Source organism: Lotus japonicus, chromosome 4 (genome assembly GCF_012489685.1).
Source record: "Lotus japonicus ecotype B-129 chromosome 4, LjGifu_v1.2".
In the NCBI taxonomy this organism is placed as follows: Eukaryota; Viridiplantae; Streptophyta; class Magnoliopsida; order Fabales; family Fabaceae; genus Lotus; species Lotus japonicus.
The window spans coordinates 81,435,778-81,496,713 of record NC_080044.1 but is presented as its reverse complement, the minus strand read 5'-3'; the positions used below and the strand labels follow the sequence as shown (position 1 = coordinate 81,496,713).

Sequence of the window (60,936 nt, the reverse complement as noted above, 5' to 3'; positions counted from 1 at the left end):
TGGATTACATACGAAATAAATTCAATTTGACGTTTTTTACTAAAATATTTACACTGTGGATAGTTATGAGACTAATTTCTTCAAAACTCAGATATTACATTAGATTAGGTAAATACTAAATAGACATTTTTAACATATATTTCTCCATACGTACACATCGTTTAAGAATCAAGCTCTTAACTAGCTAGTAGTTAGATAATTAAAATTTTCAATTATTTATCTGTGTTAAACTTTATTGGTATAATTCAAATGCTTAAACTAGATCAAATTATTAACAAATATCATAAATATATACCTTTTCAAAAAAAATTCATAAATATATACATATAGGTATTTTAAAAACTCAGAGAAATGGCAGTTCAAAAAAAAAACTTAGAGAAATGGGCTATAACCCCAAATTTTGTTAAAAAAAATTAAGAGAAAAATGTGGTTTGGTATTCAATTTTTAGTTTGATGGTTATTGTCAATGAACGTGACTAATCACTTCAAAAGTCAATTGCTTTTAAAGGTGGACATTTGCCAATGACGTGCTGACCGACAGTCCTGTGTTCTATTTGTCATGAGTCACGGCCAAATTTATTATTATATCAAATTAATTTTTGAGTAAAATTATTATCATCAATTCAAGCTACTAACCTATTGTACCTTTACTTAAAGCTATTGAGAGCGACATGAAACATGCATAATACATGCTTGATGTTAATTGTTAAATTTGAAATTACCAGAGAAATCCTATCCTACCATATATACTTGAAATAAAAAAGTTACAAATTTGATAAGTATATCACCCTCACATTTTTAGTAATTTAAATATTAAATAATTTCATGTTTTTGAAAATAATTAATGTATTAATATTATATTTAATATTTATTAATAATATTTGAATAATTAACAAAAGTTAACTGTGAATTTAATTACTGTATTAATTTGACATTTAATGGTTTTTAATGACATTAGAATAATTAATAAAAGTCAATTGTGACTTTTCTACCATTAAAATGTATGCTGACAAAGTCTTTTTTTTAATGATTCTCATTATATAACCAAATAAAAAATAAATTGAATGTAATAATTTGAATGTGATATATATATATTTAAAAAAAGAAAAAAGAAATATGAAAATGTCTGATGTATGTCGACAAAATACTCTTATTCTAGTGCATAAACGCAGGATCAATACTAGTTGTTACTAATGTCTTGCCTTGTTTTTACTTTGATCATTATCCTCTAATTAGTTCGGTGCGGTGGTAATGATGGTTTCTCGTACTCCCTCTTTTCATTTTTAAGTTGTTTGAATTACATATTTTTCTTCTGATCATATGGCTAACCATCTTTTCATTTTTAAGTTGTTTGAATTACATATTTTTTTTCTGATCATATGGCTAAGTTGTTGGGGAGAGTCACGGCGAGGACCCATGGGCCAAGGCCGAGAGGAGACACCAAGGAGATGTTGGACACCGCATCTTAACCCAAAACCTTAAGGCATTAGGTTTATGGGTCCATCTCCTTATAAACTCTCCCTCTCACCTTGACTTCTCCGATGTGGGACTTGACTCTAACGCTTAATTCCAACAATCTCCCCGTCAAGTGTGAGTCCCTCAACCACATCACCCATGGTCCTTCCGTCTGCGGAAGCTATCCACCTTGCACCGCCGTTCGTTGCCAACGGAACCCGTCGAATAGCCACACTGATAGGAAGACTTTCGACACAGGGAGCCGTCATGATCCCACAAACCATCGACTCTGATACCACTGTTGGGAAATAACACAGCTGAAGAAGTAAAATAAACCAGGAGCGCAATCAACAACACAAGAATATAACGTGGAAACTCCAAAACCGAAGAAAAAACCACGGTTGTTGTCAAAACTGACAACCAGAGAATAAACACGTACACCCACACTCTCCAAAGTAAGTATTTGAACCACATCTCACAATACTCTAAAACAAGAGTATAAGAGAAAAAGAAAACACAAATATAAACTTAAAGTGTTTTCAGGTGCTACATCTTTGGTGTTTTGGTGTGTTGAAACAAGGAGTCTGAGATCCCTATATACAGTCTTGGACACTCCCACCGCTCACTAATCTAAGCGATGTGGGACTTCTCCAAGATTCATAACTTGATTTTTTTTCTCCTTCATTAGCAATGTGGGACTTACATTGCAATCAACCCCAACATAAGAATGGTAGGTTGTTATGAAATTTCGTCATCAATAATTTGGTTTTGGTCTGAGAGCACTCTTTTACATTCACTTGACGTTCTAGTACCAAAAATCTATGGAGCATGTTGCTTTATATGGGAACTGTAATTCTCGTTTCTTACATACTCAAACAATGGTAGGAATAATTGAATTTTACTGATGGCACACATTGTCTTGTAGCTCTTATTGCTCTTGTGTTTATGGAAGATTTTCATACCCATTTATCATTGTTTTCCGGTTGAAGCCTTACTTGGGAAGTTTCATTGGTCATTTACAAATTAGCTTTATTTCGAGCAAAAGGACTTTTGATAATGCAGTTATTTTGCAAGAGTTAATTTATTTCATCAGTAAGAAGATAGAGGAGAAAGAAGAAGAATTACACTTTAGTTTTCAAGTTAGATATTAAAATGACATATAATAAAGCTGGTTGAGATTTTCTTCAAGATACTTTGAAGGAGTTTGGATTTTCCTTCTAGGCTTATTCAACTTGTCATGTCATGTGTATCATCTTCATCTTTAGACGTTAACGTTTGCTATGCAATAAGAGTTGAGTTCCTAATTCATGCATGTCTCGAGGTATGAAGGTGGTGTCGCAAACTTCTCCCTTGCATGTTCAAGGTTGTCCACTACGAAGAGAAGGAATTAAAATCCTACATAATTATTAAAGATATAAAAAATAAAAATCTTCTAATTTTTATGAGAATATGTTATTTTTTTAATAATTAGAATCGCATGCTCTATAGTTCATTTTTAAATATGCATCCAAATCCCGAGCAAAAGAGATGAGCAATATATTTTTCTAGTTATTTATTTATTTTTCCAATATAGATGTCCTTCACGAGAACCCGAACTCAAAACCATATAAAAAATACTTTATGTTCAACTTAATTTATATTGTGATGGATCATGGATGTTCTATTTATTCTTTTTCTCATCATAGTGCTCACATCCAACATAAGAGAACAATTGAATAAATGGGAGTTTTTTTAAAAGAATATATGGGAGTTTAAAAAAAAATCCAAATGAGAGGTTATGGTATAAATAAAGTGAGTGAAAATATAATGCCTATTGGCTATTACTATTATACAAACCCGGTGGCTGAGCTGGTGGCGAGTGGCGAAGATGGCGACGGCGACGGTGGTGATTTTCGACTTTGATCGGACCATAATCGACGATGATAGTGACTCATGGATCATCGCCGAAATGGGTCTCACCCCCATTTTCAGCCAACTTAGCTCCACCATGCCCTGGACCCCTCTCATGGTAATGGTACCTTCTCATCTTCTCCCTCTCAACGAATTCGAATTGTTTTGACTCTGAATTTTCACTCTCCAACGTGTTTGATCGTACAGAACAGAATGATGGAGGAGCTTCACTCGCAAGGGTTCACCACCGGCGACATTGCTCAGTGCCTGAAACGGGCTTTATTGCATCCAAACATCGTTTCAGCGATCAAATCTGCACACGCTCTTGGGTAATTGTGATTGATTCTTTCTACATTCCCTTCAATCATTTGCTGTATTTCGTTTTGAATTGGCCTGAACGTTGTTGCATTTGCAGGTGTGAGTTGAGGATAATTAGTGACGCAAATGCGTTCTACATTGATACCATTCTGGAACACCATGGTTTATCTGGGTGCTTTTCAGAGATCAACACAAACCCATCTTTTGTTGATGAAGAGGGTCGCCTTCGGATCGCGCCATTTCATGATACAGCGTTGGATCCTCATGATTGTCCCCTCTGCCCTCCCAATATGTGCAAGGTATAACAGATTAGATATTACTTCCATTTCCATAATTCTGTAACTAAATTTTGGGGTTAGTGTGGTGTATTTCATATTTGAATGCATTAGCTGAAGCAGTTTTACCAATATAGTTGATAATCTAGAGTAAATTTGAAAATCTAGTAGGATTCTACCTCTAGGGAATAAAATGTTTTAAAATGACAAAGTGAATCTTTGGAAATCTTTCATTCTAAAGGCAAAATCAATTTTTTGTGAGAAGCTTCTTGGTGTCATAATTGGTTTTGAAAGAAAGAGAAGTTAATCCAAATATACTATAGAAGTGAATCTAAATATGCTGTTAGTTCAGGAATATATATATTAGAATATTAGTTTATCAAAGTTTCTTCTTTTGATCCAGTGAGTAAAGCATCATTCATCTATTTGTGACTTGAAACAGTGTGTTGTGTTCACCTGATTTGTCTGTCACTATGTTAATTTAGGATTTGTTAGTTGTTGCATTGCATACATATGAACTTGTGGAAAGTGTAGGTGTGGTTTCTGCTTAGCCCTCTTACAAATTCTGTTGTTTTCATGTCATCCTTCCATGCTCTCTTTCTTTGCTTTTGGCTCTTGTGTTGCGGTAATTTGTTCCTCATATGTGTTGGTTCTGTTGTTCTTTTCCATCTTAGGGTTTAGTGATTGACCGAATCCGGGGTTCTTTACCTGAAAACAAAAGATTCATCTACATTGGAGATGGAGCAGGTGATTATTGCCCGACTTTGAAGCTGGGGAGAGGTGAGTTTGTGATGCCGAGGAAGAATTATCCCCTCTGGAACCGGATATGCAGTGACCCAAAACTAGTTGAAGCAGAAGTTCATGATTGGAGCAGTGGGGAGGAGTTGGAGAGCATACTACTGAAGCTGATCAACAAATTAGTTACATAAGCTCAGTCTATACTAACATAGAAATATAGGATTCATCATTATTTGTGGTATTATTTGTGGAAGTCGATTGAACATGCGTTGTTTTTTCATATAGCTTGCTCTGATTTTTAAACTATAGAAATGCTTAATAGAATTGGAGGCCAAGATAGATGATTCTATTGGATTATTTACAGATACATATACAAGGGAGTAAGTTTCGATAGAGCCATGCAACTAACCAGTAACTGACTCAACTAAAGAGTAACTAATCTTAACTAACTTTATCACATTCAGCTTATTTTTGTGTATTAACTCCCGGGCTGGAGAAAGGATGTCACACATTTTCAAGTTGGAGATGATGCTGCAAATTGAAGGAAGAGGCAGAGGCTTAGTAAAAATGGTTGCAGAGTTGTCAAGCAATGGAAGTAATAAGTAAGAGAATGTTTAAGTTTCTCTTGGAAATGTTACAATCCAACAAAATGTGCTTTGGGCACATGTGATAAGCCGGGTGGTGGGTGTTATGAATGGTGGGACAAGTGGCTTGATTGGAACTTGGAGTCATGCAGCAAGTAAGTGATTCATTGGACTTCAAATACTGTGGCAGCTGATGCTTGGTACTCGGATTCAGGTAAGGAGCTAGTTGTAAGTTGTTAGTTGTTTGCTTTTTTGATTTCCAAGAAATGAGAGACAAACCAAGATAGATGAAGCAAGTTGTGACTGATCGTGTGTCTACGCAATCAAACTAGTTAGATTCATTGAAAGTTGTCAAGGTCAATGATGATTCAGATGTGAAAAAGGCCTTCACCAGGAGAGAACTTGATGTAATATTATAGTACTTTATGATCAGCTTGCTCATGAACACCAAACACATTTAGCTAGTGAATAATGAACACAATTTCTGGCCGAGCGATAACTGGCAATATGAGGATAAGTCATGGGGGTTCTATGATCTTTGCTGAGATTGAGAGAACCATCCATAGGGGTCTGATCAGGAACAATAGCTCCAGGGCATACTTACACTGGTTGAGAACAATGCCTTTGAAGGATTGAGGCAGTTCTAAACTGGGGAAAAATTTGACTTCCCAGTTGTCCTTTATTTGAAATTGAGCATGGAGATACTGTTTCACTAATTGAATTTCTGAGAGGTCATTGCCTGCTAATAATACATCATCAACATAGATCAATGAAACAGTGAATGTGGATGCCTTGTGTAATTTAAGAATGTGACTGACTGAACTTTGAGTGTAATAAGTGATTGAAGGGCACTGGGGACTGTTAAACCATTGCTGAGGCCATATTGTGAATGTAAACCATTTCTCCGTTCAATTTTTATTTGTTTCCTGAATGTAAACGATTAATCTTTTCTATAAATTCAGATAAAAATAAAGCAAAGCCGTCTCGTAGATGACTAACTGGCACAAGAATATTAGAAAATGGCCATATCACGAGACATATGGACACTGAACCCCTACGTTTTGAGTTAGATTAATATTATTTATTTCATATTTTTCTTGTTTGAATGGGAAGAATAACAATTGACACTGTTCAAGTGTTCAGTGTTCAGTAATTAATAAACTGACTGAGTAGTACTCCCTCCGGTCCTATTTATAAGCAACAACAAAAAAATTCACATAGTTTAAGAAATGTAGTTAAACTAGATAAAATGCATTAAATTTGTCTTAAATTAAAATGAACTTCTAAAATTACCCTTTGTTATTAGTGTTGGAAAGTGGAAAAGAGAGAGAATAATTAATGAGACACATTTTACAAGTTAGAATTAATAAGGACATCATTGGAAAAAATTAATTAATATAGCTCAAACTTTCATTTGGTTCTTATAAAAAGGACCAAGATTTTTCTTCTCTTTCATGCTTATAAATAGGACCGGAAGGAGTAGTATAAAGTTTTGCACGTGAGAACTGAGTCATAACTCATTTTCTAAAGAAAGTTTGTGCCAATCTAACTTGTGGAATGTACTAGTTACTAGTTTATAAACCCGTGCTTTGCACGGTGATTCTGTTGCAAGCATTCTCGTAACCCAAATGAATTAATCCAAATAAATTTGTCAATTGAAAAGGCACAAGTTGACAGAATATAAGGCATTAGATCCACACATGGCATTGATAAGAAATAAAAATAGCATTACTTGTCCAAATACTTAGAAAAATGCAGCAAATACAAACCAACTTGACAATAAAAAAAGTACAAACATTACAGTCATCACTAATAATGGTGGAAAATTACATCAACATCAGCAAATATTTCACAGGTAAAGAAAAAACTCAACACGTCCCCTTCCTTCAAATCATGTGCCTTGCAAAAAGCCCTCCAACCTCTGCCAAATTTTGCGTATCTCCTAAAAGGTACACCAATGATAGAACAATCACCTCTGTATCCAGTAGGTCCTCTAATAACCCACTGGTAAACTTGTCCCATACGAAGATATTCATACACATGCAACGGCAGGTTCTGAAATCCAAACAAAACTGTAATTATAAATCTGTAACAACAAACTTGTTAATAAAACTATTTATATCTTACCAGCTGACTTCCCGTAGCTTGATTTTGTGACAGTTTGCAAGTGAAAAAACATGGATAACAAATCCAAGAAGTTGGCAGACGCTTTTTCTGAGTTGTGCACTCGACATGGTCCAATATATCACTCAATACAACAGGAGGAGGGGGGATTATAGTTGGAGGTCCTGGTGGAGGAAGGTAACAGACTTCCTGAATACTTTCATTATAGATGAACAAATCAAAGTTGGAAAAACCCTGATATTTGAGCAGAAACCAACTCATCCCTTCAAGCGTATAATACTTTCGAATTTGAATCAAGCCAGAGGACAGATAAGGTGTGTTCACATCATTCACATATGACACCAAGTGGACCTTTCCAAAGGGATCAACCAAGTTCCACAACCCTGCAAGTTCATCACCATAATGGACAGCAAAAGGTCGTGCAACCAAAGCTGTATCCTGCACATTACAGAAGTGTTTTTCAATAACATAATTGATAAGATGGAAGTGGGAAAACAGATATGATACAGAACGTATATATTAAACCTGTTCTGGTTGACACATAATAGCAATGGCATCTTTGCACCATAAATTGTCATCTCCCAGATTCATTTCCATCAAAGTACCACAACTCTGTTTCCAGTAAGTTATTTTGCTTCGAGAAACCAATGTTAAAGTTAAATAAGCAATGGATACTACACATAAAGAAGAGGTACCTAGTAAAGACACATAATAATGGCTTGCACAGACTAAAGCTCACCTATAAGTTATTAAGGACTTGGCTCGTTTGTATCCATACGAACTGTTCTGCTTTTACCTTGATGGTAATATGTGGGGCGTGTTGTCAGATACATGATATAATAAACTTGTCTGCCCCAATAAAGCTTTACTTCTCACATTTCCAAATGCTATATTTGTCAACTGTTAGAGCCAGACAGGAACAAAACGGGAACCTCCTGAGAGTAATAATCCTTTCAAATATTTTAATTATGAAAATCATATATAATAAGATGGTGTCCTGTGTTTCCAGAATTCACGCTGTCCATGTATACATATCGAAAGAGTACATTTAGTTGTAATATTTTGACTACAAATTGTTAAGAAACAGTTGTGTTAAATTTGTATTGCTGTATTATAAACAAAGGAATTTATAACAACATCTGGAACATACAACTTGACTATACCAAATTTACATATTACAAAGATCATTTATAATAATTAATCATTATGATCACATACATAAGTAAGTGCATAAATTTGCATACAGTGTGAACTGTTAGATTAAACCTGTAGTAGTGTTATACTTATAACTGTGAGAGTCGTAGTAAATAGGTGTGCGCTAAAAAATGTGAACAAACCATTGTGAGTAAAATACATTAGTAATTTCAGTGATAAAATAGTGTCTATAAATAACATGTCCATTATACATAAATTATGAAATAAGCAGAATAAAATTATTATTCTCCTGCACTTCACACTTTAAACCTGCAATCACAATCACAATAATAAACATGTATGAGAAATGGAAACAAATATATGGAAACATTAATATGTAAATTTGATCACTTGATCAGTACTAATATATAAATACTTACAGATTTTTGATTTCGCATTGGTCATATATTGTCAAACACCTCTTTGTATACTATATTTCTAGTAACCTTTGAAATGGAACCATCTTCATCCAAAATCAAGATTTTTAATCCTTTTCTTGATTTCACCCTCGATAATGCAACATATAACTGCCCATGAGTGAATACTGGTTTAGGCAAATACAATCCCACATGCGAAAGAGTCTGACCTTGACTTTTGTTAATAGTCATTGCAAAACATAAAGAAATAGGAAATTGTCTCCTTACAAACTTGAAAGGCAAACCAGAGTCAGTTGGAACTAAATCCATTCTAGATATTAAAACATCCTTCCCAAGTTGTTTTCCACTAACTACATTAGCAACAATAACATTTTTCCCCAATGCCTTTACAATCATTCGAGTGCCATTGCAAAGTCCTCCAGCTTGGTCAATGTTACGCAACAACATAACAGGCACACCCACTTTCAAACTCAATTTATGATTCGGTATGCCAGAACATTTGATGTTATTCAAAAATTCACTGGTAAACCATTCAGCTTCAATCTCAGTGTCTTCATCTGACTTGCAAGTACTATCACAACTATAATAATCTTTCATAGCCCCAGGAATTTTGGAAAGAAGTTGATTGTTAACTGCTTCTACGCTTTCTAAGGTTGGTGCCAAAATAGCTCTTTCTTCAAAAAAATTGTAGTTTTTAATTTCTAAGTTGTGCAATATATCAGGATAGGCGAAATCAATCAACCTTTGTAATGGATTTTCATAATCAAGAATCAAAAGATCATCGGGAATCTCAATGGTAGATTCCCCATCTCCAGATCTATTTAACTTTCCATCACCAAGTTCCAAGAGCCATTCAGAAAAAATTTTAATGTCATTGGATTCTGCAGAAACTTCAGATTTAAGTAGCCTCATATTCTTTGTCAATAGAAGAACACGACATTGTTTCCAAAGATAAGAAGAATTGATAGAGGCATCTACTATATCATAACGACTACCTTTCTGAATAACTGGTAATATTTGTCTGAAATCTCCACCAAGAACAACAACTTTACCACCAAATGGCATATCATTGGGTAAAGTTGAATTGGACTTCATTATGTCATTTAAAGTCCTATCCAATGCTTCAAAACAAAATTTATTCAACATTGGAGCTTCATCCCAAATGATCAAATTAGTTTTCTTTAATAGCTCAGCTTTTAAAGAACCTAACGAAACATTGCAAGTTGAGGTATCTTTAATAGAAATAGGAATAGAAAACCTGGAATGAGCTGTCCTTCCACCAGGGAGAAGTAAAGAAGCAATTCCACTTGAAGCAACATTCAAAACAATCAACCCTTTTGACCTTATACCAGCAGATAAGGTATTCCACAAATATGTTTTGCCGGTACCACCAGAGCCATATAGAAAAAATAGTCCTCCAGTTTTATCCATGACTGCTTTCATTATAACATTGTATATTTGATGTTGTTCTTCAGTCAATGAATCTATGAGTGATTCGTGCAAACTGGCCATTTCAACTTTATTATAATTCAATTCATCAGCAACGAATTTGTTCTCATACTGGCACTCCTCAAATAGATCTGGAAAAGGTAGGCAAGAATAGTCTTTTAGAGACCGTCCGTTCAAGTGAAGTAATTTGTCCAATTCTACCAAGCAAAGATTTCGTAAATCTGCGTCACTTATGTGCAGATCTGAAAATAAAAAAAAAATTAGTATACTAAAAAATTATAATAAATTCAAGTACAGGTGTGACAGGATAATCACCCGGTATGCCTAGCTTTTTTCGCCTTTCATACAAAATTCCATCTGACAAAATCCGCCATGATTTTTCCCACACAAATTCGGGTTTGCTCATAGTGTTTGTTGTGAGCAACATCACAAAGAATCTTCGAAGCTGTATGCCTATAAATATAATTTGAATTAATTAATACTATAACCATTTTATCCATTTCTACACAAAAAATGGTGTAACTGATACAAAAAACACGTATAGCATTCCTTTATAACTAAATGTTAAAGTATATAATTAAAAAGCTCTTTTTTCGATTAAGTATAGGAAAAAATAACGTACTAACCTGAAGCTAACTCATTTGCTTCAACAATAGCATCTATAAATTCTCGATCATCTGCTAACAATCCTAGTGCATAACATGCATCATGAAAAGAAGGATACACAACATCTTCAATAGTACGAATGCTTTCCCATGAAGTACATCCTTTCTGCCGAGTTAGGAGGATCCTCAAATAATAAAGCTCCCCAATCCCGTGAGGGATATATTGGAGTCTTCCAATAGAATATCCTTGCTTCCTTGGATGCCATGAATGAGATTCCTCATCAAAAACAAAATATGAAGGAAATTCAGCATAAGTTAGTGATTTTCCCTCTTCATATAAACCATTAGCTTTCATCAAAGCTAAGAACATTGTGTCTTTTTCAGATGCTTTTTTAACAATATACTCCAAATTATCACTATCTTTGAAGCAAATACTTTGTTTCTCCTCAAGGTGGAAAGTAACTTTCTTGACAGCTGGCCACTTCACATGAATATAATATTTGAAAGTCCTCCAAACAGCCTCACATGGGGTAAGATATCTACAATCATAATATTGTTTAATTTCATCTTTTACCTCAAGTTCTGCCCCATCTTCTCTCTGATTGATTATTTCAATATTAACACGATCAGGACCTTTACTAACATACTTGAAGAGATACTTGATTGCATTAGATTTGTTGCAATATTCCACGTTGATATGACCATTATATAACATAAGTAGTTGAGGGTTATAAGGAACAACATAACTATTGTCCATTCGAAGACCTTTCTTCTCAACATACACTCCAGTATCTCTCCTTCTGTACACAGGATAACCATCATCATCAATTATAGTAGTTTCCTGAAAATTCTTTGGGAAGAACTTGGTACATTTCCCATTTGACATGCAAGGAGATTTTGAAAAACCAGAGCCACATGGACCATGTAACATATAAGTAGACACAACCTTGTTCAATCTAGGATGTAGAATAGGATCAGGAATTTCTGCTGAAATGAATTTATCAATATCAGAGGTTGTTACTAACTTGTTGTTCTTCGAAAGCCATAGGAGAATATGTGCATGTGGCAACCCTCTTTTTTGAAACTCAATTGTGTACATACCTACAAATAAAATATGTTAGTAATCTAAGAAAGTTTTGTATTGAACCATATCATATCATGCTTTAATAATTAACATTTTATAATACCTGCATCTAAAGGACCAAATATAATGCCACTCTTCAAAGTTCCAATTAAATGGTCCAGCTTCATCTTGAAGATTCGACAACATATATCTGGCCTTTCATCTGGCCTTAAATTCCTCTGACGAACAAATCTATCAATTTCTTTCCATGCAGAATTGCATGTAACAGTTATGAAGAGATCAGGATAACCATAACGCTTACAAATAGCCATTGCGTCTTGACAACAATCAAACATATAGCGACGTCCACCAACAAATGAGGACGGCAATACAATACGCATTCCTAATTGACCTGGGTCTGTTTCTCCTCTACACATTGCTTCTTCCAACCCATTAAGGAAATCAGCTCTAATTATTTTTTGATTGTTGCGGACATATGATAGCCTCTGAGATTCTATCATGGTATAACAATCTACCAAAAACTGTTGGAAAAGCCTTCTACAAAAGACAACATTCCCATGCTCAAGATCCCTTTCTTGAATCCTAAAGGTTATAAATTCTCGTAATGTGACCCGAGGTTTCAATCGAGAACTAAGAGATGCCGACACACCACTTAACGGAATATCTTCTTGCCAACCATCTTCACCAAAAGGAAATATCAATGGATATTGTAATGGAATAAAGCAGGTATGAGTTTCATGGATCCTTGTTAGGACACCATTTTTTTTAACTATAATATCCCTACCAACTTCAACATTTTCAAGATCCCCTACAATTAGGGCTGCAATCTCATCAGATGTAGGCAAATTATATGTTCGAGGGTCTTTACCTCTTTTCCGAAATAGACGCAAGGCAAATGATGATGATTCATTTGACATTACATAATCTCGTACCTTACGAAATGACTTAGCTAGCACGTTATTCTCATCAATCATTCCCTTCAATTCATCCACTAAAGAAATATCCAATGGATCTGGATTGTTAGAAGCCCTGCAAGTAAAAGCAAAATATCATTCCAATGTGACCAAAAAAGAGTAATTTTTAATATAAAAAATATGTTATTACGATAAGACTTACATGAACGGCTTCATTCGATTCTTATTCTCATTGTGTGTATCATATATGTAAAGCTGAGCAAATTTGGGAACATCTCCTAGTTGAGGGAGGAGTGTACCAATTCTATGATAATTTTGGCCACTCAATACAAATTGTGGAGGACCTCCACCATTGTTCACAGCTGATTCAACCTTCCCACCAATAGAAGTAAATGCGAACATACTGTTATATGCCCTAATGTTATCTATGAAATGTTTGGATCGATAATCTCTTCCATGAATCAAATTATATAAAAGCAATGGAGGTTTGGACAGCAATGGTAGAACAACCTTTCCTTTCATACAACAAACCGAAAATTCAGGATTTGTGGAACGCTTACTTTTACTAACCCTTTCTTCATACCAAAAATTCGCGTGGCAAATGCGGCACCTATAAGATGCATCCCCCAAATCTATTTCATCTATTTCAAAGGCAACAAAACACTGCAAGTTAAATACTATTATTCAAATTCACATGAATTAGCATTACACATTATAATTTCTTTACCTATCAACTCAGCACCATCATAAAGATCTAACAAAGACTGTGAAGAGTGACTTTCAGCATTAAACTCCACCAACAACTGGCGACAATGAGATCCAGAAACTTGGAAATTATAGGCATCATTACCACTCTTCGAAGAACTTGCTTCAATGTTATTCATTAAACATGTTTTTGTTTTATTGTTTTGATTCAGCCTTGAAATATCTTCAGTAATGTCCAGATTTAGAGGATTGTTACCTACAAAGATGATTAATAGCTAAGAATCTTTGAAAACAGACATACCATCTAATGTACCCAAGAATGCTATATATACCTTGGATGACAACACCATTCGTTGTATTATAATAAATCATATTCTCCTTTCCAGCTAAACATTTTTTTGACTTACTTTTCATATAATTTAACCTCCTTAACCTAGCAGCTGCAGCATTGTGAATTTTTTTACTACGAACCACTGCAGTTTCCACATGGGGATTCAATAAGTTACTTTTTTACTACACTTACCTTCAAAAAGAGAGGAAATAAAAAAAAAAACTTGTGAATCCTGACCTCTGGAAGTTGTTTCATTGGACATCCCATATGGAAATGTGGATAATGAACATGTAAAAGATCTATTCTGGGACGAAGGGAAGCCTGAAATATAAACAGCAACTTTAATAAATTTGGTGTATTGATGTTGAATAACCAAAAGAACAAAAATTGTATGCACAATACTTACAAACGGTGCTGTTTGTCCCTGAAATATTTGGTGTAGTCAATGAGTCGTTGAGAGATTTCTGAGAATTAATTCCAACAGGTGGTTGAAACACAGGATTGGTCAGGTTGTTCGTTATGTCAGACAAAGGGGAGCTTGAAGTATTCTTCCTCGTCTTAGTAGCTGAAAGGAAAATATTTTCAAATTAACAACCATGAGAAAATAGCAAAATATATGGAGTAGAGTTGTGTTACGGATCTGAAACAAATTAGACTACCAATCTTTCCCAACTTAAATTTAACAGACATTCTTTTTCATTTACAGATACATGAACTAAGATTACTGACATACCATTTTGACAAACTTGGTTTATAGACATCTGTTGAGCTCTTTTCTTGCTAGAAATTATTTGCTTCCTCTTATTCCGTGCTACATTTGCAGAAATGTTCAACTTTAATTGAAATCCACAAATAACTAATATATATATAGTGTCAATAATTGCAGTTAAAGAGACATATCAAATGAAAAATTTAATAATCTAATATAGTTTCCGATGGAAATAGATACCTTGAACTGATTCCTCACACAGAGCATTCCCAAGACCATTGGAAGCAGCCATTAATGCCTACTGTTGTTTAACACAAACTGACTGCAACACATAAACTGCGATCTAGATAACTTTAGCATGATACATAATTGATTCCAAGTTTGTTTTCCTTAGTTTCCTACTGGTGCTCAAGATATTAAATGGACATTGTGGGACCACAGGACCTCCTGGACACAGAACCTTCTAAATTGCAACTGACAAAATCAACCGTACATAAATATAGCAGCAATACATATTTCTACATTACGTGCTCCTCTAGCATACAGGCCCCCACCAGGATACTAATAATCTTTTCAAACTTATACACAACTATAAAAATCCCTACAATGGGTGCGCCTCTATAACTAACCAATATTTATATTCGACGAATCCTATGGTTCATATAAGTTTAATGTGCTATGCATTGAAACTTTAGTTAAAGGTCCTTTTGTAGGTTTAAAAAATGGATTATCTTAATTTTTAGACCAAAAGTTCATTGACAATTTGACAACTATTATGCTCTACCCATAATTGTGAGAAAAAATGAAATTCACACTAAAATAGGAAAAAAAAAGTATCGGATGGACAAATAATTGATAAACTTCATTTAAAATTAAAGTCAAAATACAACAACAAACAATACAGTAAACTTAAACTAAGAGCTGGAACATAATCCAAAGCTAACATAAGTGAACTACTGTGGATAACATAATCCTAAGAACAGATTTTAGGACTTAATACAAACTAAAACATAAATGACAGGTACATAAAACTTGTTAAAGTCTTCACTACATGACTTTCCATTTAAAAAGCATCAAACAGGAGCTTTCCAAAAAACACCTGAACCATACTTCACACACACAGGTCCTAAATCTATCTCTCCACCTCAACATCAATGATCCTCGAGTCTCCATCAGCAAAGCTCAATGTAATTAGGTCACCGGGTAAGAAATTATGGATCTTGCAAAATCTTCTCCACCCTTTGCCCAGCTTTGTGTGGCGTGCTCGCGGGCGCATGATAATGTGGACACTGATAGTTATGCCAGATGGACCTCTAAGAATCCACGGCTGCGGACCATGCTGACGAAGATATAGACCAACCCTTCTCGGAAGAGACTTGATCAATGGAAAATAAAAACGTCAGTGGTAGATTATAATGCAATAAATACAAACATAATGGTAAAGAACTTACGTATTGACTTGCGTAGCACATGTATGGAGACAACACCGTTCTCAAAACACGCTGGTACACAAGTTCTTCCTCATCAGATCCTGAAGGAACAAACTCAGGAACAACTTGATGTTCTATTTCCTCTGGCAAGAGTACAGTTCGTGGAGATGAAGCGAGAAATGGCACTACTTGGTCCATTCCCACATCAACCTCTTCTCCATACACAACTTCTGGATTGGAAGTGATAACTTGGACAACTGGTTCTGGTTGAGGAACGGGGGGAAAATCTTGGTGACCAACAAAATAGTAAGGGATCTCCTTATGCTCCTCATCAAATATTGACATGTGAAAAACACATGGAGCAACCAACTTGAGAAGACACCAATGTCTTTCCACCAGGCCATAAAATTCAGAAATAGAGCTCCATCCTTCGTGGAGAGCAGGCTTATTAGTATCTCGGTTGAAATGCACAACAAAGACCTTGTGGAAAGGGTCTTCAAAGCAAAACTTCTCACCCAACATGTGTTCCCACGTTAGCACGAATTTTTGGTCCACATGAGTTTGTACCTTAATAATCAAAGGCAATTCCAGATTATACACAAATATAGAATTTAGTTGGAATAAAATTATTTATCCTAGGAAAATCTTAAACGGTGAGATGAATACAGACAAATAGATCTATTTTAATACAACTACTATCACTCATTTACAACACATAAAATAATTAAGAAAAAAATTAAAGGAATCCCAAACCGTATAACAGGTTAAAATTTAATGAATATTTTCCAACAAAAAAAAATTTCTTGCCAATTGGCCGAAACTATATGTCTACTTCGCTTTAAAAAGTTAATTTGAAGGTATATAACTTTATGCAACATGCAAGTAAAGCCATACTTCTCCTGGGTACATAAAAATGCACACAGAGTCATAATAACCGTCAACTGGTTCCACATGCACCATGATTTCTTCTCAGATTGTTAGGAAAAGTGTTTGTAGAGAAAAATGAAGAAGTTCTTGGTTGGTTTGTAGCCAACAGAAGGGTCCTTTATATAGTGTTGGAAATTAACTTCACATCCTTTGGGGCTACAGCTAATTAGTACGTGTGATATTCAAATACCTCTCATGTCTAATGAAAATATACACTTGGAAAATAAAGAAGTGAATAATTTGTCCTCATGTAAAATATCTTTTGCTAAATATTACATTGTAAGGGACTTTAATATAATTTTGTATACCTACAATAATAATAGAAGCAAAATTTTAATATTACAGTCATAAATAAACAGTAGCAATTGGAACTCAAATTCTAATAAGTAAAATAAAAACATTCAATACAAACTATGAGCACATCCATAGTTAATAATAATATATTTCTTTAATATAAAATATGTCAAAGTTAAATTCAACATCAGTATCACTAATTTTATTAAATGATAAATGTTTGAGAACCACATATCTACCATCTATTAGAACCTAAAGCACAATACTAAATACTTCTCAATTAAAAGGAAATGTTACAGCATGATAGGAGGGGAATCGTTCGCAAACATCCGTGGCAGACTAAAATATCAGAATTCAGACATGCCATGCTCCACTCGTTATAACAGTAATAGTCGACGTTAACCATTTTTTCCCACATGAAATCAGTTCTCATAGTTTGTCTTTAGAAAGGAACTGGAACCAAACCATTCATATTACCATAAATAGTCATTAATGATAGTTACAGTGACCATATCGGGTGAGGCACATAGAGAAGCATACCATATCCAAATATATGATCCCCTGCAGATACGGGGAACCTGTCTCAAGATAGTCTATGGCAGGACAAATCAGATAATTAGTATTTTGGGGGCTCAAAAAAGGAAACACTCCAATTGCCTGCACATATTGAATATTTCTTCAGCAGCTGTTACCTCAATATACAGTCTCTACACATCCATTCTAGGGTTCTCTAATTTAATGACTACTTTATTACTAAGCATTGTACCTAATGAAGAACACATACACGAATCACTTCACCATCACGCGTGAACTGGCCTTGGACAACATTGCGATTAGGTTTGTAAATACTCTACTGCGTGTAATCATCATGCAAGAAACTCTGCACTGTTATATATTGCAGAATCTGATGGGAGATATACCAACCATATTAATGGTCGTAGGCATGGAACCATATACCTACCCTACTACTACACCCATCTGCAATTAAAAGTTAATTGTGGGAATGAAGCCATCTAATATCTCTCACACAAACACGTTATTTCTTTTGTGATCCATTGCTCCCATTCACGAATAATTAATATACACCATGAATAGTTAATATGACTTAGTGATTCGCAGTATATAGTATATCTAATAGGGATGGCAATGGGTCTACGACCCATAGGGTACCCGCAAAAAATACCCACTATTGGTAGGGTAAAAACCCGCTAGATGGGTATGGGGTTGGGTATGGGTAATTACCCGCAAAAAGTAGCGGGTATGGGTGCGGGCATGGGTATTATAGTACCCAACCCGCCCCATACCCGCACACATATTATTATTATTATAATTTGGTAATATATAACAAATTAACTTAAGCAATAGCTTTCAAACTTACTCTTTTTTAAAAAAATAGGTGAGTGTTTAAGGTATTCATAATCATCACTAATTTACTCCCACTTATTTTTAAAATTTGTAAGTTATTAACCTACAACTTTAGGGCTATATTATAAATCTAAATTATAAATTTAAAATTATATCTTTTTCGTTTATTCCTTCTAAAAAAATATGCTTAGTTGAATGATTTTATTTGTTAAGTATTTGAATAATCTTTTGTATTTTTATTAGTGTTTGTTATTAAAAATTGTAGTTGTATTTTTGTTTACTATTAACAAAAATAGTGAAAAATATATTTTGGTTAGCTAAATTGCGGGTAATGGGCACGGGTATGGGCAAATAGGTACCCAGAGGGTACGGGGACGGGCATTCAAGTTGCTACCCACGCGGGTATGGGAACGGGTATGGGTAATTTTTTAAAACGCGGGTATGGGGATGGGTACTATAGTACCCTACCCAGACCTTACCCATTGCCATCCCTAATATCTAATAATTGTAGATGAGATAAAAATTGAATATTCACTGCTTTGTTAAAGATCTCAAATATATGATCATAAGGTGTTGTATTAATATACACCATTGAATAGTTAATATGACTTAGTGATTCGCAGTATATAGTATATCTAATAATTGTAGATGAGATAAAAATTGAATATTCACTGCTTTGTTAAAGATCTCAAATATATGATCATAAGGTGTTGTATTAATATACACCATTGAATAGTTAATATGACTTAAAACATAGTTCTTAACACAATTAATAACTACCACGTAGATTTAAATACTTAATTCTTAATTGATATCTTAAGTTGTTTTCCAAAATATCCTTTTTAGGTATATATAAAATTGAGTTTTGCGTAAAAAGGTTTTAATGGGGGACATGCTTAAAACTTTTGATTTTGCAGAAAACTGGTGTAGTGGGGAGGGGTAAAATATATCTAATGTTAGAGTCATTGTATAATGTACTTTGTGATGATAAATTTTCTCTCGTGATTTATCTTTTCAATCATTATATCGTTTCATGCTTCAAAACTTAATTTATAATTAACCTTTGATTTGTTCCAAAAAATAAGCTGGAATAATAGTGTAACTGTTTAAGTTAGTCCAAATTAATAAGTAATAAACCAGTTATAATGAAGACCAAAGTCTCGTACCACTTGATGTGTTAGTAATAATAAAAACAAAGACACAAGAAGTAGGCTTAGTGAAAAAGGGATTCAAGTTACTGAAAATGATAAATAACATCCCGTGGTTCATACACCCAATAGGGTAAGTTAAAAAATTATATAACTGGCGAACCCATTATTAGCTAACACTAATAATATGAACTGTTTCCAAAACTTAAGATGGGCTCCGCTTAAAATAATATTAATTCTGCACCGCAAATTCAGGTTACTACTTTATAAATCTATAGTTTTTAACAAATCATGTACTTACTCCAAATCGCTGAATTACAAACATTTTATATTTGAGCAAATGGTCAACAATAATCAACTCACAATCTCTAGTTGCAGGTTTTTTTTATTAATGAAACATTTGAGATATCAATTTCTCTAGTATCGTCCATTTAAAGTTAACTCTTTGCAAGAAATATTAGAAACGTTGACGGGTCAAAGCAATAACTTTAAATTATTGCTCCAATCACATGAACGAATGGGCTTAAAATGTGCGTATCCAGTTTAAAGGGATTAACTATGAATGTACATACCATATGAGTATAAAGCCCATGGAAAAAAATAATAATCTTCATAAAAAAAGTATAAATGTTAACATATAATAACTGTGTACAAAAGCAACTTTAATATTTGACCCAAAAAAATAACCTTCAGTGTATCGTCAGACCACCAAACATATAGGCTAGGCAAACCAAAGGAAACCTCAAACAGCTTTGCATAGGCTAACTTCAAATTTGATAAACTTAGTAAACTTCATTGTATCTTACAATATTACAACCAGCTTAATGAAAGATGAAGCTTAATTCATGACAACAACATTAAAATGCAACCTCAAGTTGCAGCTACACAAACTCCTAATTCAACAGAAGCCTACAATCCCTACACGTAACATACTGCAACATAAGTTGCTTCTTCACAAACACAATTTAAAATTTAGCTACAAATGCCCTTCACAAAATTAAATACATCCATCACTTGTTGCCCTTTTTCATCTTGCATGGACCCTTCTTCTTGCTACCAATGTCAGACAACAACTGATCAAGTTCTGGAGATGCACTCCTCTTAATATTAATGATTTTCTGAGTATCTCCATCCAGATCAACAGCAGAAGTTGATGTATCCAAATGAGTTTCAAGAGCACTCTCAGCCGACACCATAACAAAGTCATCCAGCAAATCCTGAAACAATAGAATGGACACACACATTGTTTAGACACCCTTTATCCCAGTAAAACAATCCACACTAAACATACACTGTGACACTTGAATTACCAACCTTTGCTACAATCCCATGCTTCAAAGTTGACTGGGGAGTAACCATGGTACAGCTTGAAGAGGCACCAACCTTTATCCGGAAAGCATTATTATCAGGACCAGAATAAGGTAAATAAGAGTAGCAAACAAAAGGCTAATGTATACGTACAGTTTTCTCTAAATGCAACTTTTTAAACTGTTGTATAATGTCTTTATCAGTACACACACGTTTCACACGGTATGATGACTCAAATCGGGACCTCTCAAATCTTTGGGTCTGCAAATTCTTAACCTCAATCTTGAAAAGAGCTGAAGCACCAAAGAAAGCAGAAAACTCAACAGGGAAACCGCTGGATCCATCATCCTACAAAACGTGAAAATATAAACTATCAGTAACTGGTTATGAAATGTACTGTCATTCAAAACCGGTAAAGTAACTAAAGTTAAACATCAACAACCTTCTCACTTGCGTCAACCATTTCAGTGCAAGATTTACCCACCAACAGTGATGCTTCCTTATCAAAAAGGACAAAATTAGCAGTGCCAGTGGCATCTTCTACCACTAACTGAAGACGATACCTATCAGATTTGAAAGCAGAACATAAAAAACAAAACGCTAATACTTCAATGGTAAATACAAAGTAAGGATCGACATACAACCTAGGATAGACAGCGATAACATGGCGGTTGCAGCCCTCACAAAAATACATCTTTTCATCAGCATACACCTTTCTGTTACATCGACATGCAGTATACCACCATTCAACACCATCTTCCATGGGGCAAATTATACCATACACAACACAGATACAATCCTACAAAAGATGAGTAAAAAAAAATGAGAAAATCCAATTAGGAAACAACCAAAACACATAATCAACCTACATACATTCTTCAGATCCTTCATTTCTGCGATTGTCTTACGAAAATTTGGGACCAAAAATTCATCCTCCCCAGAAACAGATTTAGATTCAGACAACTGGCTAAGTGACCAAGAACCACTCTCACTGGATTCAAGAAACCTGGGACCAAAAAAAAGGTATTAAGATCTTCCATTAATTTAGTACTTAAACAATTAAATATACCTTGTCTTCATAACAGCGGCCATAGGAACATCTGGATCATACAAAATCTTAGTAGCACCGTGGACATTTTGTAAACTGTTGTGCCCCTGAAATGATTTAACTTTGGCAAAGTGCACAATTACAACAGGGTTATTGATATCACCGCCTCCAAGGAAATTGTTGAGTTCATCAACATATACTCCAAACACAGCACACTCAATCCTCAAACTGCAAAAGTTGATAGAAATCAATTAGCCGTATCATCAGAATTTGGTCAAAAAATTCAAATATATCCAATACTTACCCTGCAGATTCTATTTCCAAAACATTCATTTTTGATTTCTTCCCATTTGTGACAATCTCCCTCTCAACACCAACCCCAGTTAGTATGCCAATTACATCTGAACACAATACACCAGCTTCATAATCAACAGACTATAAATAAATAAATATTTGGGTTGGGTTATAAAAAACAAAGTACATTCATACCCACTAAAAATGTTGTATCAAAGGCGGGAGACAAAATCTCAGCGAAAGACACAAATGAGTAAGGAAAAATATCCATAGGGTTCTTATCCAAAGCACGCACTTCAGTATTAAACATGAAGCTGATCTTGTAATTGTGACGGGTGGTTTTGTACTCCCCAAAACTATCGACTACAACAAACGACGAAAGACTGTAAACGTTGCCATCCACCAATAACTTATCAAACTTGTACATCAATGTCTTCTTGATGGAGGCATGGATTTTGGTACCCTATATAACATACAGCAAAATAAACTTAGAACTGGTGCAACATTAAACATCTCAGTTTTCAATATTTCAAGGAAATAGTGAACATACCTTAGAATCCATCAGAACCACCTCAAGTGACAGAGGAAGCTTGGAACTGGCGAAGCCTTGGCTATACCACATCCGAATGACCTTGACCATAATTCTCCACTTCTCCTTCCCAGAATGCAACTCAGACACATCATGGAATACAGCATTCATTGTCTCAGTAGACCAAGGTAAATATGTTTGCAGCTAATTGATGAGTGACTTTTCAATCCAGATTAAGCATTCTATTTATAGGAAGGAAAACTCAGACACCGTGAACAACCGAGAACACGGTAAAAGTATGGCAATTGGAGTAGATTCGGGCAAAAATCCCATATCAAAAGGTTCCCGTAAACGATAGAAGGCAAACCCAGGGACGAACAATTGGGAAAGTATTATCTGTAAAGGGTTCTGCGAATTGGATTATTTTGGAACTTGCAGACATAACATTGGTGAAACTGTGACACGTGGAAGATAGCTGAGGAATTGACACGTCGGATTTTGTCGTTCTAAACAACCTCTGCATTGTATCTAGTATAGATTATCATCCATTAAATGTGCACATGCACTACTCAGCCAATTATGGCATCAATCTCTCACTTTCACCTACCAATTATGCTTGCCGCCACCAAATATGTATGTTCTCTTGGCTCATTGCATCTACCTTTGCTCTTTGGCCATTCTATTTGTATTCACTTTTCACCCCTTAATAATTAAATAAATATACATAATTGGCACCTTCCTTAATCCTTAGTATGAAAACACTATTTTTAACTTTTTAACCGTTCTCTCCCATTTAGGTCTTCCTGTATTTATGACACCTTATTCTGCCAAATGTCGAATGGGGATTGATGCGAGCTGCTGTCTTGTGCCGAATATTAATATAATCAATTAATCATAGATACTACTATTAATATATGCTTCCAAATTAAATAATCTTAATATCTGGAACTTTCTAAGAGACTTCAAAATCAATGCATTGTTACTTGTAATAGCAAGGTACCACTCCCCTAGCACTATAAAATTCACATGTTATGTCATCAATATCACGCTATTTGAGATTTCTGAGAGTGATTTCTAAGTAAAACCCTGTATTAGCACATTCTCATAACATAATTAATCATTATTAGTACTTCTAATATCCATTTCCCTCGGTTCAAGCGACACATTTTACACAGCTCATTACCTTTTCTTCATTTTCTTAATTTTGGTAACAAAAAAGCTTATACATTTTTGAATTGTCAAAGTGTATATCTAGATTAAGTTCAACGTAACATAAACGAACTTTTATTTTAATCCATAAATAAAGTTTTGTTTACTTTTAATTTATATTAACTTTCATTTACACTGTGCCGACATATATTCAAACATAGCTGAAAAAAGAGCTCTAAATTGAATGGTAAGTGTTATCCTCTTCATTCAATTTTTGGATTAGGACAATTGTTGAAAAGATTTGTCTCTACTTTCTCACAATTTTTTTGTCCATTTCTTGGTGTCATTGCTTGTTTAAGATTATCCTCTTTTTGTTTCTTTTGTTTTAAATTAAAGGTCCTTCCTTCCTTTATCTTTTCCGTGTGACTAAACTAATCACAATGATTATATGCACAAACTGTCACAAGAAAATGCCAACAAAAATGGGGTAGCCCACCCAGCTTGGCTTACCTGAACCAGATTCTGTTTCCATAACCCCACCAATTCAACATGAAATGGGCATGCTTTGTTTGTCATTGCATGAATTTTCACTTGAATAAGTGCTTTAACTAGAAGGTAGTTAACTAAAGCACCTTGAAGTCTGTGTTGTACTACACTCTTATTAAAAAAATTGCCACTTTTTTCTTCTTGGTAGCACAAAAGAACCTTGGTTTCAGAGGTTGTTTTTTGTTGTTACTGTTCACAGCTGCCAAAGTTGCAATCTTTTAGCTGATCTAGAGTTTCAGATGGATAAATTTCAAATTGGTACTTCTGGATAGTGATTTTTCCTTGGCAAGTTGAGAACTTGAGATGACCAGCCTCAAAGATTGCTATGAAGGAGAGATGGGTTCTTCAGAGGTTTCAGGGAAAGTGGTGGTGGTTGCAGTTAAAGCTTCCAGAGATATTTCAAAGACAGCTTTGGTGTGGGCTTTGACTCATGTTGTTCAACCAGGGGATTGCATTAAGTTACTTGTTGTCATTCCAGCTACGTCCTCAGGTTTAATTGCTTACTTTCATTCATTATAATCTTTCAATTTATCTTCAATTGCTTATGCTAATGCTGCATTTATATAATTTCTTTACTCCATGTGTGTCATAGTATCAATGACTTTTACCATGTTTAGATCAGTTTCTTTTTTCTTAGAATTAATTCTAGAACTCAGAAAAGTTTTTTCACAGAATTGATTCTGGCTTTAAAATCAATTGTGGAAGGATTTCCAGACATGTACTCTGTAAAGCTCAGAAAAAAAAAAGCAAAGTAGAATTAAGAAGTGACTTATTGAAAATTTGGCACTACTAATACAATTAGGGAGGTTGAACATAACATTTTACAAAATTGAGCTGTGAGCCTTTGACTGTGTAATGTGAGCTTGATGAGATGACCTAGAGAGTGTTCCTTGAGATCTGAACAATCTGGAAATTATTGCAAAACTTCTTTTTCCTCAGAATTAATTCTGAAACTCAGAAGTTACACAGATAAGCTTCTTTTCAGAATTGGTTCTGACTTCAAAATCAATTGTGGAAGGATTTACAAACATGCACTTTGTTCTGCTCATAGTGTTCATGTTTGATTATAATTTGTGCATTTCCAGGCAGGAAGGTATGGAGTCTTTCAAGATATACTACTGATTGTGCCACTAGTCATTGGGCATCTCGTTTAGGAACTGCTTCAGATCAGAAAGAAGTTATCACAAATTCTTGTTCTCAATTAGTGCTTCAACTCCATGACTTCTACGATCCAGATAAGGTTGGAACATGATTATGTAATAACTTCACCATATATGCTTTTTTTATTTATGTTTGGAATTCAGCTATTCTAACCTGTTAAATACTTAAACAGATAAAGATCAGAGTGAAGATTCTTTCTGGCTCTTCATGCGGAGCAGTCGCTGCTGAGGCCAAGAGAGTTCAGTCAAGCTGGATTATATTGGACAGGTAATAAATATAACAAGTACTTTTGTATTTTCACATTGTATGTTAGAGGCTTTTTTCTTGTTTAAGGTTTCTGTTCGTTGAGTCTGTTGATATGCATTATGCAATGCCATTGGTAAAAGTTTGTTTCTGCTTAGAATTTGGTCAAGTTTCTTATGGACTGAAGAACTATGATTCATTCTTCCACAATTGCAGAAAAGTGAAGCATGAAAAGAAATACTGCATGGAGGAGCTGCATTGCAACATTGTTGTTATGAAGCGGTCTCACCCGAAGATTCTACGCTTGAATTTGAATAGTTTTCCAAAGATTGATCTCAACAGGGACTGTCCATTGTCTCTGGAGCCTAATTCATATACAAGAAACTTAAAAGAAAAATCTGAACATCGAGATAGAATTAAAGGTCCAGCTGTTACTCCTGCTAGCAGTCCAGAGTCAGGGTCACCGCCATTGACTGCTACTGATGTTGGAACATCGTCGATATCAAGCTCAGATCCTTGGACTTCCCCATTTTTCCACTCTGATAACTATGAAAGACGAATGAGAAGTTTTCCCTTTGTTCACGAGGGTCTGACAAACCTTGAGGTTGAATCCGACTCAGAGAGTGAAAAGCTAAGTTTATCATCAAAAAGTTCATACTTTCAGCCATGGATAGAAAATGTAATTTGTGCAGATGGTGAGTTACATGAGGAGAGTATACAAAGTTCAAGTGACAAGGCTTTGATTTCTACCTATGAAGCTTTGCTTCAGAGATTCACAACAAAATTGGATCAAGATCCCATTTTAGGAGCGCTTAATTGTAAAATTGATATGAACTTTAGCAAAAGTGTTAGAGAAGCAATTTCACTAGCCAAAAGTGCAGCTCCTGGATCACCCCCATTATGCTCTATTTGCCAGCACAAGGCGCCTGTATTTGGGAATCCTCCAAGGTGGTTTACATTTGCTGAGTTGCAACTTGCCACAAGTGGTTTTTCACAAGAAAACTTCTTGGCTGAAGGTGGTTTTGGTTCTGTACACCGCGGTGTCCTACCTGATGGACAGATCATTGCCGTCAAGCAGTATAAATTAGCAAGTACTCAAGGAGATAAAGAGTTTTGCTCAGAAGTTGAGGTCTTGAGCTGTGCACAGCATCGTAATGTTGTGATGCTAATTGGGTTTTGTGTGGAGGATGGAAGAAGATTGCTAGTTTATGAATATCTCTGCAATGGATCTCTGGATTCCCATCTCTATGGTAAATTCCTTTGAATCCGAAGTATTTTATGCTACATTAATAACCTGTACCGGTGATTGCTATATGCTGTTCTTCCTATTCACTTCTGACTTTATTCTTCATTAGATCATAAGCTTTTTGCATCTCCATACTAATAACTTAGGGTGAAATCATCTGAAAAAAGTTAATTAGCATTATATTCTCTAATGAAAGTTCATCTATCCAATGATCTTAATTCAACCTTGGCCATGGGATTCATCATAATCTCAATAAAATGTCTTTTAATTGGCAGTTCTTCTGTGAATGTGAATTAATCCAATAACTCTTGAAGTACTGATGTCAACGAAGCTTGTAGCCCTTATCCCTACATACATAAATACATACGTATACACATATATACATTTATGTATGTCTATACGTATTTATGCATTGCAAATGACATATGTAGTCATCTTTCACGGTTTCACCATTATAAAGAAGATTTTTAAGGGATCATGGTGTTTGCAGGACGAATGCCGAATGTACTGAAATGGTCTGCAAGGCAAAAAATTGCAGTTGGAGCGGCTCGTGGTTTGAGATACCTTCATGAAGAATGTAGAGTGGGTTGCATTGTGCATCGTGATTTGCGGCCTAATAATATCCTCCTCACTCATGATTTCGAAGCATTAGTACGTCTTATTCTTCAATTACAAAATTTGCTTGTGTTTATATTATTGGCTTCATATTCTTTTTACAGCAATCACTGACTATTGTTGTAATAAACTGTTTATCTATGAAGCCAAATGTCCACAATGATGCTTTCTAAAATATTATGTCTCAACTAGCTTTGACTGATTGATTTTAGGTGGGAGATTTTGGACTTGCTAGGTGGCAGCCAGATGGAGATATAGGTGTAGAAACAAGGGTGATAGGAACATTTGGGTACTACCAGATGAAAGTCAAATTATTTTTCATCTCTTGTTTCCCCCTTTATTTTCTTTTGATTAGTTGGAAAAGTGATGGTGGAACTGTTACTATTCTGTAGGTATTTGGCACCAGAATATGCTCAAAGTGGTCAAATTACTGAAAAAGCTGATGTGTACTCATTTGGGATAGTGCTGCTGGAGCTTGTGACCGGACGAAAAGCCGTGGATATTAACCGGCCCAGGGGCCAGCAATGCCTCAGTGAATGGGTATGGTTTATGCAACTCATGAGTTTAATTTGTAGCCAATTTGTTACTTATTTCAGTATTTAATGTGGATTGAAACATTGAATTTTATAATGTAGTTTTCATCTCTTTGCCAATAACAGAGTAATTACCTTTGCATTTTCTTTCAAAACAAGCACCTATCATTACTGCTTCGTCATCATCATCATCATAGTTTGTTCAAATATTTGGATAGGCGCGCCCGTTGCTTGAAGAACATGCCATTCATAAACTATTAGATCCGAGCATAAAGAACTGCTATGTTGATCAAGAGGCTTATCGCATGCTGCAATGCTCCTCTTTGTGCATCCGACGAGATCCACATATAAGGCCCCGAATGTCTCAGGTTGGGAAATTAATTCACATGTTATTGTTAGGTTAGACAATATAAAATCGTTCATGTGTCAAAATGATTAATCAAGTGTTTACTATAGAGTAACAAAAATTGGAGCAACACATCTGAACATGTTTTATGGCCTCACTGTTCTTTCAAAGCATTGGTATTTAGTGGTTCGTTCATCTCTCATTTTTTTCTACTTTATCAAAATAGGTGCTCAAGATGCTGGAAGGTGACATTCTCATGTGATTGCTTATCATATTTCCATCTCCTCAGTGAATTCAGGAATACATAGCATTATGTCTTGTGGGGAATTGCATGTTGGAGATTCTTCTTTTTCATCTGTGGAGACTGCAGAAGTTTAAAGCTTAATGGCTTGAAGTTTTCACTTGTAGATTTTTGGATAAGTGTTGTAAATATTATCTTTTTGAGGAGGGAGAAAGGTGGATAATATAACGAAATCCGAACTCATTAATGTTTATTAGTTGATTTAGTTCATTGTACAGAGAAAGATTCCAGTTTTGGTTTCCTTGCTTAGTGTAATGAAAATTCCATGAAAGATGTATGTTCTTGTTTGCTTGAAATTGAAATTAACTTTGATTCAAATGAATTATTTGGGACTTGAATCAAATACTCTATAAAGGGCAAGTTGATAGATTTCCTGTGCTTTAATAAATAATTAGAAGTAGTTAAAATACTCGGATCAGTAATTGTCTCTGACCAAATTGAGTCAATGGGTTAATGGTTAAACCAATTAGGCCTGTAGGATTATTTGAAGACAATGAGTAAAGTCATACCATCCAATATTACAATAACTAAAAACTATTTTTTTGGGTTGTATACCTTTACCTTATGATATATTTTTTTTGTACATCGGAAAGGTAAATTGCACCCGTTAGGGATTGATCATTTGACCTCCCCCACCCAACATACATGTCTCGTAGCTCTTACCACTTGAACTATAATTCGAGGACCCTTATTTAATCTCATTCTAAGACTAATAGGATTATTTATAAAAAATAAATTAAAAAATATGAAATTTCTAACTTATTTAGCTTAAATCTTATACTTCTTTCCATTTGTAACAAAAAAAAGTCTTATACTTCTAACTAGGATGTGATTAAATAATCTTATAGCTTAAGTTAGACAATCCATTTTTTCCCAACAATTTATAATGATGTCTAGTTCAAAAAATAATAATAATGATGTCAACACTTTTTTTTTGGTCAATGATGTCAACACTTTTTAAACCCTCAAATCACGGGCCATCTGGGCCTATAGGTAATTGGATCACTTCTAACCTATTCTAACTCGGTAACTCCTACATGGATCGACCATTATTCCGTTATCACAAAAGCCCAAAAAAATCAATTAAAGGTATCCCACTACAAATTAAGTTTATTAGTTTCTTGGCTGAGCTCTACATTTTCTCTATGCAATTCTGTTCTTATGATGGGATTTTGTAGCACTTATATGTCTTTATTGCTATTGTTCTGTCTTTAAGTGCAAACTCTTATTAATTTTCACCTAAACATTTGATGATTTTGTTGTACTCCATACATTTGAGTTGTGATCTTGGTAGCGAAGTAATAAGAGTTCAAAAGTTATCACCTACCAATGTTAACTAGATTTTAAATTTGCATGTGATCTTGGTAGGGACAAGTCATGGTTGAATTTCATCTAAATCCTTTGAGGGAGGGAAGTTGGATAACATAGTGATAATTGATGTAATTTGGGTCATTGATTTTATCATTTATTTAGTGTTTTATTTTGTAATTAGGGTATTGTTTCTAGTATTATTTTTTTGTTATCAGAGGAAAATATTGTTTCTAGTATTTAACTACTACACTCGTTTCACAAAGATTATTGTTTTAGTTTCTCTTCATTTTTTTCTAAATGTTTATTATTATTTTTAAATCAAGATTTTTTTTTTCTAATGTTGGCTCTAGCTTAGATTAAGAATAATAATTAGATTGTTTGACTTTATTGGGTCTACAAATTAGGCCTTCAGGCTCAGGCCAAATGTTTAGATGCATTCGACCATTAACTAATTGATATACATTTAAAAAGAGAATATGTGAATTGAAGTTGGACGAGTGCTCCAATCAAAACAGAATCAAGTGGTGCCATTTGGGTAAATTTCAATTGATTTCAAAAAAAAAATCTTGCAACAAAAGCCAGTCCTAATTTCTTAAGCAGATTTACCTGTGAAATTTCTCATCCTATGAATTTTTATATAGATTTACCTATGTTTTTTTAGGAATTTCGCCAACAAATTTATATACAAATATTTATTGAGGATTTACAAGCCAATTTTTCCATTTTACCTATGATATTTTTTTTCTTTTTTGCCAGCAAAAAGTCCCTGCATGTTTACCTAATTTTTTCCTTTCAAATCTACCTACAAATTCTTTCCTAGGGATTTAATTAGGATTTTTAATTTTTCTGGTAAATTTACATATGGATTTTTTTATATGTAGATTTACATACAAATTTTCTACAATTCTTCACATGATTTTTTTAGCTGTACCGATGAATTTTCTTGCTGATATACCTGCAAATATTTTCTAAATAGATTTACCTACAAATAAATTATTCACCAAAGATCAATTTCCTACCAATTTTTAGTAATTCTCTGTAGGAAATTACGAAAAAAATAGCAATGAAATATACTCGCCTTCATAATTTCCTTCTTCATATTTGAATTAAAGAGAATACAATGTCATTGTCTTTCCAACAGTTCTTATTTCTTAAGCCCAATGAGAGTGTTTTTCCACACAAGAAACCCAACTTGTTGTGGTTCTTAAATTTAATATATAAAAGAATAAAAAACAATTCAATAGCTCTTCCATACCCAAACAGCAAAGTTGGTGCCAGAAAATGATATTTCGTGACAATGTCCAAAGAGTATATCACAAGGCCTATTGATTCATTCGAAATGGAATCTAATAGAGTTTTTTTTTTTAAATCACAAACGTGAAACAAAACTTCTTATAATTGAAGTTAAGCCTAACTCTATAAAATTAATTTACGGATAAATGTTGCTCTATCATTTATAAGAACTATGTTAGATATATCTTTAATCAATATAAAACTTCTCAATACACTGACAGAACATATGGAGTAGAAAATTTGTAGAATAAACTTCTACTGCTGACTTGTATTTTAGCGGTGTTTAATAACCAATTCTAGGAATTTGACATGGATACCATCTTAGAAATTCCGATAGATCTAATTTTACTAATAAACAAAAAAATTTAGGGTAGAGTTGGACATATTTGTACTTTTAAACAGACTAAACTTAATTCAAATTCTAAAAAAAATTATAGGTTGACAACGTACAACTGGATCTACATATTTTCTATAAACAGAAAATTCTTTAAACAACTGTACATGTGAGGTTCGTGGGAAGTGGTTACATCATCTAAAATTGAATTGCTTATGTGATATTAGTTTCTTTTAAGGCTTAAAGGGTCAATTGGCCCCTGAAATTGTAAAGGGAATCAGTTTTGGTCCCTGTAAAATTTTCGCATCAAATTGGGTCCTTTTAATTTATTTTTTAATCTAATTAAGGACAAAGTAGGTCAGCCGATGATGTGTCTTAATTTTTTCACTCTCTCCTTTTCCATGTGGCTTTTTTATTTTTTTTAAATCTGAATAATGCCACATGTTATGATTAATTGAAAATTATTATCAATTCCTAATTAAATCATCCCAGCTCCAATTAAGCCTTAACTAACTCATCTCAGCCCTAATTAAGCTCCAAACCCCACCTGCAAATACCACCAAACCCAGAATCAAACCAAAAGAACCCAAAATCAAACCAAGAGAACCCAGACGTTCCACACCTCATAAATCTGGATCGAACCCAGATTCTGTTTGCGGCGAAGGATTGAAGAAGGGTAACGAAACTATGAGACAAAGACTCTACACTTGAACCCATCTTACTTGGGTTCATATCTCTCATACTTAACATCATAGCTTGACTAATGTTTATTCCATTTGCCAAAGTTTAAGGACATGAGGCGACCCATAGTTAACAATCTGCTTAAATCTTGGAGAGTTAAGCTCTTATATGTTTGTCTTGCTTCTACAAAATCATTTACAACTACCTTCTGCACTTCTGATCCAATAGAGTGGGGAAGTTGTCGTACAGTAGCTAAATACCACCTCAAAGCTTCTAAAGCTTCCACCAACATCATCTTCAACACATCATAATCAAAAAAAAAACCCAACCCAAATTTGCAAAGAAAAACTCAAATCTTCAAACAACACTGTCACACCACCCCCAACCCCACCCACACAAAGCCACCACCCCCAATCACCAACAATCCCCATAGAACCCCAAAACCCTATCTCAGATCTCCATGGTTGCGACGACGATGAAGCTTTTCCCTAGAGATAGAAAGCGAACACAGTAAGAGAGAGAAGGAGAAAGAGAAGAGGAGAAGAGTTTGGAACAATGGAATCGAAACCCAAAATCAATAATCTTGCTCCAGGCTGAGGTCGAGGCAGAGGCCAGCCGTGGTGGTGGAGATCAGAGGAGGAGGCGTTGATGTCGAGGTAGAAGCTAGCGGCGGTGGTGGCGAGATTACTCTCCTTCCCTTCTTCCTTCTCTTCTGCGTTCTTCTTCCGTCTCTTGCAGCTTTTTCCCCTTCCAGATTAGGTTAGTTAGGTTTAGTTTTAAGATTTAATTAGAATAAGTTTTATTTTTATTGAAATGAGATGGAATTAAAAATAAATGAATAACATTAGTTTCTAATTAAAGAAAAAGATAAAAGCCACATAAATTAAGTTTTGGAATTTTTCAATTAAAAAAAAAATAAAATGCCACGTGGAAAAGCTGAGTAGGCTACACTTCAGCATCAAACACACTTTGTCCTTAATTGAATTAAATTTTTTTTATTAGGGACCCAATTTGATGCGAAAAATTTTCAGGCCCTGGAATTGATTTCCTTTACAATTTCAGGGGCCTTCTGATGTATTAAGCCTTCTTTTAATCAATCCATGAGTCCATGACTTTCCTTTTCTTTTAATCTACCCGGCACACCAAATAGTGAGCCACAAATTTTGTAAGAGATATTGATTTTGATATGGAATGCTTGAAACACGTGAGATTCTTCGGTAAACAAATAAACTAGCTTTGTGATTTCACTAGTCAATTCTTTTCATCTTTAATTTCTTTTTAGACTGCATCGATCATGATTGATTAGCAGATAGATTGTCAATTTAACCTGAGCTGTAAATAGTTAAGGTTGGAATATGATAATGAAATGCAGGGACTTGTTATTACGTGTGGGCTGGGCTTACTGTAACCACAAGATGTGATGTGATAAGTAATTTCTCATCTCATTCATTACTCATGAAATTTGAGATTTGATTATGGCTCATAGAAAATGAAATATATTATGTGATCAACTGTTTACCATTTGATGCAAACACTTACATTTATATGATTTGTCACCGTTATCAACGGTGCATATCTAGTCTAAAAAAACTTCCATTATACCTCAATCTATCATCATTTGAGTATTTGTTTATTTTATCTTATGATCAATAAGTTGTCCCTTTTTTATTGTTACATTTTTTAAATCCAATTGCTAAAACAGGGGAAACTTCCTTTCTTTATAAAATTCTTTTATGTTAATTTCATGTTACTTCACTGACATGTGACTTTGTGTTATAAAATTCAACTTCATGTTTATTTTATTATTTTTGGTTAATTCACTTAATTGTAACCGTAATTCAGTACCCAAGTTTAACATATGCGAAGAAAAGAAAATAGAGATTCTGTTCATTTAAAATATTAATTAATAGGTATCTTGAGACAGTTACCCACGACCTCTTGGCTATTGTCTCATTTGAGACAGTTTCAAAACAGTCTCAAATACAACCAATTAAGGCATGACACGTGTTAATTCTATTTTATTATTTTTTATTTTTAATAGTAACTAGATATTCAATCTTTTAACAACATCATTTTACTAAACTAAATTTTAGTCCCAATTAATCTATACTATTATACTTTCTTCTCAAGATATCATAAATTATGATTTAACTCATAATATTTATCAAATTATATTTTAAATCTTTAGCAATCAATATTTTATGTGGTATTTCAAAAACTATCACAAATCTTGACTTTGTAACCGTTAGTTCAAAAAAAAAAACTTAACAACCGTAAAAAACAATTCAACCACGTTAAAAAAAAAAGAAACTTCATCCTTAACATCATCTCTGCTAGTTTACCGCCGCCTCTCGCCACCGCCGCTCGCTGCAGACCGCCGCCAGTGACGCTAGCCTTTCGCCTACAAACCCTCTTTTCACGGTCGAAATTATAATTTATTACATCTTGAGAAAAAGTATAATAATGAGAATTAGTTGGGACTAAAATTTAGTTTAGTAAAATGTTGGGGTTCAAAGATTGAATATCTTGTGACTATTAAAAATAAAAAATAAAAAATAGAAATAACATGTGTCATGCTTTTATTTGTTGATTTGAGACTGTTTTGAAACTGTCTCATTTGAGACAATACCAAAAAATTACCCTTGAAATAAACTATGATTCAATGTGAATCAAGGTGATTAAATAAATAATATTTTCTCACTGATAATTAGCGATATATCAACTCACTATAAACTATTGAAATGATTGCAATATTGTGTGAGCAGCACAGGAATATTGGACTGTCGAATAATACACAGGTTTCCTCATCTGTACAATCATTATTACTTAATTTCCCTTGTTGATTTTGACTTAGAGAAAGCGATTACCAGTGAGAATAACTCTTTGCAAAATCAGAAAGCCACTTAATTGATTAGAAGAACGATGATGCATTAGAAAATTGCATGATTTTCGATATTAAAAACATAAAATAATATACTTATTGCAATCCTTCTTCTCCACCAAGAGGTGCCTATGTTATGTAGGGCTACCACCATCTTATGTAGCTGTTGGCTTGTTGCTAATTCCATGACATTGAAATACTTTCGGAACAAAGTGCTTGTACATTGGACATTCAGTAAAAATAACTTCATTCCTGATAATGGATTTTAGTGATGCAAGCTGTGTTTTCAACTTAATTAGCTAGTGTCACAGTGTTACTTTTAAATTTTTTGTTAGTTCTAGGAGGGAGGATCTTAGTTTTTCAACTACTATAGTTAATGTTTAATGTGAGATTGCTAATACATATCTTTTCATTCAGGTTTGAACATCTAAAATGTATAATTCTACAAGATTGAACATCTACATGGTGACTTATAATACGAGAAGTCTCCAATAAACAAATAATATCATATTAGAATTTAAGTAAAGTCTAAATCTACTCTAAAGCAACTTAGAGGCAATGACTCTACATTTTTAGTTAACATGAGATTTCTAATTATAGTTGTAGTTAATTATATTTTTTATTCCCTTAAGCAAAATTTATGGTTTGATTTTTGTGTAAAAAATATATATACACATAAAAAGCTAGTCTCATATGATAGAAAAGCATAAGACTATTTAATAATGGGGTGTCTAAATGACCTAAGAAAAATTTGGGTTAGATAACTTATCATCCAATCATATTGGAGATAAGTGAGTTGAAATTTCTATATTGTATTTATTAATTTTTTTCCAACTCATTTATCTCCAATATAATGTGATTAGATGATGAGTTATTTAATCCAAACTTCTTCATGCGTCATTTAAAAAATCCATTTAATAATGACTTATCATAGTTTACATCCTTGATTGATTCTGACCTGTGAGCAAACCCACCCTGTTCGTTACCATTTTTTTTACATCATATGATTTTGAGAGTAGTGCTTACCCTGTTACCCAAAGACTATTTATCAGAGTGTGCTGTGACTTATATATGACCTAGAGTATAGAGCCCAATTTGGTAAGATGGGGAAGAGTGAATTATCCTAAGGAGAATATATAATGCTATTATGGAATTGGATAGTGCCATAATGGCATATTACAAAACTTAGATGGTGATATATTATAATGAGTAGGGTTTGATTCGTGCATCTTCAAATCCCACCTCATCCCCCAACCCTTAACCTCTTACCCCCCCCCCCCCCCCAAAACAACATAAGCTAGAGATTTGCGGTCAGTATTGTACTTCAAATCAAATCTGTTTATATTATTATATTAAATCTAAGTTGTAAGGTGTGACATTTCCATCTTATTTTTTACTATAATCCAATTTCTCCACATCAACCATTTTGATTCGTTTTAGCATGAAATGTTAAGGTTGGTTAAGACACTAACGCTAATTTGTATTAATTAGTAGCGGCTGACATAAAATGTTAAAATTCAAATTTATTTCACTTATATATTGGTAGTGTTAACTCAACTGATGCTAATTAGCATCTTCTACTGACCATAAGCATTAGTTGGATAGACAATAAAATTATTTTGAATGAATTAGGCACATTTATTCAACTCATGTTTTAACTATATATTGACGCGGCTTATAAATAAAAAAGAAACTATTGACGCTAAAATTTGATGAATACTATGTTCGTATTTTAGCGTGAACTTAACCAACATTAATACGTTGGCTTAAAGATACTTGAAGTTTGTAGAGTCACCAAAATAATTAAACATTGTAATTCTACAAGATTCCTTTATATGATAATGCCAAATTAGTCTGAGTTAGATGACAAACCGGTGGATCCTCTGCCACTGAAATCAAAAGACTAAACAATCTCCATCTTGTCTACCGTTCAAATTATTTAATTGTATTATAAAATTCATGATCTGAACTGATTTTTCTTAACAGCTTGGCCTAATTATCATAGCAGTATTAAAATAATTGACTATGTAAGTAGGAAATACACTCTCTAGGTGGATGAGATAATAATATCCAATATTTCTCTTCTGATAAGCAACTTTATTTCCCCATCTAAAAGGGAACATCCTCATCTCTTCTTTATTGAATCTCGCATTCTCATTATATTAGTTGATTGTTCCTACCTTTTTCCTGCTATTTATGGACTAAATTTTAAACTTTAAGTAGATTCTGAAGGGCAGTGACAGCTAAATTGTTTGGTTTGATAATTCTGTCTTTTGGAAAAGAAAATTTAATAAGTAAACTATAACAAGAAATAAGAAGTTAATAGAATGATGAATAAAGATGAGAATGGTTATTGTAACCCTTCTAAAGAAGTTCACTACTCCGACTGTGATGTTCTCATATCACATGAGAAGATCATGTGAAAATTTGTGTCCATTATTCTCTTCATAAATGATTATAGAAATTTATTTATTTAATACATATAAAAATGAATAATTATTTTAAACAATCTACATGATAAGATGATGTGAATCTTCAGCATGAAAGAATAGTACGAATCTTGTTATGGATAAATTCCATCCACGCATACCTCAGAAACTCACGCAAATAGCTCGACCATCATCTAAGGTGAACTTCATAGCTTGAGACTATTGTTTTGGTCAGTTTCCATCCAGATATACCTTAAATACCAACACACATAGCTCGGTCATCACCTGAGGTAAAGGTAAGAGTTAGAAGGCTACTGTTCTGGTTAGTTTCCGTCTAGGAATTCCTTGGACACCACATAGCTCAGCCATTACTCAAGGCGAAGGTCAGAGCTAGAGGGCTAAGGTATATTGTCCATCTCATGATTTTACGACTTGGCCGACTATAAAATATCTCAGTCGAAATTACGATAAGATTCTCAACTCCACACTCGACCTATACCAAACAACAATCATCTCATGTTGTGTAGTTCAAGTTACCCCATCCTATGAGCCTACAAGCAAAGGACTGACGACTTATTAGTTGTGACAAGTGAAGTGAAGCGCTCTCAACAAAGCCTATGGCCACACCACCTTTGAGTATTAGCAACACTAGAGTGAGTGTTTGGATTTTGTCCAATCAACACATAAAAATATATAAAAGAGTATTAGCAATACTCGCTCTAACACCCTCTTTTCAATATTCTTTTATTTTTTATTGAAATTTATGCAGCATGAGGTATCACATAAATTTAAACTAATAAATAAGAGTGTTGTTAGCGTTTTTGAAAAGTATATAAGCAGGTTTCTAAATGACATATTACTGTTCAAACTAAATTTTCCTTTATAGTTCTAGTCCTAGAGGACATAAATGCTCAAATTAAGATAAGGTTTATACATCTTATATTTTCCCTTTTTAATAAAGAGGAAAATAAATATATATTTGCAAAGTATTCAATAAACAATCAGCTTAATGTCCATCCAATTAACTTCTGTTGGTGTGCATCCACTTTCATTAACCCCACATCTTACTCCATCATAATATATACCACCAAACAAATTCATTTTTTCTGCCATCATCTTTCTTTCTCTTACTCTCTACCAATCTCTTTCTCAGACACATACACAGTTTAGTGTTGAGGAGTGTGTGTCAGCTGAGAAAATCTTGTTCAAGTGAAAATGGGCAGGAAGTGCTCACATTGTGGAAACATTGGTCACAATTCTAGGACCTGCACATTTTCCAGAGGCGTTGGACTTCGCCTCTTTGGCGTGCAACTAGATATTTCTTCTTCATCACCTTCTCATCATTTTACCATCAAGAAAAGCGTTAGCATGGACTCCTTTCCCTCACCATCCTCTCCATCTTCCTCGTTTTCTTCATCAAGAATAGCCATTTTTGATGATAGAACCTCTATTGGCTATCTATCAGATGGTCTTATAGGTCGACCCCAAGACAGGAAAAAAGGTATATATTGATTGATCACAATGAGTTTTAACCTTTATCCATACATATACTTGTTTCTTCATCACAACAAAATAATATGCATAATATAATTAATGATTCCTTCTACTCTTTTCTCCTACACCTCTAATAGTATGATTGAATCAATTTCTCTTTTCTCATAATCAATTCTGTTACTCAGAAGCTACTTCTCTCTTGAATTGGTTCTGTCTTTAGAATCATTTAATCAACTGTCAGGTTTATGAGTTTATCTATGTTTCAAATAATCTACTATATAACAATTTATAATTTATTTTTGTTATGTTTTATGTATGCAAAATCAGGAGTTCCCTGGACAGAGGAGGAGCACAGAATATTCCTTGTTGGACTTGAGAAGCTGGGAAAAGGTGACTGGAGAGGAATCTCTAAAAACTTTGTGACTACAAGAACCCCAACACAAGTGGCCAGCCATGCTCAGAAGTACTTTCTTCGATTGGCAACTATAGCTAACAAGAAGCGACGTTCAAGCCTCTTTGACTTGGTATATATAGATAACAGTTAATGATACATGTTTGGAAATCCTTCTGTAATTGATTCTAAAGTCCGAATCAATTCTATACTAACATGCTATGATTATAATTAAGTACACTGAAATGGTACTTTTCTCTATACTAAGAATGTAACTATTTTTTATTTCTTAGCTAATTGTCATTGAATATTATGGCAGGTTGATAGCAGCAACACCAAGATAGAAGGTTATCAGAAGGATAAGGGGTCTAAATGTGAAGTTGGGAATGATGCCACTTTGTCATTGATAACTAATTACTTTCAACAAGAAAAAACCAAATCAGATAAGCAAGAAACTTGTGATGATGATCACACATCTGAAATTGAACCATCTGGTGCAGAACATGAAGCTGTGCCTATCTGGCTACATTCTTCAAATGTGGCAGTACAGAGTTCCCAAAATGCAACAGCACCTGACCTGGAGCTTACTCTTGCAGCACCTAAGGTTATGATGCTGGAACAAAATGAATCATCCCCTGCAGCTCAATTCCTGCTTGGACCAATTACCGTGACTTAAACTGTTAAATTTTATAAATGTTCTTAATTAAATAACAATTTATCCTTTTTTGTTGTTGTCATGTGTACAATCATGCAGAAGAACATCTCATAAAAGAAACAGGTTTTTCTTCGCACTAGATATATATTAGTCGTTGATTAGTCCCTAGTCGCAAGAATGAGATCCCTTGAAGATATCATATGCAAATATAATACACCGTCATACAAGTAACAAGAGTGTTGACTAAATAATGTTTTAATCTCGTCTTGCAAATAAAATCTTCTTGTCAATTAAAAATGATAAGCAGTTACAAGTTTACATAATAATTTTTGTAATGAACATGTCAACATTTTATCAGTGGGAAAAAGAATTAAACACAGTTTGAAAGCATGAGATTTCAACCTGGTATTCTAGGTGTGATCCTCTTAAGTGAAATTTAACATAAGAAGATGCATTCCCTGATATTCATTGGACTAGGTTAGAAAAACATTTTAGGAGAGTGCTAAATGGCACCAATAAAACAATGCAAGAAACACATTTTACGACATATTTATGCTTAGAGAAAAAAAACAGAATCTAAATTGGAGATGAAAATTCATTTCGTATCTTTTATCATTTCCCAACATTTTAAATTCTTTTGAAAGTAACCTTATAAAATGGTTTTTGGCTACCATGAACTACAGAAAATTTGGTTTATAAATTAAAATGACTACCTTACAAATTAATATTACGACATAAATAGCATATTTTAAATAACATATACCTTTTATATGTCCACACCAATAAAGTTTCATTCAGAATGGAGTGGAAAGAAGAGAGAGAAATGAAGAATTTTTATAGATGATAAAATTGAAAGAGAAGAGGGAGACAAACAAAAATTAAAGGTGAAAATGAAGTTACAATGCAAATGAATTATAGCTCTATCCACACCACAAAGATACCTGCCCATGCTGAATATCATGTTCTGTTGAAAATCTTCAACTGAATTTCATTGATTGAAAAGGTGAAGATTACAATGAGTGATCTCAGTATTTATAGAGAATACAAGGCTTGCTAAGCAAGCTACCAACTCTAACAGAATCAGTTATGTGACAGCTGTAATGACAGCTCACATGACAGCTGTATTGACAGCTCATTCTAACAGAATGTAACTAACTCAAATATTAACTATACTACTAACAGTAACTAACTTCTTAATCAGAGTAATGTGTACTCTACTCTAATAGGCCCCCTCAAACTCAAGGTGGGGGAGAAAGTGATTTCTCAATCACATTGAGTTTGCCACGAAGAGTTTCAAAACGAAGTGGTGATAGAGCCTTGGTAAACAAATCTGCCAGCTGATCAACAGAAGGAATGTGATGCACAAAAAGAGACTTGTTGAGAACTTTTTCCCTCACAAAGAAGATGTCAAGCTCCATATGTTTAGTGCGAGTGTGAAGAACTGGGTTATGAGTCAAAGCCACTGCACCCATGTTATCACAAAACACCCTAGGAGGAGAAAAAGGAATCTGCAACTCCTGCAAAAGAGACTGAACCCACAACAGTTCAGCAGAGGTATTAGCTAGGCTCCTGTATTCGGCTTCAGTACTCGATCTAGCCACCAGGGTTTGCTTCTTTGAGCTCCAAGAGACAAGGTTGGGACCAAAAAAGACACAAGAGCCTGAGGTGGATCTCCTGTCATCAGGATCTGATCCCCAATCTGCATCACAAAAGGCCACAAGAGGGACTGGAGTGTGCAAACTACAAGGCTTGAGGTGCAGGCCATGAAAGAGAGTACCCTTAAGGTATCTTAGGATCCTTTTAACAGCCTTCCAATGCTCTTCTAGAGGCTGACTTAGAAACTGACAGACTTTGTTAACTGCAAAGCTAATCTCAGGTCTTGTTAAAGTTGCATATTGGAGAGCACCAACTATTGATCTATAGAGAGTTGGGTCAGCAAAGTAATCTGCTCCATATTTGCTGAGTTTTGCTCCACTAACCATGGGAGTAGAGATCCCCTTGGCCTCTCCCATTTCTGCCCTTTCAAGAAGGTCAGTTATATATTTAGTTTGTGTCAAAAGCAAGGACCTGTCCTGAAGATGATGCACTTGAACACCAAGAAAGTAGTCAAGTTGGCCTAATTGCTTCAAGGAAAATTCAGAGTTGAGGTTCTGCACTACTTTCTGAACCAGAGGCAAGGAATTGCCTGTAATGATAATATCATCTACATAGACTAGTATGTAGATGCAGCAAGTTGGAGTGTAGAAAGTGAAGAGAGATGGATCACATCTACTTGGTTTAAAACCATACTTCACAAGGGCTGACTTCAATCTGTCAAACCAAGCTCTTGGGGCCTGTTTAAGGCCATAAAGAGCTTTGTTAAGTCTGCAAACAAGAGATTTGTCTTCATGCTGAAATCCACTTGGTTGCTGCATGTATACCTCCTCTTGAAGAGCTCCATTTAAAAAGGCATTATTCACATCAAGTTGATGAATATGCCACCTCTTAGTAATGGCAAGGGAAAGAATGAGCCTAATAGTTATAGGCTTCACCACAGGGGAAAAGGTTTCTGAATAATCAAACCCCTTGACTTGATGGTAACCTTTGGCCACAAGTCTGGCCTTATACCTATTGATGGTGCCATCTGCATTTTCCTTCACCCTAAAAACCCATTTACAACCAATTGGCTTCCTATCCTTGGGAAGTGGAACCAATGTCCATGTATTGTTAGCAAGCAATGCATCATATTCAGCCTTCATTGCAGCTAACCACTTAGGATCTTTGAGAGCTTGCTTGGTGGTAGCTGGCTCAGCTTGAGTGAGCAGTAAAGTTGGAAATAATCTGGGCATGACTATGCCAGATTTTGCTCTTGTCTGCATAGGGTGAGTATTTCCCACTGGCTGAGGAATAGGAGCAGAAGAGGAAGAACCAGTCGAAGCTACTTCAGCTACTTCAGTGGCAGTAGCTGCTGGTGTAGGTGGAGATTGTTGCTGAACAGAAGCTTCACCCTGAGAAAAATTCCCAGAAGAAGAGGCTGCAACTGAGTCTTGACCTTGAAAAGGCTGCTGTTGCTGAACAGGAACTTGAGGAGCTAAAACAGGAATTTCTGAAGGGATTCCTTGTGCAGATGAATCAGACCCAGCAGAGAAAAACATGGTAGGATAGGGAAATTTAACTTCATCAAAAATAACATCCCTTGACACAAAAATCCTACCATCACCATCCATGCATTTGTACCCTTGATGAGATGATGAGTAACCAACAAACACACACTCCTTGGACCTGAGTGACAGCTTAGAGTGTGTATAAGGCCTCAAGTGAGGATAACAAGCACAACCAAACACCCTAAGTATCTTGTAATCAGGAAGAGTCTTGAACAACTTGAAATAAGGAGTCTCATTGGCCAAAACAGCAGTAGGAAGACGATTAATAAGAAAAACTGCAGCCAGGAATGCATGATCCCAGTATTGAGAAGGCATTTTAGCAAATGCAAGTAATGAAAGGCCAGTTTCTATGATATGGCGATGCTTCCTTTCAACACTACCATTTTGATGGTGTGTGTAGGGGCATGTCAATCGATGCACTATGCCAAGCTTAGCAAAATGAGATTGTAAAGGTTTAAATTCAGTGCCATTATCTGTTTGGACAGCCTTTATTTTCAGATTAAACCTTAACTCTACCATAGCTTGGAACTTAAGAAAAACAGAGGAAGTTTCAGATTTGTGCCTAAGTGGATAAATCCATGTGAAACGAGAGTAAGCATCAACACAAGTCAAAAAATAAGAGTAACCACAAGAAGACTCAATGGAGGAAGGACCCCATAAGTCAGCAAAAACAAGCTCTAAAGGTTTAGCATAAACAGTAGTAGAAGAGGAAGAGGGTAACTTGTGAGACTTTGCTACACAACAAGCTGAACATTTAGAAAATTTTGCTTTATTAGACAATGATATATTACATTTGGACAAAGCAGAATGTAAAGCCTCATGATGAGGATGACCTAGCCTACAATGCCACAAGTCATAGGCAGTAGGATCTACATTATTAACAGAAGACACAAGAGAAAATGAACTAGCACTAGGTACACTTGAAGATGAGCTAGCACTTGGTACATTGGACAAAGGAACTGAAGCAGAAAAGACAGATGGAGCAGCTACTGGTGAAACAGATGTAGATGAAACAGATGAAGCTGGAGGAAGGGTTGGACCATGCATCCCTTCAAAATTGTATAAACCATCAGGACCAACAGTTCCTTTGAGCAAAACCCTAGAAGTTTCCTGACATTTGACAACACAATAGGATGAGTGAAACTCAAAAAAGACATGATTATCACGAGCAAACTTGCTTACACTAACTAAGTTCTTGGTGATGTTAGGAACTAGAAGCAGATTATTCATAGTGAGTGTAGTGTGTTTATGATAAGGAGATGGAAAAGAGGCATGTCCAACAGAAATAATAGGCAAACCTTGTCCATTTCCCATGTAGATATGATCATTACCATTTAGGGAAACACTGTCAGAAACAACTGAGGCATCATTGGTAACATGATGTGTAGCTCCAGAATCTGGAAACCATGAGCTAAGATTTGCTGCAGCATGAGTGTTAGTACCAGTAGTAGATGAAGTAGGTCCAGTAAGCATAGCCTGTGGAGCTCTAACTGGAGGATTTCCAGGTCTTGATCCACCAGAAAACTGAGAAGAGTTCCACTGTGATCCTCCAGATGGTTGGAAACCAAACTGCTGAGCAAAATTTCCCATGCCTAAACCTTGAGGAAATTGACCAAACATGTTTGGAAAGCCTCCATACTGTGATGTACCAAACTGAGAAGGTACACCAAATTGTGGAACACCACAAAATGGAGAGAAGCCAAACTGAGGCAACATCTGAGAATGCATAGGCAGTGGCATACCAAAACCAGTTGGCTGCAAGCCAAACATGCCAGTAGAACCAGTAGAACCAGATGATGAACCACGATGGTAGCAAATACTAGCATCATGCCCATACTTCTTGCAAATCTGGCATTGAACACTTCGATTTCCTCCTCGTCCACCGCGAGAGTTGTTACTGCCGTTGCGACCACCGTAACCGCCACGAGAACCGCCATAACTGCCGCGATTATCGTAGGAACGATCATCGTAGGAGTTTTCAGAGGAACCTGAAGCATAGTTAGCCTCAGAGGTCGTCGGCGACGATGTTGATGAAGAAGACGACGACACCGGTGCAGGTTGTGTCGCCGGTGACGCAGCTTGAGAAAGGAGCGCTGACGGAGGATTCGCACTCAACTGACGCGTGCGAGAACGCTCAAGACGCGCTTCATGCGCGATAACCATAGCTTCAGCTTGCGAGATCGTGCAAGGGAACTCGCGACTGTAGATGATAGTCATGAGATGACTATACTCGTCGGGAAGACCATCAAAAATCGCTTCAAGGTGCTCGCGAAACGATACAGGATCTCCGATCGAGAGCAGAGCATTGACGATGGCCTTGATTCGCTTGAGGAACTCAGAAGCAGTCTTCGATCCCTTGGTTATGGATCTCAATTCCGATCGCAGCTGCGTCGATTGTGCAAGCGATTGTGCTTGAAAGAAATCAAGCACAGCTTCCCAGATCTGCCAGGACTGAGTGCAGTTGACAACGGTTGGAAGCACTGATGAAGACAGAGACGAGAGAAGCCAGGTGAACAAAGCAGAATCCTGTTGATCCCATACCTGATATGCAGGATTCTCTACTGCATTCACGCGATCCTCCTCACTGAGAAATCGAGGAGGAATATCAGGATGAACAAGAAAATTCTGCAATCGATGAGTTCTAACGATGCCTTCAACGTGCTGCTTCCATGAGAGAAAATTGGAATCATCAAGCTTCAGAACGAGCTTGTGAACCAGAGAAGAAGAAGCCAATTGTGGTTGAAGAACTGCAACTGGAACAGGAACTGCAGTTTCTGGTGCATGACCTTCATCAGCCATGGTGATGAAGAAGAAAGAGGAAAAAAAAACGAAAATCTAGAGAGAGAGATCTTCAAGGATCGTACTCAGCTCTTGATACCATGTTGAAAATCTTCAACTGAATTTCATTGATTGAAAAGGTGAAGATTACAATGAGTGATCTCAGTATTTATAGAGAATACAAGGCTTGCTAAGCAAGCTACCAACTCTAACAGAATCAGTTATGTGACAGCTGTAATGACAGCTCACATGACAGCTGTATTGACAGCTCATTCTAACAGAATGTAACTAACTCAAATATTAACTATACTACTAACAGTAACTAACTTCTTAATCAGAGTAATGTGTACTCTACTCTACAGTGTTAAAGCTGCCCAAAAAGTAGTGTACAAAGCTAGGTCAAAGTTATTAAGTTTCTTATGATCAAGTGTGTTTGGATACTAATTGAACGCAATTTAAGAACATACTTTCATCTCAATTTATTAGAATATTTTCATTCATTTTTCCTCTCAAGGTAATATCAATTTTAAACTAATGGTAATGACTATCCAAACATAGCTAAGTTATTGAAAGTACACACTACACACCAACAAATTTTTACTCACAAGATTGGTGAAGATTTTTGGATAGCTTTCTTCAACAACTTGATTTCAGTCATACATAGTATAATAAAAAAAAAACTATTTGTAATTTGGTTAAGAACCTGTTTCAAAGTAAACGAGAAGACCGATCACTCATGTATATTTGATTCATGTAGATCTCTGCGTTGGGTCCACGAGGCATATCTTCAAATTCAACGGGATGGAGAGGAAGAGACAGCATATGGCCCCCCATACAGGGAACGATCACATTTTTGTCTTCACCTTTTTGAAAAAAGTCAAGAAAAAATAGAGCCAAAATTTGGATCCTGAAATTATTGCCTTGCCTGGAATCCTGGCTTCCCCTGAAATTATATTCGAGTTTGACTAATTTTTCAAGTCTTATGTTTATACTTTAAAATCATGGCTTCTTCCATTAGTTAATGAATCTGTAAAAGAACATAAATAGACATTAAAAAATTATGCTATCTTACTCAAAGTGTTGCTGCGCCTGTTCAATCGGTTTAAGGAAAATTGAGAGTTTACCATTGAGAGGATCTCCCACGATTCAACATCTTTGATGATAAATCAGAAGAAATGAACAAATCAATTTACTTTCCGCTATCACTAATCAGTTCAACAGTCTATGAGCATAATACATTTGACTGTGTGTAGACAACTTACACATATTCAAAAACCAATCAACCCAAAATTTGGGATAAAGTAAAATGGGAACATTAGGGGGGGGAGGGGTAATTTAACAGTATCGTATTTCAAATGAATTACACTACTAACTGCAGCTAGACATTACTTTATACACAAAAATTGGCCATTCAAGTTAATAACAACATGGCCATTTACTAGGTTAGTTGATGAATCCGGTTCCCGTGGCCTGCGTTTGCCATTGCATCACTGTTTCCGGTACGTGCTCCCAAAGCAGGCAGAATATACAGTTCTTTGTAGTAGAGAATGAATAGTCAAACCTTAGTAGCACTCTTCGGCACCTGTCCAAACTGTTAGAAGCCATCAGGTATAATCCGCAGATTTCATTTCTGTTTCATAATATATTTCACTATCATGAATCATGAGAGCCTTGAACCATCAAAGTAATACGCTTAGCACTGTCTGCTCGAAAACTGTCCGCTTTAAATGCAATCTGAGTACAATCATATTCAAGATCCTTAAGACAACTGAAACCATCAAAGCTAAAAATCTTTTAAATCCCTTGTCAGTTCATAAGCTGTAAGTTACCTCAGCTGGACCGTCAGGAGGGAACCACCGCAACAAGGCACCAAGATGCACAACAGCAGGAATGAGCTTGAAAAGCAATGGTGTAGTCACCTGCACCAATTTCTGTATGCGTAAGGTTCAAAGTCTCTACAAATTAACTAGCAAGATATATTTGAGAATTTAACATTCAAAACATATCACAATTACCCACGAAACTGGATATAACATTCAAACATGTGATTGATAATTGCTATGTAAACGGCCAGTATTTCAACAACGTTTTATGATTGACAATTACTATGTAAACTATTACTCTGTAAAACAGTGCACACATACCAGACTGAGAGCTGTTGTTCCCAAGAGCAATAAGTACAACTTTCCCTGCAGTAAGGATCAGACCTTTAGTTTAACTGTGCATATAAGAGTAAAAGCAGAAACCATGTGACTAAATTAACACTTCAGATGATAATAAGTGCTTCCAGGAAAACTGCATAATATTAATAAAATAAACTTTCAATCTTTTCCAGTAAAATATATATATATATATGTATAAAATATAGGGAGATAAATTCCACTGTCTTCCTAAGGATAAGCATAAATTAGAACTCTCGAATGAAAGCACATACCTCAACTAAATGAAGATTTGAAGCACGACTGAGAAGAACGAAAGCAAATTCCCCAATTTGTGCTAGGGACATCCCAACCTACGCATGTGGAATAACCTAAGGCTCCTCTGTCAAATAAATGCATGGTGTAATGAACTTGCAGATGCAATTATAATGATTGTTGTCAGATCTTACAAGAACTGAAGTCTTGTTGTTGTATCCAAACCCCTTGACAACAGCTGCAGCTACAATTGTTTTTATAATGATCACCAATATAACAGCAGCCAGTAAAATGTCAACATGATTCCAAAGGAAATGGACATGTATAAGCATCCCAATGCTGGCCAAGAACAGAGCCGCAAAAAAGTTGCGAATTGGCTCAACCTAATCATCACAATTTGTGTAAGCTCAAATAAATGGAAAAACATGGATCATCTCCAAATTTATGTCGTTCAAGAAGGTTTCCTGAATCTCATACCCCTTGTTACGGCATTCATTATGAAAATCCAAAGTGGTAACAAACAGAACATTCAAACCCCCGTCCCCTTCCCCCCAAATTTCCAAGAAAATAATGCTTAGAATGACAAAAGAAACAATTGAATAACCATAAAGAAATTGCAAAGTGATAACCTCAAACCACAAGATATTACTAGAGAAAAAGGGAAAAATTAGACCTTGGGTTTGGACTTTGGAGAGTTGTTACTAAACTATACCATTGGAAAACTTCCAACTCTTGAGGAAATAATGTAAAACTAGCAACTACCAAGAACGTATATCCAAAGGAAAATGTGTTACTTGTTCAAGTGTATGTTGACCAAGATCTGTCGTTGATATCATCACTCCTGCAGCAAAGGAACCTAGTTCCAGGCTCAAACCCAGCTTATCACTACACTGAAATGAAATAACAAATCATTAAAATGATCAGTTGAAAGCACACAAGTTTTTGGACTTCATAAATGAATGTTTACGAGTCATGCAGCGTGCATTTAAGCTACTTGTCATGAACCAACTATTGCAAAAGCATAAGCTATAAGGTGAAGAAATATGAATGGTTTCATATTATACTTCTAAGTTTCTAACACACACCATCACGCAAGAGCCCATTGGCCTTGAAGCATGAACAATGCACAAACTCACCTACCTTGTGTTGAAATTCATCTTTTTATTAGAATAATGGGGGCAACAAAGATCGAATTCTAGACCACTTGGTCATAGAGGCTTCGATATCGAGTCATAAACCAACTATCCTAAAAGCTTAAGCTATCGGGTGAAGAAACATCAACGGTTTTATATTATACTACTAGAACAACCACCAAGACATACACAAAGAGGAAACAACAGCAGACTTCCACCAAGACTAAGGGCACTAAACAGTGTAGATAAGAAAAGAATAAAACAGAAAACAATATATTAAGAAGATAACACTGTTGCCTAGCAATGAAGATTAAGAATGAATAGAAGACACACCCAAGCAACAAGTAGACAGAACGCCACTGATGCCAACTGATAAAGTTCATTGGTCTGCACAAGAAAAAGATAATTAAAAGCTGGCGCATTAACAAGCAATTAACAACAGAGCAAAAGGTCTATCTTCACCTGAGATGATAAGCTTATCATAAGCTTAAGGAACCACGGTACACAAGTACGAGATAATATTGACAAAACGGCTAAAAATGTAAGTAATACCAATAACCTGCAACAAAAGAATTAATAAATCAGAAGGAATATTCGACAGGAAGGGAAAAAACCATAATGCAGGAACAAGAAACTTAATAACATAAGCATATCAAATCAAGTTGACTGCCTTATGAAATTCAACCAGTCTTTGGAGTGTATATGCAATCATCTGTTAAAAGTAGTGGCAGTATTAAAACAACAACCTGAAACAGGTATTGGCAAATGGCAATTCTATTTTTCTTAATCAGAAAACATCTACGTTTCGACCAACTCTACCAAAGAAAACCAAATTGACTCTAAGAAATGTCTGGGTTCCCTTACCATGCATCTCTTAAATGAAAATATTTTTATAGGCAGAACCACCAGAATACTATGTAGCAGGCTAGCAACACTACAGAACCTTGGGGCTTAATATCACATGTTATAGATCTTCGTAAACTATGCTGAGATAGCATAAATAAGGGATAGTTCATCCTACAAATAACTTACGATTTAGTCATGGATATAACTCCCTGAAGAACACCTGATGTTCCACCCAAGACAGGAAGTAATGCAAAGAGCAAACCAACTGCACAATCCTGAAGGAACCAATAATTTTGAATATTGCATTAAAAAGTGTGTGAGAAAATATTAACGAGGATATTAGGGTTATTGATAGCATTAATCTCCACTCTTTTTGCACAACTGGTTGCAGCAATGTCTCTCAGTTATAAAAATACATCCATAAATATTAACAAATATTACATACCTGAAGAATCAAGGTTCCAATTGTGACCTGACCATGGAGGGCGTTGATGCTATTCCTTTCCATTAAGAATTTCAAGACCTATGGGTCAAAGAATAAATGAACAAATTCTAAGTAATATAACTTCGATGGAAGGATACAATATTTGAAGAGACGCTCTATCTAGGTGTGACAGCAAGGAAGGAACATAACATCCAGAGTAAATGTGATCAAATATCATGCTTCTGTTTTAGATTTTTCATGAACAAGATAACTACACCACCACAACTATTAGAGCACAACACATACATTTCTCCTTAACAATCAAACACTAAATAGAACCATATCTTCAACCACATTGTATCTATAATCTTCTATTTCTTTTTTGATGCAATAGGTAACAAAAGAAAAGGAAAAAGAGACCCAAAAAGTATCAAAGTTGTAACAAATAACAATCAATCTATTTGTATATCAGTAATCAGTAATCCTTTAAACAAATGATGTACAGAGCACAACAGCGAAGCCATAAACATGACTAACATAACCTAAGTAATTGAAATTGCAAGCATGCTGCCTCTCCAACCAAATAGTCACACCCCTTGCATTCACATAATTTTTACCATGGAAAGAGTTTTTATCAATTTATAAGAGTTGTTTTTTGTTTCAGTCTTCTGCCCTGTCGGTGAATCATGATCATACAATCAAATAATATCGTATTCTCCTCCATTAAAGTAGGCCTATTTTGCGTGACAACTATTACTTGCTCGATCTAGTTACTAAGCATACTGCGACTACCATTTTGACCAAAAAACTTAAAAGCACTACCTTCAAACAAAAACACCTTTATTTTTCAATGTTCATACTTTCCATTGTCCTGTAGTTTAATTAACTCTTACTTAGCTGAAAACTTTGTGATGGATATAAAGAATATAGATATATGAATCCAATCAAATCTAATCAAAGTGAAACCAGGAAATCATTTCAATGGTATATTACAATCGTTAAAATGCAGGCATAGGTTACTTAAAATACTTATAAACCCACAGGAAAACAACATGAAAATGTCACAGTCCAACAAGGTTTTACTCGTGTACTTCACATGTATGATGAGGAAGAGTGATATCATAAAATGAGATCAGTAAATTACCACTGCTGTTGAAGACATGGACAGAAATGCACCAACAAATATTCCTTCAGATGATTTACCACCACATAACTGCAGGTATAGTATAGGTGTCTTCATCAGAAATTCAAGCCACTAAAGTGGAGGGTTTTTTACAATAAATATTAGTACAGAACATCACTGGTTGTTTCACTCAATTAGATGCCTCAAAATCAACAACATGTCTAGAAACGTACAAGCCCTTCCTACAGGTTTGTATTGAACTAAATTTGATCACAGGGTCAACTCACCAATAATACTATAGACAAATAGACACAACTCACGGATACACCAATGACCAAAGAGTCAAAATTACCATGGTTTAGATACTCATGTGGGAACATATGTATGTCTGTAGTGTAACATTGAGAACCAAAAGACCTATAAATTTTACACTCCTTGCCCACGTGACTTGTTATGACATGAATGAATATATTTGTTACTAGTGAGTATGAATGATACATTGTGAAAAACATAATATGGCCATAAAAGAATCATGCAGGGAAAGCAGCAACACAACAGCTACCAAACCTTACGCAACAATTTGGTCAGTCCAATTAAACAATCTAAGATATATTTTCACATAACAAATTTACATGTATAGCTGGGACAAATGAAACAAGTAAATATCAAAATCTCAAGCATGAGATCAATCCATTATATTACTAAAACTTCAACGCACTTAAGATGGAAATGGAAAAATGAGTTCCGAAAACTGCTTAATTCAAACAGTAAGATCAGTGTACCAACCTAAGAAACTTTTCATGCCTTACAACCTAGCTTATAGCCTTTTTAATATTCTACTTCAGGTAGCTTGTAACTTAAATGTATTTATTTTCACTTTTATCCTTATCATTTTAATACTTTCAGCACTCACTTTTAATAAAAAAATTCATAATTTTTTTTAAATAATTTTTTTTAAAGAAATATATGTTCATCTAATTAAATTGAACTATAAATTTATTTATATTATCCCGTTAAATTTAATAAAAAATTTTAAAATGAAAACTAAATTAAAAAATCATCATAATTTTTAACATAGGAAATAATTTGAAACAAATAAATATTTAAAGTGATAATTATTTTCGAATTAATATTTTATAGGTACTTATGTTTAATTAATAAAGTAATAAAAAAAATTAATAAAGTAATATTAAATAACAACAATCATACAAATATGCTTTTTTATGTCATTTTACATCTTTCAACTGGTTCAATCGCTAGTTTTACCAAGCATTTTTAATTCAATCAGCTAGCCTATCGGCTTTCAGCTATCAGTTATAAGCTAGCTTCTAATCCTTTCAGCTAGTTTGCCAAACATAACCTAAATCTTTATATAACTGGAAAATAATCTAACAAAACAGGTATCATGGATTCGTGATACACTAGATAACAAGATATTTTGAAAAATATGGGACGCAAGCTGGCAATCTGTACTTATCAGGTATTTAAATTTGTAAAATATTTGTAAAAGTATTAGACATACCGAAGCTGTTATTCCACACAAGCACATAAATAAACAAATTTGGAGCAGACCTCCAAGAATAGCCACTGCTCGAACAACTCGAAGCTGAAAACATGAAAATTTAGATTTATACCATATCAGGACGGGCTAAGAGTACACACGTTTTTAGCTTAAAGGAATAAATGAGTATACAAGCCAACCTTTGTTGTGGAAAACTCTAAGCCCAATGCAAAGAGCAAAAAAATGACACCAAACTGAGCAACTGTCTCAACCTACAAGGAACAGAAGCAGTATGTGAAATTCTAATAATCACTCCATTACTCCATTTCAATGTGTCATATACAAAGACATTATATGTGACATCATGAACCCGTTCATACACCATGATTTCATTTCTAGAAATAACGTGGCTGGCTAAAAGAAAGGGGGGAAATCATTAGAATGCATAATAAAAGAATTATAAGGGCAACATACTTGGACCATTTCACTAACAAAACCAAATCCTCCTGGGCCAATGATTGATCCTGCTAGCAGATATCCGGTCAAAACCTGAAAATTTGATTGTGTGGATAACACCACTTTTAAGAGGAATATGGTAAGGATATCTGCTTAAAAAATAATAATGTTTGAGACATACCGGTTGTCCAGCACAAGCAAAGGCAATGCCACCACAGGTGGCAGAGACAATAACAACCACAAGATCTGATATCAATCTGCAAATATGGCATATCAAAAGGGTAAGAAGCATGACTGGTTAGTAGTTGCAGCCACTCATACATGTACTTCCACTTGAAAGAGAAAGAAAAAGAAAAGGACAGGAACAGTAGGTAAACCTCAAGTCTAATTGAAGAACAGGATATTTTGACTTGGGATTGGATATGATAAAGACATTGTCCTGAAGAAGAAACAATTGGCCAAATATGTATAAAGAAAAATACAAGTGAATTCTTAATACATATTGTGATGATATGGTGGTAAGAAAATATTATTCCATTCTGTAAGTTTGAAAGATCTGACCATCAAGAGCTTGAATGAGACATACCTTCCGATCAATTAAAGTTGGCATGTCCTCTGCCCGGTTCTCATTATCCAAATTGAAAACATCATGGAACTGAAATGACCTGATAAAATTTTTACCAAATGTCATAAATTCTGAAAATAATTATTAGCATCGCATTAAGTTTTTAAGACTCAGTTCCCTCTTGAAGAAAAACCAGCAATCCAATTGACACTACAAGAAAAGAAAGGGGTGCATACTTTTCCTCTTTGCTTTCATTTTTCTTGGACTTAACTCTTGCAACAGTTTCCAAAACAGCCTGATACATTAAACATATCATGAGAAGGAAGGACATCAGATCATGACTCAACTCAAGTGCTATTAATGCCTCAGACATACAAAAGCATCAAAAATAAAGAAACAGTATTTATATAAAATGGTGCTTAAAGTGCCCCAGATTCCCACCACTAAATTCATTACCCCACAGAAAATCTAAAACACATTTTTTCACACATGACAAGTGTAATCGGAACAAAGTTATAATCTATAATGGCATATATTCTAGAACAGCTTAACTCTCATCCAATGAATTATCATCAACTGACTTAAATTCCTACCAAATTAAACTCTGGTGTAAGGCTAAATATCTAGATTATCCAAACCAGGCCACTTGAATACTCTACAGTCTACACATTGCTCGCATTGAGCAACATCCATAACTTCAGGAGGCAACTAAATATATAATAAGAAGGAATTCATTGCATACCTGCTGATCATTAACACTGTTGTTGAAACTACCAGGATCATCAGTGCCTGCAAAACAATCAAGGTAACTCACCAAGAGAACTCATCTGAATAAAACTTTCCACAATGCTTGCAACACAGTGGTTCGTGAAAGATTCAACAAAATCATGACTACAAATCCACATAAAAACGATAGTATTTCATAGCAAAAATTGGAGCTAAACTTAGTAACCACGCATGAATATCAAAAGGCATATCAGAAATTGAAGAACAACGCATCCAGATATAGGTGAAATGAGACTCTAACTAGACGGCATTCTCGAGGATTCATGTTGAACAAGCAAACCCGATCCGATACACAAGAGAAATTGGACATGCATGAGCAATAGAAAGGGAAATGAGAGAAGTTAGATCTGCGCAAACCTTCATTCTGCTCATTCTCAGGGAACTCCCTCTCGAGAGCCCGATCAATCATGGTAGCGAAGCTGTCATCCTTGGATCTCGCAAGCGAGGCATTACCGATGGCGGTTACGTTGGTTTCCGGTAGAAGAAGCTCCGGCTCCTCCGTTTCCGACTTATCGGCGAATGAAGGATGAGAGAGAAGTAGATCGCAGAGAATGAGAAGGCTGAGAATCCAAAGTGATGACAACTTCATCTCCCAGGCTCAGCGAGAGAGAGAGAGAGAGTAGTGGAGTGGCGTTACGGCGACACCGCCGGAGTTGATAGCACCGTCGTGTGTTTGGCGCGCGAAATCTCCCTCACTCTTCACGCAGAAAGATGCAGAGAGGTTGTGGGTGAAGCTTGAGAGAGAGGGGGTTGCAGGTGGGAAAGTACGAAATAGTCCTTGATATTCGGTGTGGTTTAGTGAATTTTCATTAAGGAGGATGCTTACTTGTCTCTAGTGAAAAGCATTACATTACTTGCAAGTTAAAACTACGATGCAAGATGTTGTTAAAGTTAAACTACTCCCTCCGTTCCTTATTATAAGTCACTTTTTTTGAAAAAAAATTGTTACAAAATATAAGTCACTTTCTAATATCTAGGAAGCATTAAATAATTTTTTTCCAAGTTCACCCTTATATTTAATATGAAAGAGATGATAAACTTTAGAAGTATTAACTTGGAGAGAGAAAATCATATGAAAGTAAATAAGGGTAATCTAGGAAAGTAAATCATTTTCTTTACAAATTTATTACTACTAACTACTTTTCTTAATCTAAGAGAATTAGTTATTTGTGACTTATATATAGGAACAGAGGGAGTATGATGCAATTGCAAGCTGTTTTTAGTAAGGGCTGTTTTAGGGTAGACAAAATGCATCATTGATTAAATATCATTAAATATCTAATTCTTAAAATTTTCTTTTAAATGAATGGTTAGACTAAAAATGTGAACTCATAAACCTTTCTTCCACCAACAGAAGTTGTCAAGAAGATGAAGAAGAGAGAAATATGAGAGAAACAATAAGGAAGGATACTTATTGCAATCTGCACGACGCGTCTAAGGCTAGGGTTTCGCAGCCCTTGGAGCTCGCGGTGTCGTGCTCCTTGACGACAAGGGAGATGAACCCCGAACTAGGCAGATTTCAAACTACGACGATGTATGGATGCTGGGGTATGGACGCGGAGGTTCGATCTTAACGATTGGAAGTTGGAACGACGATGCTTTCTTTGGTTCCGTACCTAGTGGATTGATTAGGTATGGTTTAGTGGGGGGAGGGAAGTGTGAGGGTGGGGTGGGGGAAGTGGGATGGGGAGATAGAGGGGTAGTGGGTGGGGGTAAGGGTAAGGGCAGCGGGGTGTAGGAGGGTATGAGAGAGACAACAGAGAAATTAGGGTAAGGAACTTAGTGGTTGCACTCAGTTCAAAGCGGGGAGAGGGATGAGACCACAGTGCTAGTTATTGTGGAGCTCGGTGGTGGTCGAAACAAGTTCGACTCGTAAGGAGGCTTCACAGTCGACGATGACAGGTCTCACAACGACTTGGGGCACACTACATTTTTAGACTATCAAACAACTGAGATTTTAATGGACGCATAGAGATTTAAACCATCGACCTACAAGTTTAAATCCGAAATATGTAACCAGTTGTGACTCAAACTAACAGTTGATTTTACTTCTAAAAGTAAATTGTGTTATTTAAGGGGTTTTCTTATGGAATTTTATAAAACTATACATATAATCATATGATTTCCCTCACCCACGAAAGTCCCACCAATCCCAATATCCCAACTACCCTTTTTGTAAATGCAATCCTAAGCCTGAAAAAAAGGGAATGCCATATTACTTTAATTTCTGTATCAGGAATGAAATTATGGTTTGTGTTCCTTTTACCTCCTTTGAAGGGATCAGCTGTAATAGGCCATTCGATTACTCAAACTAGAAAGGCATAACTTGCTAACACATTAAACCAGAGTTGAACAAGTTCAGTGAATCGATGTTGAATGGAGTTTGATACTTGAAAAGTGCAGATTCAGCTCTTTTCTTCTCAACATTGAAAGCATGTTATTGACATATATGGTGCCGTATTCCAAGGTTTTCACTGACAAAACTACAAAAGTATAGTAGTTGCTTCCTAGGTTGCCTGTCGACAAACCCCCTTTATTGCAATTAAAAATATTTATTTATTACAGGGTCATGGTCTTGAATTCTTTGAAGCTGGTAAATGGGTGGAGATTCCACCCACCAAATTCAATGCCATTTTTGTAACATTGGTGATTAATGACTTATACTGATATGTGTTGTACACGGGGTCATGCCTGACAATAGTGAAGGCAGTCTCCATTGCCACGTGTTCTATAACCGGGTTGGAGATGCCATTATTTCTCCAGCTACGTACTAAACTGTTATTTCTAAGCAATTTCCATTTCGGGGATTACTTGAAGCTTTACGGGAGTACTAAGGCCCGGTTTGGGAAAACAGCTTAATTAAGCGCTTATGGTCATAAGCGCTTATGGTCATAAGCGCTTATGACATAAGCGCTTAATCATAAGCTATTTTAAAAAGTTAATTGTAATAAATTGAAAATAAGCTATATATAAGCATAAGCTCTTTTTCATAAGCTATTCAGGATAGCTTATGAAAATAAGCTTAAAACAGCTTATGGTAGGCTATAAGTTGTTTGCATAAGCTCTCCCAAACACTGACATAAGCGCTTATGCTATCAGATAAGCTCAAATAAGCTCTTCCAAACAGGGCCTAAGTTTGGTGAAAATGGTCCCCGATTTGAATTCATGAAGAGCATGACCAATGGGAGCACAAATCTTCTGGCTTAAAGCTTTAGAAAATAAATTTCTTTACCCTTGGGATAGTTAATTTCACTAAGTGGTCAAGTTTTTTAAATATATTTATTTTTCTTTTGGTGTGTTGCTTAGTATGAATAACAAGACATTCTGTAATTCCACAAGCTGAAAAAGCTTTTGTTTGCATGATGATTTTGTTGATTCAATTTTTTTATTTCTAGGGCTTTTTTCTTATTTGTTTTATTTGGATGATTAGGCTATATGACACTAGCAAGCAAAATCTGTCTCCCACTCTTTTGACTTATGGCCTAAAGCTGATATAAATAAATAACAAAATTCCTAGAAAGTTAAACACATTCTACTTAATTTTACCTAAAACACTAAGGTAGTGTTTGTTTATTGATTGGCAAAACAGTTTTTGATTTAAAAAAACATATGTTTTATTTGATGGATAAGAGTAAGAGAAAATATGAGTAAAGAAAAAGATGCGAGAAATATATTAGATTTGATAGATTATTTGATATGATAGAAAGTAAATATAAAAAATGATAACGACATTATATCTTCTGGTTAGTTGAATAGAAAGTAGGGAGAGAATTATTTTTATGCATAATTACATTTTTACCATTAATATATAAATAACTATGATACTATAGAGAGAGAGATAAAATGTTAAAAAAAAGAAGACACATTCTTTCACATTGGGTCTTATAATTTTCTCACTCTGGAAGAACTTGTACCACTATGTTTGGTAGCAGGTAGTTTGTGAAGAGAGATGGTGAAGATGGAGGTTGGGAAGAGGGAAGTAACCTCCCTTTGTTTGGTTCAACCTAATGCAGAGAGATTTAATAGTGGTGGGCCACCCAAGCTTTTTCACCTCTCTTTCAAATTGTGAAGAGATTGGATGTTGGGCGTGTAGATTTTTGAAGTTTCCTTATATGCCCCTATGGTAGTTATTAAAAGCAACAATGAGAATTACATATCTTAGGATGAAAGAGTCTTTAAATAAAAATTCTAATTTTTCATTTTTCATTTTCTATTATCCACCTCATTCTTTCTCTTCTCTTTCTCATTTATCTCTACCATATCAAACAACCTCTAAAATCTACTCTATTTCTCATCTACTTCTCTATACTCAACTTCTCTCTTATCTATCTCTCTCTTCTCTACCAAACAAAGCAGTAAAGAAAAAGACATAGAATAGAATATAGAAAAAGACACATTTGTCAAGTAGAGTAGAGTTTATGAAAAGAGATGAGAGTTTGTGTATCAACAACTTACTTTTTAGGTCCCTTAAGAAATGAGAGTGGTAAAATTTTTCAAGCATTTTCAACTAATACCCTTACTTTTTATTTTATTTTTTCATTTTTTTATGCTAATGCCTTTTCACAACTCCTCACTCATTTCTTTCTTCTTTTTTTCATTCCAAATAACCTACAAAATTCACCATTCTTCTCTTTACTCATCATTCTCTCTTTCCATTGTCAACCAAACAAAACATAAGTCTCTAGATCCAAACTCCCTCTCTTCCAAATCACCCCTAACAAACAAACAAAGCATGGTAACAAGAAGAAGAAGAAGAAAAAAACACATATAATAGAGATAGAGTCAATCAATAAAGACCATAGTCTCTACCTCTTTCCAAACTCCAATAGTTGCCATATCCCAAAATAGTAAAGTGAAGAAACAGAGTAACTATCAATGGGGGTAAGCAACAACATCACCGCAGTGCTCAACTTCATAGCCATGCTTTCCTCAATTCCCATCATAGCCTCCGGCATTTGGCTCGCATCCAACCCAGACAACCAGTGCATCACCAACTTCCGCTGGCCCATCGTCATCATCGGCCTCCTCATCCTCCTCGTCTCCCTCGCCGGCTTCGTCGGCGC

The 60,936-nt window shown here is 35.1% G+C and overlaps 6 protein-coding genes across 7 annotated transcripts; 3 read left to right on the top strand and 3 right to left on the bottom strand.

The window, feature by feature from the left end:
• Positions 1–3,257: 3,257 nt before the first annotated feature.
• On the top strand, positions 3,258–5,033 carry LOC130716016 (inorganic pyrophosphatase 2). Its single transcript, XM_057566191.1, has 4 exons — positions 3,258–3,463; positions 3,553–3,674; positions 3,761–3,962; positions 4,613–5,033. Exons 1-4 carry the CDS (start codon positions 3,323–3,325, stop codon positions 4,865–4,867), a joined length of 720 nt encoding a protein of 239 aa, XP_057422174.1. The 5' UTR covers positions 3,258–3,322; the 3' UTR covers positions 4,868–5,033.
• Positions 5,034–8,668: 3,635 nt separating this feature from the next.
• On the bottom strand, positions 8,669–15,044 carry LOC130713450 (uncharacterized). Its single transcript, XM_057563215.1, has 13 exons — positions 14,993–15,044; positions 14,777–14,854; positions 14,450–14,608; positions 14,281–14,364; positions 14,120–14,185; positions 13,735–13,968; positions 13,578–13,648; positions 13,210–13,379; positions 12,197–13,122; positions 11,031–12,110; positions 10,720–10,857; positions 8,959–10,646; positions 8,669–8,848 (listed from the first exon to the last, which is right to left on the bottom strand). Exons 1-12 carry the CDS (start codon positions 15,042–15,044, stop codon positions 8,980–8,982), a joined length of 4,725 nt encoding a protein of 1,574 aa, XP_057419198.1. The 3' UTR covers positions 8,669–8,848; positions 8,959–8,979.
• Positions 15,045–21,634: 6,590 nt separating this feature from the next.
• On the bottom strand, positions 21,635–23,266 carry LOC130713448 (uncharacterized). The gene is made up of 6 exons (XM_057563213.1): positions 23,117–23,266; positions 22,762–23,029; positions 22,577–22,673; positions 22,294–22,500; positions 22,098–22,230; positions 21,635–22,023 (listed from the first exon to the last, which is right to left on the bottom strand). The coding sequence occupies exons 1-6, from the start codon at positions 23,264–23,266 to the stop codon at positions 21,652–21,654; spliced, it is 1,227 nt and encodes a 408-aa protein (XP_057419196.1). The 3' UTR covers positions 21,635–21,651.
• Positions 23,267–24,656: 1,390 nt separating this feature from the next.
• LOC130711820 (inactive protein kinase SELMODRAFT_444075-like) lies at positions 24,657–29,557 on the top strand. Its single transcript, XM_057561580.1, has 9 exons — positions 24,657–25,280; positions 25,876–26,030; positions 26,124–26,218; positions 26,411–27,444; positions 27,931–28,091; positions 28,268–28,344; positions 28,448–28,595; positions 28,807–28,956; positions 29,161–29,557. Exons 1-9 carry the CDS (start codon positions 25,094–25,096, stop codon positions 29,194–29,196), a joined length of 2,043 nt encoding a protein of 680 aa, XP_057417563.1. The 5' UTR covers positions 24,657–25,093; the 3' UTR covers positions 29,197–29,557.
• A 9,694-nt stretch (positions 29,558–39,251) lies between these two features.
• LOC130713408 (transcription factor MYBS3-like) lies at positions 39,252–40,843 on the top strand. Its single transcript, XM_057563177.1, has 3 exons — positions 39,252–39,665; positions 39,986–40,182; positions 40,369–40,843. The coding sequence occupies exons 1-3, from the start codon at positions 39,380–39,382 to the stop codon at positions 40,723–40,725; spliced, it is 840 nt and encodes a 279-aa protein (XP_057419160.1). The 5' UTR covers positions 39,252–39,379; the 3' UTR covers positions 40,726–40,843.
• A 6,958-nt stretch (positions 40,844–47,801) lies between these two features.
• On the bottom strand, positions 47,802–56,671 carry LOC130712879 (K(+) efflux antiporter 4-like). 2 transcript variants are annotated; one of them, XM_057562694.1, is made up of 20 exons: positions 56,231–56,671; positions 55,830–55,876; positions 55,324–55,382; positions 55,109–55,187; positions 54,900–54,961; positions 54,704–54,779; positions 54,541–54,615; positions 54,267–54,338; positions 54,088–54,171; positions 52,587–52,655; positions 51,464–51,541; positions 51,205–51,293; positions 50,635–50,731; positions 50,506–50,559; positions 49,834–49,929; positions 49,234–49,422; positions 49,060–49,137; positions 48,770–48,814; positions 48,455–48,544; positions 47,802–48,216 (listed from the first exon to the last, which is right to left on the bottom strand). In XM_057562694.1, the coding sequence occupies exons 1-20, from the start codon at positions 56,460–56,462 to the stop codon at positions 48,181–48,183; spliced, it is 1,707 nt and encodes a 568-aa protein (XP_057418677.1). In that variant the 5' UTR covers positions 56,463–56,671; the 3' UTR covers positions 47,802–48,180. The 2 variants fall into 2 exon arrangements, with proteins under 2 accessions (XP_057418677.1, XP_057418676.1); XM_057562693.1 differs by having other exon boundaries at positions 47,802–48,359; positions 56,231–56,670.
• Between the last annotated feature and the right edge of the window lie 4,265 nt (positions 56,672–60,936).

Bases quoted from the DNA above. Each gene is read 5' to 3' on its own strand.
- LOC130716016 (XM_057566191.1), top strand. From the start codon at position 3,323: ATGGCGACGGCGACGGTGGTGATTTTCGACTTTGATCGGACCATAATC. The intron at 3,464-3,552 runs GTAATGGTACCT...TTGATCGTACAG, and splicing joins TGCCCTGGACCCCTCTCATG to AACAGAATGATGGAGGAGCT. The intron at 3,963-4,612 runs GTATAACAGATT...TTTCCATCTTAG, and splicing joins GCCCTCCCAATATGTGCAAG to GGTTTAGTGATTGACCGAAT.
- LOC130713450 (XM_057563215.1), bottom strand. From the start codon at position 15,044: ATGGCTGCTTCCAATGGTCTTGGGAATGCTCTGTGTGAGGAATCAGTT. The intron at 13,380-13,577 runs GTTAGTAAAAGT...ATTGGTGGGAAG, and splicing joins ATTTTTGGTATGAAGAAAGG to GTTGAATCAGCTGTGAACAA. The intron at 13,123-13,209 runs GTAAGTCTTATC...TTTTACTTGCAG, and splicing joins AATCGAATGAAGCCGTTCAT to GGCTTCTAACAATCCAGATC.
- LOC130713448 (XM_057563213.1), bottom strand. From the start codon at position 23,266: ATGAATGCTGTATTCCATGATGTGTCTGAGTTGCATTCTGGGAAGGAG. The intron at 23,030-23,116 runs GTATGTTCACTA...TATGTTATATAG, and splicing joins TGGTTCTGATGGATTCTAAG to GGTACCAAAATCCATGCCTC. The intron at 22,501-22,576 runs GTAAGTATTGGA...CAACTTTTGCAG, and splicing joins TTGGAAATAGAATCTGCAGG to TTTGAGGATTGAGTGTGCTG.
- LOC130711820 (XM_057561580.1), top strand. From the start codon at position 25,094: ATGACCAGCCTCAAAGATTGCTATGAAGGAGAGATGGGTTCTTCAGAG. The intron at 28,596-28,806 runs GTATGGTTTATG...ATATTTGGATAG, and splicing joins AGCAATGCCTCAGTGAATGG to GCGCGCCCGTTGCTTGAAGA. The intron at 28,957-29,160 runs GTTGGGAAATTA...TTATCAAAATAG, and splicing joins TAAGGCCCCGAATGTCTCAG to GTGCTCAAGATGCTGGAAGG.
- LOC130713408 (XM_057563177.1), top strand. From the start codon at position 39,380: ATGGGCAGGAAGTGCTCACATTGTGGAAACATTGGTCACAATTCTAGG. The intron at 39,666-39,985 runs GTATATATTGAT...ATGCAAAATCAG, and splicing joins ACCCCAAGACAGGAAAAAAG to GAGTTCCCTGGACAGAGGAG. The intron at 40,183-40,368 runs GTATATATAGAT...ATATTATGGCAG, and splicing joins GTTCAAGCCTCTTTGACTTG to GTTGATAGCAGCAACACCAA.
- LOC130712879 (XM_057562693.1), bottom strand. From the start codon at position 56,462: ATGAAGTTGTCATCACTTTGGATTCTCAGCCTTCTCATTCTCTGCGAT. The intron at 54,339-54,540 runs GTATGTTGCCCT...TGTTCCTTGTAG, and splicing joins TTGTTAGTGAAATGGTCCAA to GTTGAGACAGTTGCTCAGTT. The intron at 50,732-51,204 runs GTAAGTTATTTG...CTTTTGTTGCAG, and splicing joins GTTATATCCATGACTAAATC to GTTATTGGTATTACTTACAT.